At 39.8% G+C, this 72,089-nt stretch overlaps 1 protein-coding gene across 1 annotated transcript; it reads left to right on the top strand.

The window, feature by feature from the left end:
* Positions 1-31,303: 31,303 nt before the first annotated feature.
* Positions 31,304-71,598, top strand: LOC141498727 (fizzy-related protein homolog). Its single transcript, XM_074201878.1, is given in 8 exon segments — positions 31,304-31,347; positions 53,266-53,547; positions 53,953-54,098; positions 55,913-56,105; positions 56,224-56,402; positions 69,093-69,195; positions 69,815-70,063; positions 70,257-71,598. Coding segments are annotated over 8 exon segments (2,538 nt in total).
* The last annotated feature ends 491 nt before the right edge of the window (positions 71,599-72,089 follow it).

Raw genomic sequence — 72,089 nt, 5'->3', positions numbered from 1 at the left:
TACTAGAACATCATAACCAAAATTCAAAATCCAAAGGTTATAGATAAAATATTAAAATAACAAAAAAATTGAATCAAAATTGGAATGACACAAGACTAGGCATGGCTACAGTAAGAAATTGTAAATATTTGAAATGGCCCAGACTGAAGAGCATGAGAACTGAGCTTATGGTCAAAATCATGAAACAGCAAAATCAAGTATAATCCTGAATGAAAAAAAGTGAATATTCAATAAATTGCTAGTATTTCTGGATTTTGGATGAAAATCTTAAAAGAAAATTTGGCATACAATACACAATGGAAATATAAGGTAAACAATAAAGAGTAATAACAGGGAACTCAATAAGGAGAAATTATTTGTATAGAAATATAGACCATTCTTAGATTGTAATTAGCAACTGGGTGTTTGAAAGAAAGATTAGGCTAGAGCTCAGTATGATGTTTTCCAAAAGTAAACTGGTGTCAGAATGATAAAAAGAACAATGATCTTATACAAATGATACTTAAGAGGAGGAACGATAGTTGGTTCTTGCCTTCAGTATTTAAGTAGACCAAAAATCACTCTGTTGGTTTTCATAATGACCAACCCTCATTCCTCATACTCATAAAAAAACCTGACTGAAATTTTACAGGTTAGAAGCCATAAGGAGGTTTTGCCCCAGGAAATCAAAGATACCTCCATTGTCCATCACTATAAAGGTAAAGGTAAAAGGATCTCCTGTGACAATCACATGGGAGTTTTTCTCTTAGTCATTACAAGCAAGGTTCTTGCAGAGTAGATCTTCACCTACTTGAGAGCCAGTGTGGCATCAGAAAGGGTCAAGAATTAATTCATATGGTGTTGATGCCCAACAATGCCAGGGGAAATGAAAGGATCAGAACCTTTGTTGATCTGACTCAAGCTTTTGATCCTGTCAGTCATGAGGGTAAAATGGAAAAATATGTCAAAATGTCATGCCTGGAAAAGGCCATCAGTATTGTTACAGCAATATCATGGTGACATGTTTGCTGTGGTCCTGGATAGTGGATAATGCTCTTGAGATTTCACAATCACCAATGGATTGCAAAAAAGCTGTGCTCTTGCTCCCACGCTTTTGAACATGGTGTTGTCAACCATGTTATCAAACACCTATATTGAGGATGAACTCAGCATCAAAGTCAGCTACAGCACCAATGTTAAAGTCTTTATTTGCAAAAGGTGACCAGTCAAGTCTAAAGTGGAGGGAGTGCTGGTTCATGGGTTTCTGTTTGCAGGTGATTGCACACTCAGTCATTCTAAAGATGAGTTTCCTCTTAAACTGAGATGTACCAAAATATGGATCCATTCTCTGCTCCTTGTACTTATTTTGACACAACAATGAACCACACAAAAACACAGGTACTCTGTCAGCCAGCACCAAACCATCCATATGTGAAAACAATGGTTATAGCCTAGGGTGAGAATTTGAATACTGTGAGAAGGTACTTGGCAGTACACTTTCCAGAGAGGTACACATTGATAAGCAGATTTACACTTTGCTAGAGCAAGTTCAGTATTTCAGTGACCCCCAAAAAATAAGAGTTGAGAAGAGATATTAGACTGAATGGCAAATTGAAGGTCTATAGAGCCATTGTGTTGATTTCATAACTGTATGTCTGTGAAATCTGGACAGTCTACCAGTGCCATGTTAGGAAACTGTATTGCATCCATTTAAATTGTCTTAGGAAGATTCTAAAGATTACTTTGCAGGAGAAGATTCCAGAAAAATGGAGGTCCTTTCAGGAGCTAAACTGCCAAGCTTCCAAGTGCTTCTATAGAGAATGAAATTTTGATGGGCTTGCCACCTTGTGTGAAAGTTAAACATATACTTGGCAAAATAGACTATTTCACTGAGAATTCATACAGGGGAAACACTCATAGTGGGGTTAGAAAAAACAATATAAGGTCACTCTCAAGGGTTCTCTAAAAACTTTGGAATTGATGGTGCAGCATGTGAGATACTGGCACAGGACCACCCAGCCTGGCCTGTTGTCTTCAGAGAGTTCTGTGGGTAAGGTAGAATGGTTAAAGCTCAAAAGAAATATGATATACACAAGATTAGATAATTCAGCCTAGGGCTTCACATGAACTATACATGGCCAACTTCTGGTAGAGCATTTTGACCTCATATTGGTTGGTTTTCAGAATGAATGAAAGAGGGAACATTTCCATATATCTCTAGAAGTCTAGAAAGGACATCCAAATTCTGAAAGAAATAAGAAATCAAGGGAAAAGGGAGGACACTATGTTAGAGGATGAGGGAATAGGATGACAGAGGTATAGAGGAGTGTGTAGATTAAGATGAATTTAGGGATTTACCAGCATTTGAAAAGGAAGGCATTTGGGAGGGTAGTTAGATTAAGAAATAGAAGGGTAAAAGTGCAAGTAGTAGAAAAACAGAGGACAGATTATTGCTTCCAGGAAACATTATAAAAATTAGAGATACACACAAACATAAAATAAAGATCAAGAGGAGAATTTATTTTTGTTAAAAAGGCAGGATTAGTAATCATAATCTCAGGGAAAGTTAAGATTAAAATAGATTGGTTCAAAAAAGAGTAACAGTCAAACTACATTTTATTTCTGTCATATTAAGTCATATTGTTTCAAAATACCTGGAGAGTTTAATGTAAAAATATTGTTGTACTGGAGGAAATGTTTATCTGGTGGATTAAAAAAATATGGAAATACTTGAACATAGGAAAGAAGATGCTGTTTACCATCAGAGAAACAGAGGATAGAAGGAAATAAGCATAGTATGACTTACACTTATGCATATGAATGTATAAATGTATGTCTGTGTATGATGATAGTTATTTAGGAAATGTATTTGTATGTGTATGTATGTACATATTTGTATGTATGTCTCCATGTATATAAATGAACATGTATGTGTGTTTACATATAATATGCAAGGATAAATACATATGTGTATATATGAAAATGTTTGGATGTATGTATATCCCCACTTATTTGTAATTCTTTGTTCCAGCAAGGGAAAAATAAAGCAAAAAGTACACAACTGAGAGAGAATAAAAATCTGTACAGAATTAAAGAACAGATGAACAATTTTGATTACAATGTGGAGCATTTATTTATTTGACGAATTTAATTATTATGTAGGCTTGCTTGAAGTGGAAATTTATTGCTTTCTTTTTTTTATTATTTTTTTTGCAAGGCAGTGGGGTTAAGTGGCTTGTCCAAGACCACACACCTAGGTAATTATTGTCTGAGGCCGGATTTGAACTCAGGTACTCCCAACTCCAGGGCCGGTGCTCTAAGTACTGAGCCACCTAGCCGCCCTGGAATTTATTGCTTTCTAATTGGAATCCTCTCTTATGTTCTATTCAGCACAAGGCAATGTTTATTTTTCTCTTTTCTTATTTTGTATTTAAGTTTAAAATTTTTAAAAAGAACTATTATAAAGATATTTGGGGGCGGCTAGGTGGTGCAGTGGATAGAGCACTGGCCCTGGAGTCGGGAGTACCTGAGTTCAAATCCGACCTCAGACACTTAATAATTACGTTGCTGTTTGGCCTTGGGCGAACCACTTAACCCCATTGCCTTGCAAAAAACTTAAAAAAATAGATATTAGAATGTTTTTGCCATTTTCTTCTCTTGTTCATTTTACAGATGAGGAAACTGTCACAAACTATGTTAATTAATTTGCTCATGGTCACACAACTATTAAGTGTCTTAGGTCAGATTTGAACTTAGACCTTTTTAACTCCAGGCTCAATGCTCTTTTCACTTTTTTTCACTCTCTTACACTTTACAAAACCTCCATTGATAAAAGACAATAGAAAAATCAAACCCAATAAACAAATATATAATGTTAAGGACAATAAGTTCCCATATTGATCATGTCCAAAAATATATGACTCATTCTGCACTTTTGGTCCTTTATTTTTCCAGTGATTACATGTTTCATATCAGATGATCGAGTTCTTCCCAGTCTTTTTATTGTATTAAACTGATTTGAATTCTTAAGTCTTTAAAAAAAATTTTTTTACAATGATGTTATCACGCAGATTTTTCGCTTTGTTCATTGTATTTCACTTTACATGACATCATCATAAAATCTTTTTGGGTTTTCTCTGAATCTATTTCTTCCAACATATCATTATGGCACAATATCATATTTTGTGCAACCATTGCCCAATTGATGGACAATATTTTAACCAGTCGTCAACATATGGGTCCCTTTCTACTCTCTTTGAACTCCTTGGGACAGAATCCTGATTTAATGAGTATGCACAGTTTGCTGTCCTTTGAAAAATAGTTCCAAATTGCTTTCAAGGAAGTCTAGATCAATTTGCAGCCCCACCACTCATTATTACTGTGCTTTCAGCCCCTTTCAACAACTGTTATTCTATTTTGAAAAATCTGATGGATGTCAGGAGAAACCTATAGTTTTAATTCACGCTTCAAATTATTAGCTATTTGGACAATTTGAAAAAAGTACTAGTGATAGTCAGAATTTATTCCTTTTAGAATTTCCTGTTCTATTCACTAAAGTCTATGGATTTATTTGTTACATTGTATTTTTTTCCTCTATTTCTTTTGTAAATTTTTATTCATTTTAAACCTAAGTACAACAGGAGGGAAAAATACATAGCATTGTACACTGTTGAACATGAGATAATTCAGTATAAACAAATAAATTTCCATTTAAAGAATCCCTATGAAATAAATATTACATTTTGTTTTCAGTGGATATACTTTCCTTCTCTTTGCTTTCTTTTTTTCCTTTGTTGGCTAGAGACATTTTATGTTACTTTTTCTTTTACTCAATGTTTCCACAACCTAAACAAGATTACAATGAACTGAGAATATAGAGACTGATTCATAGATAGCTAAAATAATACACATATACATTCATAGTAAGACTTAACCTCTTGGGGGCATCTAGGTGGCACAGTACATAGAGCACTGACCCTGGAATCAAAAGGACCTTAGTTCAAATCTAACCTCAGTCACTTAATGATTGCCTAGGTGTGTGACCCTGGGCAAATCACTTAACCCCATTGCCTAAAAAAAAGTGAGTTGTATTAAAAAAAGATTTAACTTCTTATTCCTCCTATTCTCTATGTCTCTGATGGTGAATAGCATCTTCCTTCCTAAGTCCAAATTTTTCCATATTTTTCTAAATCTACCAACTCATCATTACCTTCATCACAGCAGTATTTCTACATGATACTATCTAGTTATTCTAGAACAACATGGATTAATATAGTGGTCATAAAATGTAGTTTATTTATATTTCATTTTTAATTAAATATTTTTATCTTTAACATTATCATGATGACTAAGCCTGCATTTATTTTTTTAATGTGCAGCAGTTTTTAATGCTCCAACTCAACCGAATCAAAGCATCCAATAATCAGAAAAACAGATGTTTTTAAATACAAATTAATATAATCATGACAACCGCTGAGAGAGAAAAAGAGAGACAGAGAGAAAGAGAGCTTAGAACAATATTCTACATGCTATACTGCAAAATCAATGTATTTGAAGATAAACTGTCTTGTTATAAAAGATCAGAGAGATTTTTCAATCCCACATCCGGCTAATCCTATAAAGATTATCCCAATTCAAGTAGCACAATTATTTTTAATTCTTGCTTTCCATTCTGAATGTTCTTTGATCACAAAACTACCAACTGTTTACACACTGAACAGTCTCACTCCCTCAACATAAACCCCACTTATTTCCCCCATCTGCGTGAATACAGGCGGTTCTGGGTCTGCCCCAGCATGACAACAACACTAGCTTCAACCCCAGGGAAAGGTCCCCGGGTTACAAGAACTATCCCCCACCCCCACCCCCCCACCCCAGTCACTTGATAAAAAATAAAAGAATAAAGAGCAAGATCATCCTCATTCTGGGATGAAGGCAGTCTTTACTTGGATCCAGAAGAAACCCAACTGTATTCCTGAAAGGCGGGTGGTGGTGGTGTACTGAATCCATCTGACTCTCCCTCCCCTGCCCGACCTGCTAACCACACCAGGTGTCCTGGCCTATTTCTCCTGAGGCATTTGGTGCTCTGGCATTTTGGTTTCTGCAAAGGGGAGGAAAGTATGTGTAGGGGGTGGGCAATGGCCCTGTGTGATACTGTCCCGGTGACAGCCAGGCAGCTACACCCTTGGCAGCTGTCAGTCTGCATTTATTAACATAATAAATTCACTCCTGATCTTTATTTTATACCTGTGTGTATCTCTCATTTTTATAACATTTCCTAAAAACAACTACTTCTCATTTCTCTTATTTACTTTTAACTGGGATCTTCCCCTTCTATTCCTTGACTTTCCACCTTACAAGAAGCCTTCCCTAACAAAAGTTTCTGTATACCCCATTCCTGTTAATCTTGTCACCTCTCTATAGTCTTCTTATCCTTCAACTCAGTGCCCTCCTTATTCCTTGACCTCTTATTTCTTTCAGAATTTAGAAGGCTATTCTACCCTTCTAAAGATATACCATATTTCCTCATGTATAAGATGCAATTTAATTTTGGGGGTTTGAATTTTTTTAAATGTATTACATAAAGTGATTGAACTCAAGTTTTATTCATCACAAAATTCAAGGACCTTCTGCTCATACCTTTCAGACATCTTTTGGGTAAGTCTGGTGCATGGACTCATGCTTAGTCCATTCTGTCTCATGAACCTGAAGCACCCATTTTGTCATTTTTTTTGAAATTAGTTCCTTCTTTTTCATCAACAATTCTTTTTGCCTTATGATGAACCATCTTTGTGGACACAGGAATTTCAATGGCCCTTTGCTCTTCAATTCAACTCTTCAATTCCCTCTCAAACTCAAGCCATTTGACTGCATTGCCTCTCATGACCTTCTGTGGGGGCATTTTCAGTAGGGTTTCTTCTTCTATTAGCCAGTCTCAGATTGTTTTCTCAGTGGGAGGAGGACCAAACTGACTTTCAGCAGCATGATATCCATTCACTTTTGCAAACTGGATCACTTTGACCTTGAATTCAGCACAGGACAAAATCTTTTCTGAGCCATTTCTGGGCAGAATGTGGCAAATTTGAAATAATTAGCGCAAAGACAACAGGCGTGAAAAAGTGGGAAATGCAAGTTAAAAAAATCTACAACCACTATATAAGTTGCTCCCAGTTTTTAAACCCCAAATTTTTTGAAAAAGGATGTGTCTTATACATGGGGAAATATGATATGTATTGATCTCTCTTTATCCCATTGTTGAAAAGAGTAGGCTTCCAGAACTACCAACCTTCCTTCCCTACACTAGTAAAAAAGCTGACTGAAATTTTCCAGGTTATATGGCATGACGAGGATAGACTCAGGAAATCAAGGATGCCTCCACTACCCATCTCTGTTAAGGTAAAAGCTATTGATTATCCTGTGACAATTATGGGGGGGGGGTCTCTCTCTCTCTCTTAGTCATTGCTGACAAAATTTTTTCCATATTCCTTAACAGGGTGATGCTTCACCTAGAAAATGGTCACTTCCCGGTGATACAGTATGGCTTCAGAAAGGTTCAAGGAACAGTTGATGTGGTGTTTGCCACCTGAAAACTCTAGAAGAAATGCCAGAAACAGAACATAGGTCTGCATACAACATTTTTAGATCTGACCAAGACCTTTGATACTGTCAGTCCAGAGGATTTATGGAAATTTAAGTCAAAATTTGGTTGCATGGGGGCAGCTAGATGAGCAATGGATGGAGAGTTGCCCCTGGAGTCAGGAGGACCTGAGTTCAAATCCAGCCTCAGATACTTAATAATTGCCTGGCTGTGTGACCTTGGACAAGTCACTTAACCCCATTGCCATAAATAAATATTTTTTGTTAATTTGATTCACTGGAGTTAACAATTTCATGATTGTTCACTTGCCCATTGCTCCCATACATTCCCAATCATCAATGGAATGAAACAAGGCTGTGTCCTTGCTCCCATGCTCTTGAGCATGATGTGTTTAGCCACATTATCAAACATCTTCACTATAGATTAACAAGGCATAAAGGTCAACTACCACATTCATTGTAAATTCTTTAACTTGAAGAGACTATAAGACCAAAGTGGAGGGAGTGTTGGTGCATGATCTCCTGTTAGTGGATGATTGTGCACTCATTTACTCTGAAGATGAGAACTTCTAAAATTCAAATGCACCAAAGTATGGATCAATTCTGTGCTGTTTGTGCTAATTTTAATCTAACAATTAACATCAAGAAAACACAAGTGCTCAATCAGCCAGCACCATACCATCCATTTGGGGACCAATGGTTATAGCATATAGTAAAATTCTGAATAGTGTGGCTAAGTTCACTTACCTTGGCAGCATATTTTCCAGGGACTCATACACTGATAAACAGGTTGAGTCACACATTGCCAAAATTAGTTCAGTATTTGGGAATGAAGAGGTGTTAGACTGAAAACCAAACTAAAGGTCTACAGAACCTTTGTGATGAGTTCATTGTTGCCTATCTCATGGTCTCTGGTAGAAGGAGAGCTGTGGAAATGGGTGGGAAGATTTCTATAGAAATCATGGCTCTAACACCAGGTTTACAACTGTAGCTTATCAGTCTGGCATCTCAAACTCTTAGCCCCCAGAAAAAGAGTTGCTAAAATACTTTTGTACATGTGGGTCCTTTTTAATGATATCTTTGGGATACAGACCTAGTTGTGGTATTGCTGGATTCAAGGGTCTACACAGTTTGTTTGCTCTTTGGGCATAGTTGCAGATTGTTCTCCAGATTGTACTTATATACAATGCATAAATATCCCAGTTTTCCCACATTTTCCTTTTCTGCCATAATATATAATCAGGCATGTGTGAGGTGGTTCCTTAGAGTTCTCTTAATTTGTCTTTCTCTAATCAATAATAATTTAGAGTATTTTCCCTATGACTATGAATGACTTTAATTTCTTCATCTGAAAACTGCCTGTTTATATCCATTGACCATTTGTGGATAGAGAAGTAATTTGTATACATAGAAATTTGAGTCAGTACTCTATATGTCTTCTTATCTCAGCAGGGTCAAGAAATCAGATCCAAATTTTCTTTCCCCTTATAGTGTTATCCTCATGCTGGGATCTGCAAGAAGTCTAAGTCACACAGAAGCATAGTGGTCACCTTTATATGGTATATATCAGTGTCTACTTGAAAGAGATCCCCATGAAGGGTGGGTGCAGTAGTTGAGAGCCTTATAGTGTTGGTCATGGGTCCTTATTCCTTGCCTTATTGCTATATGTATATGTGTGTGATATGTGTCTTTTTATGTATATGTGATGAAGGTGGGAAAAGAGAGTGGTACTAATAGGGAGCTTTGTCTCTCCAGATTGATGACTTGTTTTATTCCAGAGTCCACACACAAACACATCATATACCACTGGGAAAGAAAACAATCAGAAAACAATCTTCTCAGATCCTTTGGTTTATTGGGAAGATTTGAAAGGGCCAAGAATAGTATTAGAGTTAAAAAAAACCTTAGGTTCAAATCCTGACTCAGACTCTCAGGAACTGAGCATATCATTAATAACTTTGTTCCTCAGTTACAATTTCTGTAAGATGAAGGTATAATATGATGGCCTCTGAGGTCCCTTTCAGTTCTAGGACCCTTGGATAGGAAGTGCACCAACTGGAATTGGGAGTCAGAAATACCTGGAGTCAAATCTTGCCTCTGCCATATCCTGGCTATGTGACCCTGGCCTAGTAAGTTGACCTTTCCAGGCCTCCAGGCATAAGAGCTCAAGACTATGAGTTGTAAAAAAATGGGAAACTTGATTTTTCTTTCCTGGTGGTTCCCTATATTCAGAAATTCACCAGTCCAGAAAAAACAGAAAAAGTAAAAATGTGATTAGGTAGAAAGGTCTTGTTACTTTGCACATGTACACATGATCGGTCAGAGCCAAGAGGGTTGCTCATCCCTCCAATTGGCCTAGGGAACATCACACAAGCCTGACCAAGAATTAGCATGCCGAACAACAAGTCAGGATTGGGCACCCTGGGATACAGATGAGTCACCATAGCAACCAATCATTATGGAGTGAGGTGATACTTATGTCTTCCTCTAGCAAGACCAGAAACCGTATTATCAAGAAAAAGGACCAGCCAGATTTAAAGGGACCTTGCTCAAAAAGATGATTGGACAAGTCTATTGTTTCTTTCTTCAGGGTACTGCAGGGAGCTCCATGTTGTGGGTCTTGGACACCTGTGCAACCTTCCCTATGACCTTCAGTGTAGTCGTGAGAGTGAGTGTATAACTGGCTCAAAGTTTAAAAGGACTCAATCTCCTAGACTGATACCCAAGAACAAACAGGTAGTAAGCAATAGGACTGAGACTCTACCAGGGCCTGAGGGCTCCCAGTTCTCTTTCCAAAGTTCAGTTCAATTTAACTGATATCTCCAAAAATAGCAAATAAAAATCAGATGGCTCATAGTCAAAAGTCCACCCTGGTCTTTCTAAACCTACACTAGCAGACATATAATTCCAGTCTAATTTTTTTTCATTAAATAACTAAAAGAGGCCATTTTTTCTTCATTTCTTACCTAAACTTAATCATTGAGTGGGTGTTGCCTCAGACAAACTGTGACCTGGTATGGATAATAGTTTAAAAAAGCCAAGATATCCCACTGCCATCTGGGCCATCTCTAATCAATCTGATCTATGTTTTACCACTGGACTCAGACGACTACAGAGGAGAGAGTATGGATGATGATGTTGTAAGACCTTGCCTCAAGTAAATCCAATTCACTCATATGTCAAGACTTCACCTTTCTGATGCCACTGTTCTTCTTCAAAAAGGAAGAATAGTGGCAGCTAGGTGTCTCAGTGAATAGAGCATTGGCCCTGGAGTCAGGAGTACCTGAGTTCAAATCTGACCTCAGACACTTAATAATTATGTAGCTGTGTGGCCTTGGGCAAGCCACTTAATCCCATTGCCTTGCAAAAAAGGAAGGATAAACAACTGAAGTAACTATGATTTAATAAATACATATATCTAAAAGGGGAGAGCTTCAGTGGGGGCTAACAAACTCAAAAGGTTCTGCCTATTGATGGACTATCTAAGTAGAAACTTGAGTTTGGAAAGACTGAACTCAGGTTTGGTGGACAGTGAGGTAACATGGTATATAAAGTGTTTGTCTTGGAGTCAGGAAAGACCTGAGTTTGAATGTGGCCTCTGTCTCTAACCAATTGTGTGACCCTGGGAAGTTAACTTCAATTACCTTATCTGGAAAAATGAACTGCTGAAGGAAATTCAAATTGCTCCATGATTTTTGTCAAACAATTTTAAAAAAGATCACAAAGTCAGACATAATTGAAAAGTGAATAAACAAGAGCAACAAAACTCAGATTTGTAGCAGATGATGAACTTGAGGGCCTGGCAATTACTTAAGACTCTCTTGTAAGTGATTGGGATAGGGGAGAAGCAAACAAGCCTTTCCAAAGGGCCAGCATTTTTCAGACCCTCTGCTAAGTACTCTCTAAATATTATCTTATCCCTGGAATATAAGATGTTATTATTGCTCCCATTTTACAGTGGATGAAACCGAGGCAGTCATAGTTAAGTGATTTGCTCAGATTTAAAGTAATTGGAAGCATAGAGACTAGATTTCAACTAGGATATTCTAGACTCCAGATCCTGTAAAACATGGAATATGGTGAGGAAAGAGAAACCTCAGTGTAACAAGTGCCCACTCTTTGACTTAGTTTCCTAACTTGGAGACCATCATATTAATAATCCAATAAACTTTAAATGAACTAATTATTGTTTTAATGTGTTGCATAATATTTTGAGTGGAAGAAAAGACAATCAAGTGACTATTGCCTCATATTCCAGTGGTAAATGATGATGGTGAACAATTCTGTGACTTGCACATGATTTCATACAAATTCATGACATTATCATGCATGCATAATCAAGTTGGCTGCTTGTGAAGTCCCTTCTCTCAAAGGCAGTGAGAGAATCAGTACATATGGGCAGGGGCAAGCTCTGTTTCCTAGCTTAGCATTACATGACTTTATTTATCCATGAAACCATCACTGATATCTCCAGCAAGAAGGATCCCCTCTCCACCTCCAATCCCTCAGGTGTTACTCCCTTCTTCTAGGTATTTAATCAGGTCATTGTTTCTATAATCATTCTTAATTCACCTAGTTTTCACAATGTCAAATTTTGACTCAATTCTAATGTAGTTTTTAGTTATTGAATGGGCAATGCCCCAGTCAAACTGAGATCTGGAAAAGACCATAATTCGAAGTTACCCATGCAACCCAGGTGGGCCATGTCATTCATCTGGACTTCTTTAATTGCCCCTGCATTGCAATGACACTGGAGGGGAGGGTGAAACTGAGGACATTTCACAGCCCTGCCTCACGTAAAACCAATTCCCTAGAAAGACAAGATGGCACTCCCAAGATGGCATTGATCATATCTGAAAAACAAGGATGAACAACAACAAGAGTTTCACATCTTTAGAGCTGGAATGGATTTCAAATATAGTTAATGGGGTAACAAAGCCTGATGGGGTCCCAATTAATGAGCCCCCTCGCAAACATTCAGATTTGTTTTGAGTTTCCTTCCTGGGGCCTTGCTAAAACCAGTAATTCTAACTATAACTGGCCCTACAACCCCTATCTCTTACCTTTTGAACAAGGTCTTTGGTCTCCTGTGTGTATGTTATCAATATACCCTAAACAGGGTTATCTTTTGACATTATACAAAGATCTGTCAAGTGCTTCCAGCACTTGGAATAGTCTTTGATATGGAAAAACCCTTTTTACAAATGTGTGGTATGTGTCATAAATCTATATGAGAAGGTCCATCCTTCTGGTAACTCCAACTTCTGATCCCCAGACTCACAACAATATAAGATCATTTCTTCTCTCTTCCTTCCTTCTCTTCCCCTATATAAAGGAGAGTATGTCAGATAACTCTCGACTAGAGTATCTCCTAACTCTCACAACACTGTGCCAACACAATGCCCAATAAAATGCCAACTTGCCTGGGAAAGAGAGCCCGCATCTCATGAATTCTTTCTCAGACAGTATTAATCCCAATATTATAGTGAAGCATACCCCAACAAGCCAAAAGTACAGGGCACTAGCAGCCAAGGGAATCAGAAAAGGGCAATCCTCAGTCACCTTACCCTACTTTCTATCAGTCTCTTATAAATCATTACTTTAGAACATTTTGTATTCCTATTTCTTTTCAATTACAAAATGTTTTTTATCTTTTGCAGTTTTGTTTGTTTGGTTGTTTTTTTTTTTCAATTCTTATAATCAATTAAGGCAAGTAGGTGGTACAGTGGACCTGGTCCTGGAGTCAGTAAGACCTGACTTCAAATTCAGCCACAAACACTAACTGTGTGAAAATCACTTAATCTCTATATCTGTTTCCTTAACTGCAAAACTGCCTGACGGACTTTTTATGAGGATCAAATGGGGTGAAATACTGTTATTTGGCTTACACTGGCTTCTCTTTTTTTGCCTTTGGTGAAATTCTATGTGTTCAATATTGTTCAATTTGCAGTTGAGGAAAATGAGACTCAAAAGAATGAGGCAAATTACTTAGCTTCCCATAAATTAGTAAGTAGCAGAATTCATTTTATAAGGCAGGTTTGGATCTCAAAGAGTGATTATTCACAAATGGATTGACACTGAATTTAAAGTGGAACATTTTTGTACTACTCCAGGAAGTGGGGTCTTATGAGGCTCATAAGAGAAAACTAATGTCAAGCCCTCCTCTAACCTTAAAGCATTATAAAAACATCTTGTGGTATTATTATCATTATTATTAATGATATTATTATTATTATTATTATTATCATTATTATTATTATTATTCCTCCAATGTGGGGATGACTTTATTCTCTGAGCCTTCCACTGCAATCCATAGAACAAAACAGGAGTATGCTGGTAAAGGTTTAACAGGGGAAATGTATGTATGCACTGTTAAATTAAATCTGCATTATTAACACTTTCTAGAGCCTGAAAAATCAACAAAACAACAAATCAAGTTCTGGTTTGTACTTGATTACTGATTGCCAACCTATTAAAGCTCACAAGGAAAATTTAACAATCAGCTCTCATGACTCCAGCACATCCCTGCCCAGATACAAGTGACTTCCTGATGTGTGTTCAGGGACATGGAAACAGGCTTGCCAAACTCAAGATTCTGGGCCAGGTCCTTTGAAAGGAGAAGCTCAGATATATAAGATTCAGGAGAAATATAAGGTAAAAATGAAAGATACATTATAAGGGATTCAATAAGGTCAAATCATTTACTTCTTATATGTGAAAATGGTATCAGTCCTCATGGCTGTCATCATTATTTGAGTAGTTTGATAGAAAGCCTTGGGTTGAGTCATGTATGATGGACCAATTCAAAAAAATAAAATTCTATAGGATGTGATAAAAAGGAGTAATGATTTCATACAAATGAGGCATGAAAGGAAGTTTCAAATTGGTGGTCAGGAGAACTGGAACCTTACTTTCATTGAAAATGGGTTAAAGAGGGGTAATCAGATATATGTGGAGAGAGAGAGTGAGAGAGAGAGACAGAGAGTGATAGTGACAGATAGAGATAGAGATATAAATATAGATATAGATATCAAAATCTTCTAAATTCAGAATGAAATAAGAGGGCCAGGGACTTGGAGAAGAATGAGACAGACACTGTTAGAGGGGTGAGTAGGATAAGGATTAGGAGGAAAAGGTAGAGAGTAAAACAGAGAAATGAGGAAGGAGAGGATAAATACCCTGAGAAAAAGTGAGACAAAATAAGAAGGAGGGAACACACATCAAGTAAATTTAAATTAGAATATAAATGGGATGAATGTATCCATAAAATAGTTACAAATTTCAGATTAAAAATTGAATTAAGCAATATGTTACTTTCAGGAAATGCAGTTAAAATGAAAGATACACAAATGAAATGAAGGGTTGGAATAGAATTTGTGATGTAAAAAGCAGGGGAACACCTAAGAGACACAGTGGATAGAGCACAAGCCCTGGAGACAGGAAGACCTGAGTTTAGATGCAGACTCAGACATTGCACACTTACTACCTGTGGTGACCCTTGGAAAGTAACTTAAGCCTGATTGTTACACAAACACACGCACACACACACACACACACACACACAAACACACAGACACACGCACATACAAGCATATGCACACATTTTTAAAAAACAGGAATAATGTTCATGATTTCAAAGTTATCACCCAAATAGATTTAATCAAAAGAGAAAACCAGGGAACTATATTATGTATCACCAATATTATACAATATTGTTTTAGAACATTTAAAATAATTAAATCGTATAAAATATCTGCCATAACATACAAGAAAAACTAATTGAGCAAAAACATAAAATATGGATTAGGTAAATAGGTTTAAAATTTGGAATAATATTTATTGTTTTTGAATAGGTAAAACAAATATAATAAAAATGACAATTTTACCCAGATGGAATTGTGTTGGAATACTGCTGTGGTATAGGAAATGATGAACTGTTTGATTTAGAAAAAACATGGAAAGACTTGGATTTATGATGAAATATGCCATTCACCTGCAGAGAAAGTGGGAATAAGCATAGCACATCCTTAAATATAAGCAAATGAGTGACTATGAGTGCATAAGTGTATATTTATAGATATCTATGTATATGTCTTTTTACACACATTTAATTGTAGCCTTGTGAAGTGTACCAGAAGGGAAGAAAAAGAAAAAAAATTAAAGTAAAAAATGCATAGCAAAGAACAAAGAAAATCTAGAAGGAAGAAAAGAAAAACTTAGACGTTTTCAAAACTAAGTGTAATATTTATTGAATAGATTTTTCTTAAAATGGAGATTTGTTTATATTGAATTATCTCTTACGCTCTTCTGTGTACATGGAAAGATTTTTCTTTATTTGTTTCTCCTGTTGTATTTAGGTTTAAAATTAATGAAAGCTTGCAAAAAAACTAGAAAAAAGAATACAATATAACAAGTGACTCCATAGAAATTAGTAAATTCCAAAAGGAACAAATTCTGACTATCAAGAGTAATTGCTTAAAATTCTCCAAATCAATGATAATTAGAATATAAGTAAATTAAAATAATGTTTTTCATACCCATCAGATTGACCAAAATAGAATAAAAATTGTTGGAAGGGGCTTCAGGAAAATAAGCATATTAATAATGGGTGGTCAGTCTGCAAATAGATCCAGTCACTCTTCTAAAAAACAATTTGGAACTATGTCCCCAAAGTCACCACACTGCCTACCCTGCTTACCTAGGACTATACCCAAAGGAGATCAAAGAGACCCATAATCCAAGAGTGGTTCAAGTAGTTCCCACCAGTTGGGGGATAGTTGGACAAAATATGATATATGAATATGCTGAATAGTATTGTACCATAATGAAATGATGGAAGAAAAAGATTCAGAGAAAACTGAGAAGACCTATATGAAGTCATTCAAAGTGAAATGCAATGAACACAGAGGACAATCTGTGCAATAACAACATTGTAAACAAAAACATCTTTTAAAGACTTAAGAATTCAAATCAATACAATACCATGCAAATACTTACCAGGATCCCATCATCTGGTGATGAAGCATGTAACCACCTTCTGGCAGAGAAATGATAGATCCAAAGTGAGGAATGAGTCATACCTTTTCGGACATGATCAATATGGGAATTTGTTTTACTTAACTACACACACACACACACACACACACACACACATACATACAAACATTTGTTAATTGGGTTTTGTTTTACTATTATCTTTTTATCAATGGAGGTCATTTAACCCTGATTGTCTCTCATCCAGGGCTTCTTCAGTCACTCTGATCCATATCTGGCCACTTACCCAGATGGCTCTAGAGGAGAAAGTGAGCCTGATGACTTAGCACTGTCCCACCCCCACCTCCCTCACTCAAATCCAATTCACTTGCTTGTCATAGCATCACCTTCCTGATGTCATGGTTTTCTTTGAGAACTAAGGACAAACACCATTATCGTCCATGGAGGGTAAAGTAGGAAAAAGGTAGTTAGGTGGTTCAGTGAATATAGTACTGAATCTGGAGTCAGAAAGACCTAAGTTCAAATTTGATCTCAGATAATTTCTAGCTGTGTGATCATAAGCAAATCATTTAATATTGTTTGCATCAGTTTCCACATTGGTAACAAACCAGAAAAGGAAATGACAAAGAATCTGGTAGCTTTTTAAATGGTTCTTTTTATTTTAAACTTAAATATAAAATAAGAAAAGAAAAACCTTGTGCACAGCAGAACATGAGAGGATTCAAAATAAACAGCAATGAATTTCCATTCCAATAAGCTTATAATAATAAAGACTACACATTGTGTTCAAAATTGTTCATCTATTCTTTGCTTCTTTATAGGTTTTCTTTCATTCTATGATGATCATTTTTACTTTACTTTTACTCCTTCCTAGATCAAAGAATTGTAATTAAGTGTGGATATACATAAAACACACAAACATATACACATATACTTACATACACACACATATATGTATATAAGCTTGCTGCACACATTCACATATAAATATATACATATGCATATATAAACACATAGATGCCTGTAGAGATATAATACACATATATAAACATGCACATATATTTCCTAGATATATATAATCATACACAAATACATTCATATGCATAAATGTAAGGTGTACTATGCTCATTTACTCTTATCTTCTGTTTCTCTGAGGGTGGATAGCATCTTCCTTTCTAAGTCTGTCTTTCCATATTTTTCTAAATCCACCTCATCTCATTCATTTCCTCCACCACAGCAATATTTCTACAATATTCGATCTAGTAATTTACAAAAAAATATGGTTCTATGTGGTGAATATAGAGTGTAAATTCCCAATTTTTCTCTTTTGATTAAATCTATTTTGGCTTTATCTGGGATTATAATTACTAATTCTGCCTTTTTAACAGAATAAATTCTCATCTTCATTTTACATTTGTATGTATTTTCTCATTTTTATAACATTTTCTGAAAACAACAACCCCTCCTCACTCCTCTGCTTTATTTCTACCTACTACTTTTCCTTTCTATTCCTTAACCTATCTCCCTCTAAGAATCTTTCCCTTACAAATGGTTCCAGCCACCCATTCCTATGTACCTCTATACCCCCTTATCCTATTCCCTCACCCTTTAACTCAGTACCCTCCCTATTCCCTTGACCTCTTATTTCTTTCAGAATTTAAAAGTTTTTATACATATAGATATATATGTATATAAATATAACTATATATACATATAGGTTAATGTATGTATGTATGCATATATGTATTATTCCCTCTTTAACCCATTCCTGATGACAGTAGGTTTCCAAAACTACTAATCCTACTTCCCCATACTTATAAAAACAGCTTATGGAAATTTTCCAACTTTTATGATATTAGAAGTTTATCCCCCAGGAATTCAAAAATGATTCCATTGTCCATCTCTATAATGGGAAAGGTAATAGATTGTCCCATGACAATCACAGGGGGGTTTCTTTCTTAGTCATAGTTAGCAAGATTCTTTACAAAGTGTCCCTTACTGAGATTGATCATTCAACTGGAGTATGGTCACTACTCTGAGAGTCAGTGTGACTTCAGAAAGGACTGAGGAATAATCAATATGTTGTCTGCTGTGGGACAACTGAAGGAAAAATACCAGGAGCAGAGCAGAGATACATGTACAACATATGTAGATCTGACTAAGACTTTTGATACTGTCAAATGTGAGGGATTATGGAAAATTATGTCAAAATTTGGTTGCCTGGAGTTGATCAGAATTGTACATTGATTTCAAAACAGGGTGTTTGCCCTGGTTGGGGATAGAGGATGATGTTCTCACCCATGTTTTTTAGCAGAATGTTTTCAACCATGTTATCAAACATCTTCATGGAAGATTAACACTATATGAAGGTTATCTACTGCACTGATTTCTTTAACTTGAAAAGGCTACAAGGAAAGACCAAACTGAAGGGAGTGTTGGTTTATGATTTTCTTCTTGCAGATGATGGCAAATCTCAATCTGAAACAGCAGCCTCTTGAGCTAAGAGGAACAGAAGTATGGATCCATTCTCTGCTGCTTGTGCTAATTCTGGCCCAACAATTAATGGCATGAAAACACAGGTGCTCCTTCAGCCAGCACCACACCATTCATATGTGGAACTAATGATTATAGCATATGGTGAGGTTCTGAATACTATGGATAACTTCACTTACCTTGGCAGTATACTGTCCAGGACGATGCACATTGGCAAACAGGTTGATTCATACATGGTCAAGATTTAGTTTAATGTTTGGGAGGCTCTGAAAAAAAAAGTGTAGAAGAGAAGAGGTATTAGACTGACAACCAAACGGAAGGTCTATAGAGCCATCATGGTGACCTCATTGTTGCATGTTTGGGAAACCTAGAAAGTATACCAGCACCATATCAGGAAACTGAAGTGCTTCAATTTTAACTGTCTTAGGGAGAATCTGAAGATCATCTCAGCAGCATAATATTCCAGACACATTCCAGACACTGAGGTCCTTTCTAAAGCTATATTTCCTAACATTCAAAAGCTTCTACAAAGTGAGCAAATGCAATAGACTGGTCAAGTTATTCAAATGCCAAACATATATTTGGAAAAAAGAGTATTTTATTGAGAACTTATAAAGGGCAAATTCTCAAAATGGGGTCAGAAAAAACAATATAAGATCATTTTAAGAACTTTGGGATTGATTGTGCAACATGGGAGACACTGGCACAGGACTGCCCAGCATGGCCTGCCCTCACTGGAGAGGGTAATGTGCTCTGAGCAAAGCAGAATTGAAAAAACTCAAAGGAAACATTATATACACAAATTTAGAGAATCCACCCCAGGGGTTCACCTGGACTATTTGTGCCTGACCTGTGGTGTAGTATTCCAAGATAATATTGGTCTCATCAGCCACAGTTTGACACACTGTAACTTGTCCCTAATATAGTAATGTCATCTGGTCCTTTTCAATAAGGAAGGCAAGAAGTGACCATCAGTTTTTCCTCTTGTAACTTGTTTGTAGGAGAATTGTTCTTTTTTATCATTTCCTACACCATTTTACTTTTGAGAATAACATGATACTCATCTCTAAGCCCAATCTTTATTTCAAACACCCCAATTACTAATGAAAATCTTAGATATATGCATTATATTTCCACATATAAAAAGTTAATAATTTGCCCTTTTACCTTATTATTAGTCTTTTATTTTTACCTTATAGTCCTTTCTCTTGCATCTTGTATGTCAACTTTTCTATTAAGCTCAGGTCTTTTGCAACAAAATCCTGAAAATCTGGCAATTCATTGCATGTTGATTTTTTTTTATTCAGAATGATGCAGTGTATATTTTCAAACAAAAATCCAGTTCTTTTGCTCTCTAAATCAAACTGTTCCAACACCTACAGTCCTTTAATGTAGCCACTACTAGGTCTTGTGTCATTCTAATTGAGGCTCTGCCATTTTTGAATTTTATTTTCTTGTTGCTTCTAATATTTTCTCTGTAACCTAGGGCTTTTGAAATTTACCTTTGATGCACTTATACATCTTCTTCCTAAAATTTCTTTCAAGTGTTAATCGGTGGATTTTTTCTATTTCTACTGTCATCTTTTATTCAAATACTTGGAGATACAAATACAGAAGGAGGCCAGTCTCTACCTTCAAGAAACACTCATGCTAATAAGGATGGAAAACACACAAGGATTAGATGGTTCTTTTGTTATGGAAAGTTACAGGAATTATCAATGGAGTGAAAGATGAGTCAATACATCTTTTCTGGAAGTAACAGCAGCGATGATTTGATTATGGTTCCAGAAATGGACAGACATGGAAGGGAAAGGTACATAGGAGAAAATGGCTAAGACTGACTAGTCATGGAAATTCGATGAGATAATATATATAGTCCTTAGAGCAGTACCTTGTACTTGGTAGGCACTTGAGAAATACAAGCTTCAAAATGGTTGTGAAAAGGGATACTGAGTTCTCCATAGAAATCCTGCCTCTGACATCAGCTAAATACCATTGCATCTCAGTGTCAGGTCCCTTGCTAATAAGATAAGAATAACGGGGCTATTATGAGGGAAACAGTGTGAAAACTTTAATTTATAGAAACACAAAAAATGATGAAATAGCCTAGTGTTCAGAAGAGTGTACCATGACATGGAGTCACATCAGTTTTGTTTACTTGTTTTGCCTAGAACTCTTTATCTCAGGCAGCCTGAAGTATAGTCACCACTCATGGACTCAATCTCATTGCTGATTAACAAGGGAGTTTTGACATGATCCATTTCTCACTTGGGCAGGGGTATTCATCATTAGGGAAATTGATGACCTGGCCCCCTGGGGCCTTACCACAGGGGATAGACTTAGTGTGAACACCTAATCACCTTCACCTACTGTAGCTCAAAACTTCTAAAGGAAGGGGATCTATTTCCCCAGGATCAGGGACATCAGACATACATCACTATGCCCTAGTGAATACCCTTTGGGTAGGATGTGTAGATAGTGTCTGCTGGAGATTGGAAACCTAACCTCTATCATTCTGCAGCATCAGGGTAGAGTTCTGTGTCTCTTACCCCCAACTGTACATCCAGGTTTGGGGCATAGAAGGGAGAGGGGATATGTAGACATTGCTGTGCATGCTGCTATAGAGAGATTCTTGTACAGTTCTTGTCTCTGGTAACAAGGTAAGGATTTTGGAAACTGACCACACAGGAGTCTTCTCTTCACCAGTGGAGTCAAACTCAAGTAGAAACTAAGGTCAAATCAATAAATCAAATATAGGGACCACTAGGGGCTGCATTTTGACTTAGATCTAGGTTCTATTAGACTTTTCTTTATTTGTTAAACAAGCTGGTTCAGGAGGTTTCCAGGCCAACTTTACACTACAGACTGATACTGACATAGGAATGACTTGATAATAGAAAAAGACTGACACTGAGGAGGATAAACTTGACTAAAGTCATCACAGGGTCCTGTTATTAGGTGTTGCTGCCAATCACCCAATGCATTTGCAGAGATAGCTGCAGAGTTTACTTTTTCAAACTCATCCCTAGGAAAAGTTTGAGAATCCAGAGCATCATCTTCTAGCAACTCTTGTTGAAGGTAAATGCCATATGGGAGCATCACAGAAAAAAGAGTATTTTACTGAAAGCAGGAGTAGAGAAGAAGGCTATATAGATCAGAAGATAAGGCCCCAGGCAAGTCAATCAGAACATGAGCTGTACTGTGTTTTTCCTCCTGGATTGTTCAATTGTTCAACTGGTGTAACCAGGTAGTGTTTTCTTTTCTCTCTCTCTCTCTCTCTCTCTCTCTCTCTCTCTCTCTCTCTCTCTCTCTCTCTCTCAACTTAAAAGTATTTTATTTTTTTTCAAATTATATGTAATAGTTTTTTTTAATTTGTTTATATTCACATTACTATAATAGTTTTTTTGTAAAAGTAAACATAATCCCCCCCAAAAAAAGATAGAAAAACCTCAAGAAAAATAAAGTGAGAGAAAAAGAAAAAAATAACTTTTAAGTCTGTGTTCAGATGCCATCAGCTCTGTCATTGGGATGGGTTGCATTCTTTATCATAAGTCCATCAGAGAAGTTGCTTCAAAATATTTTCCTCATAGTTGCTATTGCTAACTGCATTTCCCTCCATTCTATTCCTCCCCACTCCCATTTATTCTAATCTCTCTTTCCTTTCATACTTGGAAGTGGGTTGTATCTGACTACCCTTTCCCACAATCTTCCCTCTCTTCTATCACCTACATTCCCCTCCCCTGCTCCTATCCCCTTTCTCCCATTCCCTTCACTCTCCTTTTTCCTCTAAGGTAAAATAGATGTCTATATCCTATTGAGTATGTAGGTTGTTTCCTCTCTGATCCATTTTTGATGAGAATGAAAGCTCACTTATTCCTCCTCACCTTCCCCATTTCCACTCCATTGTTAAAGTTTTTTCTTCACTCTTTTACTTGAAATATCTTACTTAGCCCATTCTACTGATCCTTTGCTTTTCTCTCAGCACATTCCTTTTTCCTCCATTAACTCCATCTTCATAATATATTATACCTTCATATTCAGCTTTCTACTGTGCCTTGTCTATATCTGCTCCTTCTAACTTCTCTAAAAATGAGAATGTTCATATGAGTTATCAGTATCATCTTCCCATGCAAGAATTCAAACAGTTCAACATTATTAAATATCTCATAATTTACCCTTCTCCTCTACTCTCTATGTTTCACCTGAGTCCTGTACTTCAAGATCAGACTTTCTGTTCAATTCAGGTCATTTCAACAGGAAAGTTTGAAAGTTCCCTATTCCATGGAATGTTCATCTTTTCCCCTGAAAGAGGATGTTCAGTTTTGCTAGGTAGTTGATTCTTAATTGTATTCCAAGCACTTTTGTCTTCCAGAATATCATATTCCAAACCCTATAAGCCCTTATGTAGGCATTGCTAAAGCCTGTGTAATGCTGACTTGTAACACCACAATATTTGAATTGTTTCTTTGTGGCTGCTTGTAATATTTTCTATTTGTTTTGAGAGTTCTAGAATTTAGCTCTAATATTCCTGGAAGTTTTTTTAAGCAGGATCACTTTCAGGGAATTATTGGTAAATTACCTCAATTTCTATTTTACCCTCTGCTTCTAGAATCTTAGGGCAATTTTCCTGGAGATTTTCTCTAAAAATGAAGACTAGGCTCTTTTCCCAGTCATGACTGTCAGGTAACCCAATAATTTTTAAATTATCTGTTTTTGTCCCTATGACCTACACTTGTTTTTAACATGTTATTTTCCTCGGTATTTTTTTATCTCCTCACCAAGCTTCTGACTTGGTTTTCTTTATTTCCCTGTATCTCTCTCATTTCTCTTCCCAATTTTTCCTCTACCTCCCTTACTTGATTTTCAAACTCTTTGTTGATCTCTTCCATAGCTTGAGACAAATTCCCATTTTTCATGGAGGTGTTGGAGACAGAAGTGTTGACTTTGTAATCTTCTGTGTATATTTTGATTTTCCATGTGACCAAAGTAATTATCTATGGTCAGATTCTTTTTCTTCTGTTGTTCACTCATTTTCCCAAGCTATAACCTGGTTTTAATGCACTTTGCAAGCTTTTTAGTGTTTTAGAAACCCCCCCCCAAGGACCTCAATTCCTTCAAGGTCTTATGTGAGGCTCAGATTACTCTCCTTGCCTGTGTTCTGATCTGTGGATGAACGTAAGTATTTCCCTCTGCCCTGGAGCTGTGAGGAGAATCTCTGGTCCTCTATGGCAGTGTGGGGGCCCAGACTCCAACCTGGATCTGACTATGAACATAGCAACAGAATTCTGTCCCGGGGATAGTAGAGACACCTTGGCAGTGTCCCCCTGGTCCCCTTACTGTCCATGGGAGAACACTCTGGAATTGACTGCTGCAGGACTCCACGGGTTCTTGGGTCAGGGCTGTGCTGAGACCTGGGCTGGCAGGGACTCTGTGCTCAATTTGGTGCAGGAGAGTTATTCCACTAACCATCTAAGGTGTCCTTGGCAATCCCTGGGCAAAGAGATCTAGAAACTGCTCCAGCTGCCTTGGACCCAGGCACCCCCAGGAATCCAGGTACTGCAGGCTGTTCCCGAAAGACTGAAGCTCATTTATTCTGGCATAACTCCCAGTCAGGGCTGTGCTGCACTCCCTTCCAGCCCTGATGGAATAAACCCTGACTGTGGATTTTCCAAGCTGTCTTCCAAGTTGTTTCACTTAGTCTTTCTGTGGGTTCCATTACTTTAGAATTTCATTAGAGTCCTAATTTTAAGCCATCTGGAGTGTTCTGGAGGAGAGCTTCTGGAAATCCCTGCCTCCATGCCAACATCTTGGCTCCTATAAAAACAGTTTTTGACATTCATTGTTATAAAATTTTGATTTCCAAATTTTTTCTCTGCTCCTTTCCTTGCTCCCTTGCCAAGACATCAAGCAATCTGATATAGCTTATACATATAGAATCATTTTAAGCATATATCCATATTGATTATTGTCTTTCTTTCTCCAAGAGGACTAAAAGAACTCCACTATATTGAAGTCTGACAAAGTGTTCAATTGTAACTGATCAAAACAATAAGAGGTCACAATGTTCTACTACATGTTGAGGACAAATAGTCCATGAGAACATCTGGGGAGGACTCTTTAACTTGCCCATCTCACATTTCCTGTGAGCTACTTCAATTCTACTTTGCTCATAGAACACAGCATCCTCTCTGATGAGACTAGCCATGCTGGACCTAGTATCTCCCATGTTACACAATCAATTAAAAAATACTTAAGACAGACCTTGAGAATGTCCTTGTATTGCTTCTTCTGACCCAGCTTTTGAGCACTTGCCCTATGTGAGTTCTCTTGTCTTTTTGGCAAGCTTATAGCTGACCTTTGAACAATGTGGCCTGTCCACCAGAGTTGTGCTCTTTGTGGTGTAATTTGAAGGCTTGACAGTTTTATCTCCATCTTAGTTATGTTGTGAAAGAAGAATCATAATAAAAGTGGTAAACCACAAAAAAAGGAAAAAAATTAAGTGAAAATATTATGCTTTAATCTTCATAAAGGCCCCAGAATTTTTGTTCTGGATAAGAATGCCATTTTCTATTCCACTCTTTTTCTATCACCAAATGATTCCTACCAGCATATAGTCTGGAATGGAACATCTGTCTGAAGAACTCCTAAACCAGCTTGATTAACAAAATAAAGAAAAGTCTAATAGAACATAGATCAATATGCAGCTCCTAGGGGTCCCTATGTTTGGATTACTGGTCTCAGTTTATAGTTATTTTGACACCACTGTCTTGGATCAATCGGTCTTGGATCACTACTGAGAAGAGCTGTCTATCAAAGATTAGCATTGCATAATGTTGTTGTTACTATGGTACAATGTTCTCCTTGTTCTACTCACTTCCCTCAGCATCAGTTCATTTAAGTCTTTCCTGGTTTTTCTAAAATCCACCTGCTCACCATTTATTCTTGAACAATACCATCCTTTATATTTGTATACCACAACTTGTTCAACTATTAGCCAATTTATATATATATATATATATATATATATATATATATATATATATATATATATATTATTTTTGTACAAATAATTTTTATACATTACAAAAATAGTCTTGTTTAAGAGTAAATATAATACCCCTCCCCCAAAAAAATATATACCCTCATGAGCAATAAAGTAAAGGAAAGAGAAAAAAATTGAAATTAAAAAAGTTTTTAAAAATGTGCTTCAGTCTGTATTCCAACACCACCAGCTCTGTTGCACGTAGATCACATTCTTTAGGATACGTCCATCACAAAAGCTACTTCCATATTTTTTCACAGTTGCCATTGCTGATCGCAACTCCCTCCATTCATACTTCCCCACAACCACATACTTTATTTTCTCTCTCCTTCACTCTGTCCCTCTTCTTGTTTTGTTGTGTGTGTGTGTGTGTGTGTGTGTGTGTGTGTGTGTGTGTGTGTGTTTAGGGGTTTTTTTGCATGGCAAAGGGGTTAAGTGGCTTGCCCAAGGCCACACAGCTAGGTAATTATTAAGTGTCTGAGGCCGGATTTGAACCCAGGTACTCCTGCCTCCAAGGCTGGTGCTTTATCCACTACACCACCTAGCCACCCATCTCTGTCCCTCTTCTTAAATGTGCTGGAGGATAGCTGAGTGGCACAGCAGACTGATTGCTGGCCCTGGGGCCAAGAGGCCCCGAGCCCACATACCACCCCTAAGAACCAGCAACCACTCTGCCCTGTAGTCCTGGATAGGCCATCCAATCCCAGTCCCTTGCAAGAGGTAAAAAAGGAAATGTGTTATATCTGACCACTCTCCCCCATGGTCCATCCTCTCCTCCATCACTCACACCCCCCCTTACCCCTGTCCCCCTTCTCTCCTTCTTACTCCAGATGTCTATACCCCACTGAGTATATATATGTTGTTTCCTCTCCAAGCCGCCTCTGATGAGAGTGAAGGTTACCTCATTCCCCCTTGCCTTCCCCCCTTCCATATTATTGCAATAGCTCATTGCAAAAATAAAAAATCTTATTATATAAAATATCTTAGCCTATTCCACCTCTCCTTTCTCTTATTCCCATTACATTTTCTTTTTATCCATTGACTCCATTTTTACACTATATTATATCTTCAAATTCTACCCTCTCCTGTGCTTCATCTATAAAAGCTCCTTCTACCTGCTCTATTAAATGAGAAGTTTCATATGAGTATTATCAGTGTCATTTTTCTATGCAGGAATACAGGCAGTTCATCATCATTAAGTCTCTCATATTTTACCTTTCTTCTCCACTCTTTATGCTTCACCTGAGGCCTGTATTTGAAGATCAAACTCTCTTCAGCTCTGGCTGTTTCAGCAACAACAATTGAAATTCCTCTGGTTCAGTGAAAGTCCATCTTTTCCCCTGGAAGAGGATGTTCAGTTTTGTTGGGTAGTTGATTCTTGATTGCATTCTGAGCTCTTTTGCCTTCTGGAATATTATATTCCAAGCCCTATGAGCCCTTATTGTAGTAGATGCTAAGTCCTGTGTGATCCTTACTGAAGCTCCAATATATTTGAATTGTGTCCTTCTGGCTGCTTGTAATATTTTGACTTTGACTTGGGAGTTCTGGAACATGGCTATAATATTCCTTGGGGTTGATTTTGTTTGGATCTCTTTCGAGAGGAGACAGGTGGATTCTATCAATTTCTATTTTGCCCTCTGATTCTAGGATATCTGGACAATTTTCCTGTAGGAATTTTTTTAAAATGATATCAAGGCTCTTTTCCTGATCATGACTTTCAGGTATCCCAATAATTTTTAAATCATCTATCCTGAATCTGTTTTGGAGATCACCTATTTTTTCAATGAGATGTTTCACATTTCACATTCTTTTGGTGTTGAAGTATTGTATCTTGTATTCTCATCAAGTCATCAGCTTCATTTAGCTCCATTCTACATCTGAAGGATTTTTTTTCCTCAGAGAGCTTTCTTATCTCTTTTTCCATCTGGCCAACTCTGCTTTTTTTTTTTTAGGTTTTTGCAAGGCAAATGGGGTTAAGTGGCTTGTCCAAGGCCACACAGCTAGATAATTATTAAGTGTCTGAGACCGGATTTGAACCCAGGTACTCCTGACTCCAATGCCAGTGCTTTATCCACTATGCCACATAGCTGCCCCCGAATTCTGCTTTTTAAAGCATTCTTCTCCTCAATAACTTTTTGAACTCTTTTATCCGTTTGACTTATGTTGGTTTTTAACATGTTATTTTCTACAGCATTTTTTTTTTTTTGGATCTCGTTGACTAAGCTGCTGACTTCTTTTTCATGTTTTTCCTGCATTTCTCTCATTTCTTTTCCTAATTTTTCTTTTATCTCCCTTACTTGAATTTCAAAATCATTTTTGAGCTCTATCATAGCCTGAGCCCAATTTCTGTTTTTCTTGGAGTCTTTAGAAGCAGAAGCTTGTACTTCTGCATCTTTAGATTGAGTATTTTCATCCTTCTTGGGATAATAGTCAATGTGTTTCTCAATAGTTTTCCTCTTTTTTCTCTGTTTACTCATTTCCCCAGCCTGTGCCTGGTTTTGCAGTGCTTCCTGAGCTTTTGAGTATTATTGGGAACCCCCCCCCCCCCAACAAGGATCTCAGTGTGTGAAGCTATGTTTTCCATCCTGATCAGTGAATGACCAAAAGCATACCCCTCTGTCAAGGGGCTGAGGTGGGGGGGCCCTGCTGTTCTATTGGGGGGCCTAGACTGTGATCAGGACCTGAATGTGGGCAGAGCCCCAGAGTCCTATTCCAGATACAGAGGACAGACCTTGTAAGTCTCTGTCCACTCCCCTACCTTTGGTAGGCTGAGCACTCAAGGCTCAGTTGCCTGGGGGCTCTGCTTACTGGCTCCAGTCTGCTTCCATTTCCTGGATCTGGGCTGCCAAGGCCACTTCTGCTAGCTGAGTGCCCTGAGGGCTGGGCTTCATGAGCTCACTCTGACAGAAGTCCCCTGCTAACCTTCTAAATTGTGCCCTGTGATCCCTGGGGTGTAGGTCAGGAAACTGCTACCACTGCCATGAGCTGAGGCTCCCAAGCGCCCTGGGGCTGCCTCTGGGAGGCTGAAGTTCCTTCACTCTGGTGGGCCACCCCTGTAACCCCGTGGAGCAGAGCCTTTCCACTATTTTCCAGGTTACCTTGGTCTGGAGAATTGCCTCACTGGATCCCTCTGTGGGCTCTGTCTCTCAAAAAATTAGTTAGAGTCATAATTTTGTGATTTTTGAAATATTATAGAGATAATACCTAGGAGAGGCTCATCTCCTGTTGCCATCTTGGCTCTACCTCAATTATTCCCCAATTGCTGGGCATTCCTAAAATTTCTAATTCTTATAGTCCACAAAAAGAACTGCTACATATATTGTTGTATATGTGGGTCCTTTTTTCTTTTTATGATATCTTTGGGATACAGATCTAGTAGTGAGATTGCTGAATCAAAATGTCTAAGCAGTTTGCTTGCCCTTTGGGGATAAGTTCACATTGCCCTCCAGATTGGTGGAATCAGGTCACAACTCCAAGAATAATGCATTAGTACTGTTTTTCGACATCTCCAACATTTTCCTTTTCTGTCATAACAGTCAAACTGATAAGTGTGAGGTGATACCTGAGAGTTGTTTTAATTGACATTTTTCTTCTTTTCCAATTGATATTTTATTTATAAAAATTTTTCAACATTCATCCACATGCATATTTGTAAGTTACATAATTTCTTTCCACCCTTTCTTCCCCACCTCCCTCCCCTCAGCGACAAACCGTCTGGTGAATGCTGTATATACACATTTGTGTTTAACATGTTTACAGATTAGTCATTTTATGTATGAGGAATTAGAATTAAGGGAAAAGGAAAAAAAACAAGAGATTGGAAAGAAAAACATAAGAGAAATTTTTTTAAAGTGAATGCAGGGGTGGCTATATGGTGCAGTGGATAGAGCACTGGCCTTGGAGTCAGGAGTACCTGAGTTCATATCTGACCTCAGACACTTAAATGTTCAGGATGGTTTTTTAATACTTTTTATCAGATATAAAAAATTTTGGAAAGATAGCAGAGTAGGTCAGAAAATTCTGAGCTTTCTAGATTTCCTCCACAAAAAAGACAAAAATATGCTTCAGTGAAGAAGTCAAAATAATAAGAGTTGGGGCAGAACAACGATCCTCCTGAGATAATAGGAGAAAAGTTCAAGAAAGATCCCAGGACAGTGGTTCAGTCCCTGTGAAATGTAAATACCTCCTGGCTGTCTCCCTGAAATAGCTAACAGGTATGGAGAGTTGGGCTTGGGGGCTTGGAAGAGAGTGAAGGAACCTCTGCTGACAAGGAAGAGCAAGCCCAACTGTGTTACCCAGATATGGTCCTAGGGGAAAAGGAACCAGTACAAGCCCACTGAGTGTAGAATCAGTGTCAAAGGACTGCTGACTATGGACACTTAGAGGAGAATTGAGTACTTGTTCTCAGTTTCCGGTCAGAGAGGAAAATTGAAAGTTAAAGCCACTGCAGTATAATCAAGAAACAAGAGAATTCCAGCATAGTGTGCTGAGAGATACAACCTGTAATTTGGAGGGGGGGAAAGAGTGTTGGTGTTGGGCCCAGGACAACACTCAAAAAAAGGATAAGAAGAACCTGAGACCAGAGGTACAATCTCCCCCACATTCCATGATTAGAGGTAAATTCAACAAGCTGCTAAACTTTTTTAATGATTAGGCAAATGAAAAAGAACCTATGGGAAAAGAAAAGAACAGGTTCATTTTTGGAGGAGTTTACTGAAGCAAAAAAAATCCTCTCCTACCCCCAAAAAGTACAGTCAAATGGTTACCTGCCCAAAAAGAATTCATAGAAGGACTAAAAATACTTTAAAAATCAAATAAGAGTGGGGCAGAGCCAAGATGGCACCAGGAGAAGATAGTCTTTTAGGTGCTCTCTCTCAAAACTTATAAACTAAGGACTTTAACTAAATTTTTGAGAGGCAGAATCCACAGAGGGATCCAGTGAGGCAGTTCTCTAAACCAAGGTAACCTGGAAAAGAGAAGAAAGGCTCCGCTCCATGGGGTTGGAGGGGAGGCCCACCAGAGCGAAGGAACTTCAGCCTCCTGGAGGCAGCCCTGGGTTTGTGAGGGAAGTTTCCTGAACTACACCCCGGGGAGCACTGAGCACAACTTGGGGGATCAGCAGGGGGACCTCTGTCAGAATGAGCATGTAAAGCCCAGCCCACAGGGCACTCAGCGAGCAGTGTGGCCACAGCAGCCCAGATGCAGAAACCCAAAGCAGGATTCAGTAAGCAGGAGCCCCCCAGGTGAGTGCTGAGCCTAGGGAGGGGAGTGGAGAGAGACTGCCTAGCTCTGTCTTCTGTTTCTAGAACAGGACTCTGGGGCTTTGACCACATTCAGATCCTGATTGCAGTCTAGGACCCCCATAGAACAGCAGGGCCCCCCCCACCTCAGCCCCTTGGCAGAGGGGTGTACTTGTGGTCATTCACAGACCAGGAGGGAAGACAGACTTATGCACAGAGATCCTTGTGGGGGGGGTAGCCCATTAATACTCAAAAGCTAAGGTAAACACCCTAAAACCAGGCATAAACTGGAGAAATGAGTAAGCAGAGAAAAAAAGAGGAACACCATTCAGAAATATTTTGCCTGTGATACCAAGAAAGATCAAAACACTCCATCTGAAGATGAGGAAGTACAAGCTCTTGCATCAAAAGCCTCCAAGAAAAACAGAAATTGAGCACAGGCTATGACAGAGCTCAAAAAAGGCTTTAAAAATCAAGTGAGGGAGATTGAAGAAAAATTGGGAAAAGAAATGAAAGAGATGCAGGAAAAAACATGAAAAGGAAGTCAGCAGCTTAGTCAAGGAGATCCAAAAAATGCTGAAGAAAATTACATGTTAAAAACCAGCATAGGTCAAATGAGTAAAACAGTTCACAAAGTTACTGAGGAGAATAATGCTTTTAAAAAACAGAATTGGCCATATGGAAAAAGAGATAAGAAACTCTGAGGAAAACAAATCTTTCAGATGTACAATGGAACTGAGGAAGACTGCTGATTTTATAAGAAATTGGGACACAATACTTCAAAATCAAAAGAATGAAAAATTAGAAGAAAATGTGAAGCATCTTATTGAAAAAACAACTGATATGTAAAACATATTTAGAAAAGATAATCTAAAAATTATTGGAATACCTGAATGTCATGATCAGGAAAAGAGCCTTGACATCATTTTCAAAGAATTACTACAGGAAAATTGCCCTGATATCCTAGAAGCAGAGAGCAAAATAGAAATTGAGTGAATCCACCAATGTCCCCTAGAAAGAGATCCAAAAGAAAACAACCCCGGAATATTATAGCCAAGTTCCAGAACTCCCAAGTCAAAGAGAAAATATTACAAGCAGCCAGAAGAACACAATTCAAATACCATGGAGCTGCAGTCAGGATCACACAGGACTTAGCAGCAACTACATTAAAAGTTCAAAGGACTTGGAATATAATATTCCAGAAGGCAAAAGAGCTCAGAATGCAACCGAGAATCAACTACCCAGAAAAACTGATGTCCTCTTCCAGGGAAAAAGATGGACTTTCAATGAACCAGGGGAATTTCAAATGTTCCTGTTGGAATGGCCATGATCTTCATATACAGGACTCAGGTGAAGCACATAGAGTGGACGTGAAGGGTAGCATATGAGGAGCATAATGATGATGAACTACATGTTTTCTTGCATAGAAAAAAGGTACTAATAATACTCATATGAGCCTTTTCATTTAATAGAGCAGGTAGAAGCAGCTGAAGCACAGGAGAGAGCTGAATTTGAAAATATAATGTGATGTAAAAATGAAGTCAATGGCTAAAAGGGAAATGTAATGGGAGAAAGAAAAAGGAGAGGAGAAATAGGCTATGATATTTCATATAATAAGATTTTTCTTTATTACAATAAGGTATTTCAATGATATGGAAGGGGGAAGGCGAGGGGGAATGAGGGAAATTTCGCTATCATCAGAGGTGGCTCAGAGAGGAAATAGTATATATACTCAATGGGGTATATACATCTGAAGTAAGAAGGAGAGAAGGGGGACAGGGGGAAGGGGGGTGATGTGAGTGATGGTGGAGAGGATGGACCGTGGGGGGGGGATGGTGGAGAGGATGGACCGTGGGGGGGGGGGAGTGGTCAGGTAAAACACATTTTCTTTTATATTACTTTCAAGGGGCTAGGATTGGATGGCCTGTACGGGACCATAGGGACAGGTGGATGCTAGGCCTAAGGAGTGGTATGTGGGCTCAGGGCCTCTTGGTCCAAGGGCCGGTGATCTGTGTGCTTTGCCACTTACCTACCCTGAAGCAGAGACAGAGTTAAAGGAGAGAGAAAATATAGTATATGGTAGTGGGGAAGTACGAATGGACGGAGTTGTGATCAGCCATGGCAGCGGTGGAAAAATATGCAAGTAGCTTTTTTGATGGACTTATCATAAAGAATGTGATCCACCTGTGACAGAGCTGGAGGTGTTGGACACAGCCTGAAGCACATTTTTATTATTATTATTTGGGGGGGGGGTTGCAGGGCCAATGGGGCTGGGTGGCTTGCCTGGGGCCACACAGCTGTGTGATTGTTCAGTGTCTGAGGCCTGATTTGAACCCGGGTGCTCCTGGCTCCAGGGCCAGTGCTCTGTCTGCCACCCAGCTGCCCCTACTATTATTATTATTATTACTACTATTTTATTTTATTTTGGGTGTTTTTTTGGTTTTTGTGAGGTAATGGGGTTGGGGTGGCTTGCCCGGGGTCACACAGCTGCGTGATTGTTGGATGGCTGGGGTTGGATTTGAGCTCCCATGCTCCTGGATCTAGGGCTGGTGCTTTGTCCACTGAGCCACCTGGTCACACCGACTATTATTATTATTTTTTTATTTTAATTTTAATTTGTCTCTCTCCTTTATGGGTCTATATTTTTTGGGGGAGAGGGGTATTATGTTTACTCTTAAACAAGAATATTTTAGTAATGTATAAAAAACATCATTTGTACAAAATAAGAATAAGTAAATAAATAAAGTTTGAAAATGTTTTTAGATGTAATTGGAAAATATATTTTTTAAAAAATATTTTTGTATATAGGAAATGAAATACCAAGCATAATGGCAAATATATTATATAATTGTGCAATAAACAGTTTGATTGAAAATAGCCTAAAAATCAAATAAGGGAAATTGAGGGAAAAAGTTTTAAAAATAAGAATACTCCTATAAAAACACGATTATCAAAAGAAAGTCAACCAGCTAAAAAAGGAGATCCATAACTTAATAGAAGCAAACAATTCCTTAAAAATTAGAATTTTGCAAGAGGAAGCCAGCAAAGATAAGGGACTTTATTATTTTTATTTAAATTTCATTATTATGAATAATAAAACAAAATGTTAAGAATAAAAATAGAAGAGAATGTGAAACATTTTATAAGGAAAAACTGATCTGGAGAACATATCAAGAAGAGAAAACAAGAATAATTAGATTACTTAAAATCTACATTAAAAAAAGCTTAATATAATAATACAAGAATCAATTAATGAAAAACTTCCTGAAATGTTAGAAAAATAGGAGAAGGGCGGCTAGGTGGCAAAGTGGATAAAGCACCGGCCCTGGAGTCAGGAGTACCTGGGTTCAAATCCTGTCTCAGACACTTAATAATTTCCTAGCTGTGTGGCCTTGGGCAAGCCACTTAACCCCATTTGCCTTGCAAAAAAAAAAAGAAAAACAACAAAAAAAAAAAAAGAAAAATAGGAGAAAACAAAAGTAAAAAATAGTTCCCAGAACACCACCTAAAAGAGATTCCACAGGGAAAGCTACATGAAGATCATAGACAAATTCCAAAACCCACCAGGTTAAAGAGAAAATATTAAGAGCAACAAGAAGAAAAAAAAAAACAATTCAAATACAGCAGAGCCACAATTAGAATGATCCAAGACCTAGCAGTGGCTACCCCCAAAGTTCACAAGTCTTACAATAATTTTCAAAAGACAAAGGAACTGGGGTTGCAGTCAAAAATATCATTCCCAGCAAAGTTAAGCATAATCCTGAATGAGAAAAAATGGACATCAGTGAACTGACAGACTTTCAAGATTTTGTTGCAAAAAAACAGAAACTTAATAGAAAACTTGGCAAACAAGGTCCAAGAGAAATATATGGTAAACATCAAAAAGTAATTTTAAAGGAGTCAATAAGGACAAATTATTTACTTTTATATGTGGAAATATAAACCATGTGTCTAAGATTGTCATTAGTAATGGGGTAGTTAGATAAAAAAGATAGGGTAGAGTTCAGTATGATGGCATTCCAAAAAGCAAAAGGGTGCCCGAGAAGGCAAAAAAAGAGTAATTATTTCCTGCAGATCAGATATAAAAGGAAGAACTGATATAGAGGAATCAAATGGGAAGGGAGGATAGTTCTGAAATCCTATTCTCATCAAGAATGGGATAAATAGGGGCAGCTATGTGGCACAGTGGATAAAGCACCGGCCTTGGAGTCAGGGAGTACCTGGGTTCAAATCCAGTCTCAGACACTTAATAATTGCCTAGCTGTGTGGCCTTGGGCAAGCCACTTAACCCCATTTACCTTGCAAAAACCTAAAAAAAAAAGAATGGTATAAATAGGGAAAAATACACTATGCATACATTTTAATGTACATATACATAAATCTCCAATTAAAAATTAAGAAAGAAATAAGAAGATAGGATAGTGAGCATAGAAAGGATTAGGGAGGGATTTTTAGACAGCTCTATTTACATCAGATCTGAATTAAAGAGAGAAAACAAACATTTAGAAGATCTTGTACATTCAAATATAAACATGAGGGCAAGGGATGAGGTAGGGGGAGAGGACAGGAGAGAGATTCTTGCAAGAAGGGTAGATTAGGGAATAGTAGGGAAAGGTAGTAGTAAAGCAGAGAAGTGAGGAGGCATAGGATTAGAGTGAGAAAGATAATAAAGAATACAGGAAGGAGGAAAATAAAAAAAAATAAGTAATTATAGCCTAGAATGTGAATGGGATGGACTCACCCTTAAAACAGAAACAGGAGGTTAAAAATTTGAATTCAATAATATGCTGTTTTCAGGAAATACTAGAAAAATGAGAGAAACAAGCATAAACTAAAAGTCAGTAGTAGAATTTATTATACAAAAAAGCAATGAAGTTCAAGCTAAAATAGATTTAATAAAAAGAGAAAATAGGAAAATTACCATGTATCAACCATATTAATCAATATTGTTTTAGTCTATTTAAAATAACTAGATTGTATAGAAATATTGTGGTGGAGAAGATAATGTCTCTCTTTCATTTTTGAATGAAACCACAGTATTGGGGAGATGATGTAATGACAAGCACGTGAATTGGATTTGAGTGAACGGGGCTGTGCAAAGTCACCAGCTTCTCTTTCTCCTCCAGAATTCTCTGGATCCAGTGGCCAGATAGGGATCAGGACAACTGGAGATAGCCCTGGATGAGAGGCAATCAGGATGAAGTGACTTGCCCAGGTTCATACAGCTAATGAGTGTCAAGTGTCTGAGGTCGGATTCAAACTCCCATCTCCTGATTCCAAGACCAGTGCTCTATCCACTATGCCATCTAGCAGGAGAAGATGTTGAGCTGGTGGATTTAGAAAAATATGGACTTATGGAGGAAGAAGCTAACTACCTTCAGAGGAGCAGAGCATAAATGAAAATAAGCACAGTAGAGTCTAATATATATGCAATATGGATTCATATATGTATGTGTGCATGTATGATTATAGAGATCTATGTATATATGCAAATGTGTATATATATATATATATATAAGTAAATATATACACACTTAATTGTAGCCTTCTTGAGGGGGGAAAGGGGGGCAAAATTAAAATGAAGCACAGCAAAGAGCAAAAGGAAACCTACAAGGAAGTCAAAAAGAGATGGATAGCTCTGAAAAAAAATATTTATTATATATGTTTCCTTGAAATAGAAATGCATTACATTTTATTGAATCCTCCTGTATGTTGTGTTGTGTACTTGGAAATGTTTTGTGTTTTCTTTTTTCCTTTTCTAATTTTACATTTAAGTTTAAAACATAAAGAAAAAGTGATGATAAGCATAAGTGACTTGCTCATGTGTGATAAAGTATATGTAAACATACATATACATACATGCCAGCCCTAAAATTCTGAGCAAGCTAATTTGGATGGAGTACCTCACAATATACTCTTATTGATGTGGTGTTATCTGGGTAAACTGATCTTGAGCTCTGGAGAAAAAAGGCATGGAGACTGTAAGAGGGAGAAGGGAAGCAAACTCCCTTACATTATAGACAGGGAAATTGCATACCAGAGAAAGAGGGTGAGTCCTTCAAAGTCACACAACTAGTGAGTAAAGTAGGATAATTACCCCAAAAAATTAATTCTCAAAGAAAAATCCCACTCCCTAGGTGTGAGAGGCTAAGAGGCCTATAGACATTTCATTTGGCATTGGTTCCTAGGTAATAATTTTTTATGGGGGAAGAGATATTGTTTCAAAATTTTTCAGATTTTGTCAAAATTCAATTTATGATTTCATTATTTATAGTAATCTGTGTTCAAATCATTGTAGTTGACATTTATAAAGAATTGTATCTGCTACAGAGTATTTTGCAGACATTTTCTTCCTTCATAGAAATGTCCTCTCCAATCCCTCTAATGCACAGATGCCAAAATAATTTTCTGAAAGCATGAGTCTGATCACATCCTGCTTTCATTACCTTGGCAATGTCTCTTAGAAAAATTCCCTTCTCTCTTCTGGCACAGGCCCTCATCACCTCATGCTTGGACTATTACAATAGCAGCTGGGGGGCTGCCTACCTCAGACATCTTCCAATCCCAGTCCATCCTCCACTCAGCCACTGAAAGTAATTTTCCTAAAATACAGATCTGGACATATCACCCTTCCCCACTCTTAAATAACCTCCAGGGTCCCCATGGCCTTCAGTAGCAAATGGAAAACCCTTTCATTCAAAAACCTTCATCACCTACCCCTTCCTACCTTTCCAGTCTTCCTACAACCTTATTCCCCAACACATATTTTTCAGCCCAGTAGCGCTGGCCTTCTGGTTGTTCCATGAATAAGACCCTCCATTTCTCAGCTCCAGGCATTTTGATTGGCTTCCTTTAAGTGCCAACTAAAATCCTACTGCCTACAAGAAGTCTTTCCCAACTCCTCTTCATTCTAGTACCTTCTATCTATTTATTATTCCCTCTATTCTGTAAAGGGTTTGTTTGTACATATTTGTTTGCCTTCCCCATTAGATTGGAAGGTCCTTGAGGGCAGTTACTTCTTTTTTGTGTCCCCCAACTCCTCTCACAGTATCTGGTAAATAAGTGATCCATTGTTGTTATTCAGTCATGTTTTACTCTTCATCCCATGTACCATATCATGCCAATGCTATCCATGGGTTTTCTTGGCAAAGGTACTAGAGTAGTTTTCCCTTTCATTCGCTAGTGGTTAAGAGGTTAAGTGACTTGCCTGGGGTTACACAGCTAGTAAATGTCTGAGACCAGATTTTAACTCAAGTCTTCTGGACTCTATCACAGTACTCTCTCCCCGGAACCACCTAGCTGCTTCCAGAAAATGCTTACTGATTGAACGTTTTTCCTGTGTTTCTACAGTTTCATGTTGTCTCAAGCATGAAATTCAAAGTCATTAGCCAGCTGTCAAAGGTCTTCCTTCCTTTTACAGACATGTCTCATGTTACTCCTCATCTTGTCTGTATTCCAGTCAAACTGGCTTACCTACTAAAAGTTCCTGCCTCCAGGTCTTTGCACAGCCTCTCCTACATGCCTGTCCACCCCCCACTTCTGCCTCCTTCAGTCTTTAGCTTCCTTCAAGGTTCTACTCTTACACCAGATCTGCTCCAAATGATTGGTTCTCCGGACTCCCCACACACACAAAGGCCTTTCTATGTATTCAATTGTTTACAGATGGTATTACACAGTAGCGCATAATAGTCTTGAGGGCAGCAGAGACTGTTTTGGTTTTTGTTTTCAGTATCTAGCACAGTGTCTTGTATATAGTACATGCTTAACAAGTGTTCACTGAATTGAACAAAAATAAACTTTCATGAAGGTTCTATTCTCCATGGTGCAGTTATGACTTTTCTTTATGATACATTTATAGAACAATCCAGATCAACCTGGTGTAAATAATAATGAATAAAATAAAATATTTTGTTGTATTAAATAAATAGAATTACTCATTTTGTTGGAGTCAGGAAAGAACATATAATGGAGAACAGAAAGAACAGAAACAGAGATGGTACCATGGCAATCAGGTGGGTAGACACATTGATGAGATCACTCTTTTTATTGTTCTCCCTCCCACCACTTCTGCCCAGAAGCTTAAAAACACTTCTTCTTTTATACTTTCATACAAAAGCCACCAGGAAAAAGAGAAAGATTTTAGCCAAGTCTTTTCTATGCACACTCCTTTCTGGCCAAACAACTAATTAAATGGGGTTTTTTTTTACTTCAATATAGCAAGACAAAAAGACCCAATTAGAAGCTACCTGTAAAGCACTGAAGCAAAGAGAGAAAAGGTCTTTTCATTGCCCATTTCCAGATGCATTCACCAAGCTTTCATGGGAACAGCAAGCAGAGAATAATGCTTCTGTTCTCATTGGACAGCTTTATCTCCTCCCCCATTACTTTAAAAAAGACCTGTTGCTAAGGAAAAAGCACTTTGCCCCTACTTACAAAACTGAATTGAAGGGTACTTAATTGTGCTGCATTTGTGGAAAGATGGTGAATGTTTAAAGTCATTTAATTCCCAAAGACAAATTCCACTCCCTGGGTGAGCAAAACTAAGAGGCATATAGAAAACACATTTTATTGTTTACAAAGAGCTAGTAACCAAGTCATACAGGCTGCTTGGAGAGCTAGATAGTTCTTTTTGATTAACTATAGTCCCAATTTACAATAAACTTTTAAAGCAATGGCTCCTAGCAGAGAAAAATTCAAGGAGGATGAATAGAGTCTAAAAGAATGATGTTTTTGTGCATTAAAGAATCAGACTTGATGGTAAGGATGCCAATCCACTTTTATAGTGGTCCATCTCAGTACTCTATGTTTGCACCTGGCACACCTCCAGAGCAACTTTGGGTCCAAACTCAGTGGAATATTTGTGGGTAGAGGGCGAGTTCAATACAAAGACTAACTCAACAAGCAAATTCAAATGTCAAATAAGTCTCAGGCCTTAAGCTGTTTCTAGCTGTAGCCTGGGCTAATATGTACATAATTATTAGAAGGCTACAAACAAGCACAAAATTTGATTTTGGATTAGACTTTGCTTTCACTGGTGTACAGAAAGAATCAGAGAGGAAAATCTAACATGAACGTCAGCAGGTATTCAGCAGCTTAGTGTTGGGGAGCCCTGAAAGCTTTAACCATTTGCCCAGAGCCTCACAGCTGATACGAAACATAACAGATCCCTCCCAGAGGTTTTATGTTTTCAGAGTAGTCTTTTTTGCCTTCCACCATTGCCCAAATGGAAGCAGTAAACTGCTGTCCTAGATCTGATACCTACATTCTGCAATACCATTATGAGAAAGGATCCTGTTACTCATTTTAGGGAAGATCCTTGACAAAAGTCCTATCTACGCTACATTTTGGAGATTTATTTCCCCAGGGTAACACTCTCCATCTTTTTTTCCATCTATAACCAATTCAGAGAAATCTCCAAAATGTAGCTTAGATAGGGCTTGTATCAAGGGTCTTACCAAAAACAAGATTATCTCCCACAAAGGTGCTCAATGAGATGCATGTCTGTAGTGCAGGAGAGGATGAGGTCAAGAGCAAAAGAGCCTGACTTTCTTTGTGGTCAGGACCACCCCCCAGAATTGGACTCAGAGTCAAGTTAGCGAAGTAAATGCCCTTTAAATGACTCTTGGACTACTAGGTACATTTGCAAACAGAGGGGACTAGATTGGATGTTGGGCTCCTTCTTGCCATAATATAATTATCTAGCTTCATACTTGGACAGCAGACAATGACAAACTAAGTCATTCTTGTCTTCCACTCAGACAAATGTAAAGAAGATTGAGACATCAAAAACTCAAGTGATCAGATTAGCCACATTATTTTACATCCTGGACAGAGATTATTGGTGTTTTCCCAGACTTCCTCTTCTTTAGTTCTTGTAAGCTAGGGATATCACTCCCCAGTGATGGAGGTCCCAATTAATGAGATCCCTCCCCAACATTCAAATCTGCTCTGAGTGTCATTCTTGAGTTATTGCTAGAACAGGAAATTCTAGCTATGACTTAATTACTGGCTTTGCAGTACCTTTGTTTTTGTGCAAGACATTTTTGTCTTCTGATTGCCTGTCTTCAGTGCCCACTGTTTTGACTCATTCTTGCCCTTTTACCTTTTACATGAGGATTGGGATCTGGTCTGCCTAGAGACAATCACTTATTACCACTTGGGATCTTCTTTGATATCCAAACTCCCTCCTTAACAAACATATTTGTGGTTTAATTAGAAGTCCTAACTGTCCCTTGATAGTGCCAATTTCTGACATCCAAACCCATTCAAACAGATTTATTTATCTGAGATCATTTTTTTCATTTTTTCCTTCTTCTCTCCCTATAGAAATGAGAATATGTCAGATCCCTCTTTGCTAAAGTATCTCCCAACTCTCAGTTCATAGTGTCCAATAAAATGCATGCTTGCCCAAGAGAGAGCCCTCATCTTGTGAATTCTTTCTCAGACATACAATGCCAAACCCCAATATTTTGAAGGTACAAATCCCAACATTTTTGAAGGCTAGTACAAGGAACCATCTGAAGATTGGACTCTCTCCTAGCCAAGGAAAGCCCTTGAGTCTTTTGACTGGACCCCAAAAAGCCTGGAACAATCTAGGGCACAGGTCCTTTGGAGGCCTAGGTAACTCCAGAGCCATGAGTGGTCCCTTTGTTTACTAGACAACTAAAGCAATGACTGGTTTTACTAAGTAAGACTCTCCCTGGTAAAGAAGACACTTTTCTGAATTCTTAGTCAAGTAGACACTTTTCTCCTTTCCCATTCCAGACACCGTAGCCAGTCAGGGGTCATTTTTACTATAAGCTAGGCATCCCTCCTCATCCTAAGTTAAGAAACTCTCCACCTGTAAGACATTGAGGAGAGTCATAGACAGACAGGGACACTTCAGCTATTCATGGCATCATTCTATTAGTCAATCACCCCCGACATTTGGTGACAGGACCAGAAGAGCCCAAATATGGAAACAACTTGGTCTTAGACCACTTATGTTCCTTTCGCCTGGTTTCAATGCTATCTAGAGGACCATGAGAAATTTTTAAAACTGCAAGTAATTATATAATTAGCAAGATCTAAAAGTCTGAGTTTGCATGAGATTTTTTTTTCAGCCCTGCTAGACTGCTTCTGTTATCTCTCTATGTTTTGGTCGTTCAACCAAATTGCTCCATCTTTCATCCTCTGTAAGAGAGAAGAGTGCCTTCCTATTTCCTTCTCTATTTTCTTTTCAAGGAGAAAATTATGCTTCCCTGGGTGTCATGTGGTTAAGGTGACAACAGGTTATTTACCAGTAAATAAGCCACCTCGGAAGGGAAAAGCCTGCTCTCGTAATTCTTAATTTTAAGTTCTTAAACCAAAAGTCCTTCTCTTGAGCCCCTTTCCTTCTGGTATTCTCTCACTCAAGAAAATTGCCTCTGATGGTTTGACTGGCTTTAGTCCAGAGAAGAAGACCTTATCTGAATCTGAAATGTCCAGCTCCTATAAGAGACGCTTATCTTAAGAAAGTAACAAAAATTCTTTGTACATTCTGTAAGTTATTAAAATTTTGGTAATGGTTAAAAATCCTCTCTAAAAGTCCGTGTGTATGTGTGAGTGTCTATGAAAGTATTATAACTTTAATGGTTAATGTAAAGAGATCAGACTAACAACCCTCAAACTTCTCTATTGCAAGATCTTAAATCACATTTCCTCTTCTGGGATTTCTATCTTCACACCTCATTCTCACTGTGGGAGAATGAGAGATCTTGTGGTCCTAGTGGTCCAAATTCATCACTTTTACCATGGAGACCTGAGATGAAGTCACAGTGCAGGAACTAGTATATTACTCCCTACTCATTCTCACTTTGGGGCACATGCTAACAGCAGAAGCTATCCCATCTCCCTGTAGCAAATTTTCTGGCAACTCACATACATATTATCACATGCTCAAACTGAAAGAGGAAGAAGCATAAAATCTACTTTGTAATTTTGTATTTTGTCTTACAAATCAAAATGCCTTTGAAAATAGAATATCTGGGGCAACTAGGCGGTGTAGTGAATAGAGCACTGGCCCTAGGGGTCAGGAGGACCTGAGTTCAAATTTAATCTCAAACACTTAATACTTACTTAGCTGTGTGACCTTGGGCAAGTCATTTAACCTCATTGCTTTAAATAAATAAAATTTTAAAAAAAGAAAATATGAGTTATGGTCAAGAGGTAAACGAAAGTAGAATGGTTTGTGTAATGAGAAAAAGCCTGAAGAAAAATAGAAGGGAGAAAAGGAAGTTTTACCAGGTGGACAGAGACAACTGCGTGTGCTCCAAGTCTTTCCTATCCCTGGATGGGTGACTTTGTCCCAATTTCATATGGTTTTAACTATATTGAGGAAGATATGAAGAAGTTTGATAATGTTTACATAGAAAGATGGGCTATGAAAGGTTGGTTGTTTTGGGGTTGGGTGTTTTTTTGGTAAGTTGATTTTGAAAGTTACTGTGAAAACATATTAAATGCTTGGACTGCTAAATATTTGGAGTGATAAAGTTAAGCCTCTTTATGATTAGCTTCCAGGAAGATTAGAAATATTCTAGTAATCATTCTAAGTAGAATGAATGTCTTAAAATGTGAATCCTTTTATTCTTTTGAGTTTTGGAATTAAATGGTTAAAGGACTAATTTAAAATAATGATCATCAGTAGAATTAGGGTATCATCTTGAGTTTTCAAGGTCTAACTCCAAGTTATGATGTTTTAAAAGTATAAATGATTTGATTTCAGTCAGAAATAAGCAAAAAAGAAATTCAGAAATTGGTCTATCAGTTGAGACAAAATCTGCAAGAAGTTTAGTGAACAGGAGCAGCTTGCAGAAAGTTACTCAGTTATATCAGTCCTGCTATCCCCATCATCCAGAGAACTGGAGTTTTACCTGTAGTTAAGAGGGAATTATGTACTAAATTTTCAATCTGCAAGCTTATAACTCTCTTTGAATTTTGATTCTTAAAAACAAAAATTAGAAGTTTGCCATTGAAACACACTATCAATTAGCTATTGAGAATCATCTAAACTATTTTAAGTAATAGTTATGTCATATATATATATATATATGTATATGATTCAATTCTCATAGAATTTCAATTTTTCTTGAGAATGGCATTGAGTATATTTAGACAAAAATATATAAACTTGTGAAATGAAAATATGAAATCCATCAAGTTATAAAACTGTAATTAAGAAACCTTTTGTGGTTTTTGCTTTTCTTCTAAGAACTAAGGTTTCTGTATGGAAACATTATATCCACTAAATTCAGTAAAGAATTCTTGTGTCATCTCACTTGGAAATCTGATGTATCTTATGCTTCTTTCATCTGAAATTAGAACACCTGTAGAAATTATAGTCATCCACGATGTTCTCATTGTTTAAAAGAATTCTGAAAGCAATAGTTTGTGTCTTTTTGAACATGGTCAATAAGCAAAGATGTTTTACTGCAGACATTTTATAGAATCTGTTTCTATATGCAGTTTGGGATTTGTATTGCTACAACCCAAACCTTCTGTTGTTTGTCATGAAGTGTTCTGAAGCCATATAACAATGATAAAATGGGTTTTGTTCTTATTTTCCTATAATAATCTCTTGCTGATACACAATGTGAGATTATTGCCAATATTTGATCTTTGTAAGTTGGAGTTGTCTGGACTTTTGAATATTAGAAATTTCTATTTGAAGACCTTTTGAGACTTTAAATTGATCTTCTATTTGAGTCTGGCCCGAGGTATGGTTATCAAGGACTGCTATTTGGACCAATGATCAATGATGCCGGCAATTCTGTGAAGTTTTTTTGACATGCACACTGCAGATGATGTTCCCATAGGAAAGATCAAAGAAGAACTATCAGCAAGTTCCAAGGTGAGTTTCTCCTGCCTCAACTTCCCCAACATGACATTTACAATGTCTCACCTAGCAGACCTTAATTTTGGCTCAATGTATTTGGCCCGCTTTATAACTTTTTCTGGAAGCTAACATTCAAATAAATAAAGGAACTCCCACATGTTTCAGGTCTCTATAGTAAATTACTATAATAATTGTCAGATGGTAAGTATAGACTTATTAAGTCAGGGATAAATGTTAAGCCCTTTTGATCTACAGTCAACTAAGTAAATGGCATCTGCTAATGGCTACATGATCCTGTGATAATTGAGATCCTTTGATTTCCCAAAATGTTAAGGGCATTTTTAAGTTAAAATGATAAAGAACTTGTGACATCAGGGTATGATTTTTTTATCATAACAATCTAAATTTCTGTTTTAAGGAAAGAATAATAGCTCAAATAGTTATATTAGAAAAGGGATACCCTGTGATCTAAAAATTGTCTTAAAAGGAAATTCATTTTTAGTTAAGAATTTCAAATTATTTTAAACATTGGGGGGAAAGTTACAAATTATTTACTTGTAAGACACTGTTCTAAAATGATTATACAAACTCAGGTTAATGCGACAACTTTTAATAAATTCATTTTTGCAGTAGGAAAGTAAATAATACCGAATATAAACCTAGGTCTTACTTTTCTATTTGCAACTAAAGATTCTGTGCATATCAACATGACAACTGCCAAATCAAATTGTAATTTCAATGGTTCCAAAATTTCACTTTCTAATAATGGAAATATAACTTTTGATCTCATTAAAAAAATTGTGTTCAGATTTTTACCAGAGATAAAGATCTCTACAAGTAACTCTAACCTTTGAGAAAACATTCAAAGTCACAGGACTACATCTGATGTATCATGAAAAGAAGAAATGGGTTTGAATTGTATTTTGCTGTTTGTGCTTCTTATCTAAATGCTCTATTATAACAAAAAGATCCTGCCCCCTTTGACACTGTAAATGCTTCACCTATCTTTGTGTATTGTTATACACTTTATATATTGACTGCCCATATCTTTCGGTAATCCTAAGTCCCTAAGAAAAATCATTTTCCTTCATCTACCTTTTTGGGGCTCCTAGCTTCTGTTAGCCTTTCTGCCACCAAGTCTTTTTCTCTTCACATTGTTGTTTATCTCTCCTTCTGTCTTCCTCTTCCAGTCAAAAACTTAGAGTAATAACTTGCTAGTTGGTTCAGGTACAGCTGTGGCAAATGCAGGCCACCAAAACTATTGGGTATGTCATCCCTACTTCATCTCCATCTACTTTGACCACACTGCTAGGGGACACTTAATTCTAATGAAACTCCTTGCTTTTTGAATGAATGGGGCTCCACTTTACTATTATGAAACCCTGGTCTCCTAAAACTCTCTAGTTCTTTTCCTATATGGTCTATAGCTAAAAGACAAGTCATAGCCTCTTAAGAAACCACTTTTTTGCACTTTGCAATGGGGACCCAATGGTACTCCTACTTGCACACTAATGTGTCTCCTCTTTGACCTCCTGGTTAAATTTGTTTCTTCCAGATTATAATTATTTCATTTCCAGATGATCACTCATGATGGTTATCAGCAAATTTCTTGGACTCTATGGGCTACCACTTCATATACTTCTCCAGAAATCAGGTTTGAAATGCTTCCCCACCACCACCTTTGTCCTTGTGTCACTTTGAAGAAGTTTGTAGAAGATGGACTTCTCATGAAAAGCATTTCATTCTCATGTCTCTACAGGGAGGATTATGATGTGGATCCTAATTAGTGAGCCCCCTCTCAAACATTCAGATTCATTCTGAGTATCCTTCCTGGGTCCTTCCTAGAACTGGGAATTCTAGCTATGACTTAATTTCTGGCTCTGCAGTCTCTACCTCTGATTTTACCCAAGGACTTTTCATCCTCTGGTTGCCTATTAGTGCCTGTTGCTTAGGGTCATCCTTGACCTTTAATAACCTTTTGTGTGAAGACTAGGATCTGTTCTGTTTAAAGACTTAATCACTTATTATCAGCACCTGGGGTCTTTTTGATATCCAAAAGACTTCCTTAACAAGCTTATAACTTAATCATAAGTTCTGTCCCTTGGTGGTACCAACTTCTGACATCCAGATACATGTCAAATAGACCTAAATATTTATCTGAGGTCTTTTTGTTCTTTTTCCTTCTGTTTTACCTATCAAAATGAGAATATGTAGATCCCTCTTTGCTAGAATATCTCCCAACTCTCAGTCCACTGTGTCATCAGAGTTCCCAACAAAATGCATACTTATTTCTTAGACAGCCTGTCTCTCATGAATTCTTTCTCAGACATCCAATGCTGAACCCCAATACTTTGAAGGTAGGAACCCCAACACCAGGACTAGAGTCTTGAATCCTGGGGGCCCTGTGTGTGCAGATGATCATATATATATAAAGTATGTATACCCCTTATCTCAAGGCTCATTCATATGGGATTCATTCCTTATTGGTGGAAATAAATGTCCTACCATCATACAGGGCTGGTGAAAGGTGGGAGATATGGAGTTCTCAGCAGTGTTCTTTTGAGACTTACTATTCAGTTATCTCTGGCTTCAAGAGAAGATGGAAGAGGACAACCAAAATTCAACCACTTGAGGTTGCTGAAGGAAAAAATTGACAAGGTAAAAGAAGAGCTAGAAGGTTCTATCATGTCTCTCTTTCCAGTTTGTTATTCTAAAGACTTGGGGTTCTTCCCCTTGGGTAAGATATTGAACATTTTTTTCAGTTGAGGTGAGTTATTTTACCCCCAAATGGTAGAGCTCCTTCACTCTGTATTGTCTTGTATATATTCTCCCATGGATACCTTCTTTGATTTTTGTTTTGCCATAATTTGGATAAATGGACTTTGTATATAATCTGAAGTGAGGTTGGCCTCTTCCATCTTCTCTCTCCAAATGATGAGTCCTGAGATGGGAAATGCTAAGAACTATAGCTCTCTCATTTCTTATCAACTGGATTACTCACTTCATACTGGGCAGGGTTTTCATTTCCACCAATAGAAAGAGAGTCTTAAATCAATGGGATTTGGGACAAGGGTGACCTATGTGTTTCTTTGTATACCTGGAAATGTTTATGCTTAGATGGGAAGGGAAATGAGACTCAGTCAAAGTGAGGAGAGCGTTACAAATATGGCCCTGAAAATACTAGCTCCAGAAGGTAGAGAGAGCTGTTGAGAATTCTCTTCATTGAACTGAAAACAGAGGGATCATTTGAAAGAAACTTAACAATAGGTAAGTTTTGTGTAAACGGTAGGACGCCAAACTGGAAGACAAAAGAATTAATACATTCTAAGGTAGACTGATATCTCCCTTATGTCAGTTTCAGATTTCTAGAGCACAGATTTGGTTTTTAGAACCTTTCTGGCTCACTCCAAGTATAAAATCAAAAAGAAGCATTCTAAAATCACTTTAGAAAAGTAAAGCATTTCACAGGAGAGGGAGGGGGAAACAGCCAAGGGAGAAAAGAAAGTGTTTGGCATGCAAATGGAATGCAATATTTTTCATTAGAATAAGAAAACACTTCCTCTTTAAAGGGAGAAGACAAGATGAAGTGACCAAATAATACAAGGATTGTGATAGAAATCATTTTAGACAAAACTGGAGAGTCATTTATCCAAGAACAACAGATGATATCATCCATTTTACTAAGTCATTGCATAACTTGATAGATTTTCTTTATTTAAAATTTATTTTATTTTAATTTATTGAATAAAACAAGTATTTCCATAAATATTATCTTATTAAAAATATTGTTGCAAATGAATCTACAAATCTACTTTATACAACTATCATTTCTAAATATATAATAAAGTTGAATTAATTTTTTTCCTTTTTTCTTCCCTCCTTCCCCTTCCTGACACTGAAATGACTAGCATTATAAACTATATATATTATACATACAGAGAGAGAAATAGAAATATATCTAAAGACATAAAATTATATAGTCATCTAATACATCTCTTTATGTTGTTTCTCTGGACGCAGATAGCCTCTTTCTTTATAATTTCTTAATTTGAATATTTATAATAGTCAAAATGACTGATCCCCCAAAACATATACTTAAAACAATATTTTTGTTATTATACACAACAATCTATTGGTGCTGCTCATTTCCCTCTTCATTATTTTGTGTAAATCCATCCATGTTTTTCTAAAATCATTGAGCTCAACATTTTTTCTAATCTGACACCTTTATCTTTTTAATTGTACAAAAAGAAATTGTTATATGAACAATTCTGAGTAAGTTCATATGATAAATATTAAATATTGTGTTCAAACTGGTCAATCTTTTCTTTACTTCCATGTAGATTTTCTTCTATTCTCTGCTGTGTATAAGTTTATCATTTCTTATAGCACAGTAGTATTCTATCAAAAATGTATACAACTTTTTAAGATGGACGTCCCTACAATTTCAAGTTTTCAGTAGGGGTTAATTTTTTCTACTATTATGGCACTAGGTAGTTCAGGATATCTAGGCTGTCACTCAATCATGTAGCATTAATGAATTGAACAAGGAAATACAAAAGCAAATACAAAAACTATTCCTACCTTCAAGGAGCTTACATTCTACTTGAGGAAGACATCATATAAAGGGAAGCTGAAAGAGGATTCAGACACCAGGCTAGGAAGCCACGAAAGAAGTTTAAAAACAGGAAGGAGAGAAAAGATACAAGGCAGTCAAGGACACTCTTCTGAACTGCAGCTGCTGGGAAGAGCCATCCAATCAGAGAGAGAAGCCAGGAGCCAGGAAACTTGCAATGTGTGGACGCCAGGCTTCCAGTGTGGCTTCAAGATGAAGAACAAGGAAAAGGTAGAAGATGTCTGGAATGTAGTCAGGAGAGGAATGACTTCATTCCAAATTGGGATAAGATGAAATTCCGCTGCTTCCTGTTTTTCCTCAAAGATGTAACTTAAGGAAAGATTCACCAGGGTTTCTCCAATGGAAGATGGTGGCTTCTTGGGACCAGAAATTGGATTGAAATGCTAGCTAGTTACACAGAAGCTGAACAAATGAAGTAATATTTGAAAAGTCCTTAGCTAATCCATAAATTGTAGCCATAATTATTATTTTAGACATGACATGAGTTTCCAATGGAGACACAGGTGCCAATTCTGCTCTTCATCAGTATTATTTTGATAAGGTAGTCCAGGGCCTCCCTCTCTGCTCTCTCCCCCTTCTAAAAAAGAAACCTGGAATTGAGAGGAAAAGTTAGCTTCAAAAATTTAGGATGGATGGGAAAGCATGGCTAGACAAGTCTTTGTGCTAAAACCTGGGAGCTTTCATGGACTGAGAGCTCAAACAATGACTATCAGCCAAGCCAATACAAGATGGTGCCTAAAATAGAAAGTGGCATCTTAGAGTGCATGGAGACCTAGTCCACACCATAGCCTAGGAAAATGATCATTCTGCTGTCCTCAGTCAGGTGAGAACACATCTGGAAGACAACCAGTTTCCATTCTGGATGCACATGTAAAGAAGGACACTAAAAAGATGGAGAGGTCCAAAAGAGGCAATGCTTAAGGTTTCCACAAAAAAGCTTTGAGGAAGAAGCAAAGGGTGTGGAGACTGGAGAAGAGAAGATTCAGAGGACCCCCATAAAGCTGTCTCCAAGTGTTTCAAGGGCTGAAGTATTGCAACAGGTCAAGGGTTGGAAGAACAGAGTTCAAATTCTAAGTATGACAATTATGTGGGCTTGAAAAAGTAACCTCTTCAACTTGGGCCTACCCCACTTTTCTCCTGTGTGAAATGAGAGGATCGGGACTCTAGGAACCCTTGCAGATCAGTTCCAGATCCCAGGAAAAAGAGAGTGTGACCTGTTTGACCCCAGAGAAGAAAAGCAGGAGACCTAAGCCAAAAGTCATCCCACAGTACAATGGACAGCCTCAGGCAGAAGACACTGGCAACCCTCTCCTTCTACCTGGAAGTCATCCAGGGAAAACTGGCTGAGCACCTTCCAGAAAGGCTAGAAAAAGGAGCCCTGCAGAGCTGAGGACTGGACTTCCTGACATTAGAGGCCCCTTGGGAAACTGGCCTTCTCCAGTCTTGTCTCCTGACAGCCAAGGAAGGCTCCCTGGTGTGCTGTACACCCACCTAGACTGTTATCAGGACAGAGGACACTGCCAGGCTTGCCACAGGCTGACAGAATGCGTAACAGGAGGGAACCCCAATAGCCCTCCAAACAAGGTGCAAGCCCTGCGATTATCTCCATCCTCCTGATGAGGAACCAAGGTTCAGGGGCATGAGGAAGTTGCCTGGGATCACCCAGGCACGGTGTGACAAAGGCAGGACTCATGGTACAGGGATTTCACCAGTGTGTTCCAGCAGCCTGGATCCCACCAACCCTTTCCCCTCTTTTTTCCACCAGTGCCAGGAAAATGCACCTTCCCAGGCCTAGCTAGAGGCTTCCCTCATGAAACCTTCCCTAGTCACCCCAACCCACATAGCATCAATCTCCCTGTGTTCTACCCAAGTGCTTTCTATTCAGTCCCAATTAGTCCTTGGGCCTCAGTTTCCCCATCTTAAAAATGAGGGGGTTGAACTACCTGACCTCTGAGGGCCCTCATGCCATTTGATTTCCCATTGCAGGAATTCCAGTAGACCTTGGGCAAACCTCTTTCGCTCTCTTGGACTTGGTTTCCCCTCCTATAAAATGAGGGAGTTGGATGAGATGGTCTTCATTTTGACCCTCTTTTGGGGTCTGATGAACTGGCACATATTATAGGCAGAAAGAATGTGTGTAGTTCGAGCTGGGTTCACTCGATTTTGCTATTTTCACTTTTGGTAAAATGTGGACCACAAGATGACTTCCACACAGAGCAATATCTTCTTCAGTGTTGGGGTGGTCAGAGTGTGTGAGGACCAGGGGTGATGGGAAGAGAAACTTGAACCAAAGTCTCCTGACTTCAGTTCCAGGAGTCCAGTCGATGGGGAAGGAAGAGGTGACCATGGGATGTCCTTATCTCTGTACCTGTTGTGAGCTCCTGGAGGGCAGGGCCCTCTGCAGCTGAGGTGAGGGCAGCCAGTAAGAATAGTTGGGGTCCTAGACAAGGGAAACATGGAGGCGCAAGGGTCCTGTGAGGTTGGCACTCGGGGCTAGAAGGAAGTCAAGGAGGCACCTGGGGGCAGAGGGCTGCAAGTGAGCTTCCCTAGTCATCATGTGGGACTCAGAGAGGTCCAGAGGGAAGGAAGGAGGCTGCACATCCCAAGGAAGAACAGAGGGGAATTGATGACTTGGTTAGTCCCGAAGCAGGAGGGGGCAGCCATGGAGAGAGAGAGAGAGAGAGAGAGAGAGAGAGAGAGAGAGAGAGAGAGAGAGAGAGAGAGAACCTCCCAGAGACAGAGAGCAACACAGACATATAGAGACAGAGAGTCAGAGACAGAGACAGATAGAGGGAGACAGGGAGAGAGAAATACAAAGAGAGAGGGAGAGAAAGAGAGACAGAGAGACAGAGAAAGACAGAGAGAGAGAGAAATACACAGAGACAGAGAGAGACACAGAGACAGAGAGATAGAGAGAGGAGTGACAGAGAGACAGACAGAGACAGAGACAGATACAGAGACAGAGACACACAGAGAAAGAGACAGAGACAGACAATGTGAGGCAGACCCACAACAGACAGATACAGCATGCTCTCTCGCTTAAAGGACACATTGTGGGTGCCCTATGATTCTCTTGTGGGGAAAGACAGGACATGAAGGGCCTTGGGAAGATGGCAATGTCCTCCCTAAGACAGGTCAAACAGGACCCTTGCTGTCCCTCCTCACTCAGAATGTACCTGAGTGGTCCCAACATCCAGCATGCAGAGAGCCGGCCCTGGGGCAATGTGCCAGGACAGCATATGATAACTGGGGCCAGGGCAAGGAATTCTGGGTCATTGTCAAGAGCTCTCTGCAGAATTCCATTCAATTGGCTCTAGCCCAACTGGTGTCCTTCCCCCAAGAGGGAGGAGGAGATTGGGAGGGGGAATTGAGCAGCCTTTACAGGCCATAGCTCAGCTGCCTCCAGACTGCTAGGCTCAGCATGACCCCCTAGATTGGCCCACACTGGCTCCATTGGCCAAAGGCTCCTGCCCTTTGGTCCCCCTGAGGTTCTTGAGCAGCACCCAACCTGGCTAACGTGTAGCCAGTTGGCCCAAGGCCCAGGTTCTGACAACTCCAGGCACAGTTCTCCTGGAATTCTGGGAGGGGGAGAGGGGAACTTTGCCTCTGCTGGCCCTGAACAGGGAACTGTGGCCTATTTCGGCCAATGGAGCAGATGTTCCCTTGTGTTCATCACTTGTGGGTGTGAGCTGCTCCGGGCAGCTTCATTGGCAATGTGAGGTGCTTCTCTGGGTCTGAAGAACTTAGCGGTCTCTGGGGTCAGGGAGATGTTCTTTGTCCAAGACAGAAGGCCCAAGGACCCAGAGTCCAGGAATGCTGTGTAAAGTGACCATCTCTAAGAGAGCCTAGGGGCTGATGAATGGCACTTTCAGCCATGTTCTTTGTGTTGGCATTGGCTTCTACACCATGAGGGTGCGACTAGTTTCTCCTTTCAAAGGCAATGAAGTCATCTTGGGCCCCAAGTGATCCAGGGGAGTAAGACTGAATCCTAGGTCATCCCTTTGGGATCCCCTGAGGCACAGTGGGCAGGAAGCCAGGTTTCCTCAGGGTGAATGGACCCCCTGTGGCCATCAAAGGTGAGCCCTCTCCCCTCCCTGCTGCCAGAACCCAATCATCCCAGGTCTCTGCTGAATATCCCCTCCATGCTGCTGCTACATCAGTTCCTTTGGTGTCATGATATGGTGTCTCTAAAGGTCTTCTTTCAGCCCATCTTTGGACAGGAATTGCACGACTTGTCCATGTCTGGCCTGGCCCAGGAAGGCCCAGGCGAGAAGGGATAGAGGGAAGAAGCATTTCTAAGGGGCTGACACTCTGCTAGCCATTCAGCTCAGGATTTGGGGCAAAAAGGATTCTGTTGCATCCTGGCAAATACCCCATGAAATGGATGCCATCATCAGTCCCATGACATAGTTGAGGAAACCAAGGCAGGTGAGGTGAAGGGACTTTCCCAATGTCTCCCACAGCAAGGGAATATTTGAGGGCAGATCTATAGCTGGGCCTACCCCATTCTGGGCCCAGGGCTCTATCCAGTGAGCTAAAGGGTGCTGCCTCCTGAGCCACCAGAACAGGAGCTCCAAAGTGCTTTGCTCTCTAGGCCCAGGGCCCTTCCTGGGCCTTGGTGTTCTCAGTGGTATCGGTCAGTGACGGGGCAGGGCCCTCCTAGCTTGGATTATACTCGGATTGGCAGTGCAGTAATGGGAATGAGGAACCCTAGGATAAACGGGAGAGTTAAGGCAGCACAGGGGCCTCAGGCCCGACGGGGTTTGCAATTTCTGTCTCGGGAAGTTTGTTGGAGATCAGGGTAGGCAAGGATGGGGGCAGGTAAAGATGGTGATCAGTGGGGCTTCGGGAATTCGGCCTTAATGGAGGGATGAGGAGGAAGATTAAGGGGAGCCAAGGCATTTGTAACATCCCTCCATCATCATTTGTCTGAGTAAGGGTAAATGAGACAGAAAGAGAGAGACAGAGACTGAGAGAGAGGGAGGGAGGGAGGGAGAGAGAGCGAGAGAGAGAGAGAGAGAGACAGAGAGAGACAGAGACAGAGAGAGAGGGAGGAGAGAGAGAGAGAGAGAGATGCAGAGAGAGAGAGACAGAGACAGAGAGACAGAGAGAGATAGACAGAGACAGGGACAGAGACACAGAGACAGAGAGAAATAGCAAGAGACAAAGATAGAGACAGAGACACAGAAAGACAGACAGAGAGCTGATCTCAGAGCCAATGGTCTGGGTTCCAGTCTCTCACAGCTCCTGCAGGTCTGGCCCTCTGTGTTTTTGGCCACAGTGGCTGGAAGGGTGACTCCCACCCACCAACATGGTGGACCTCTAGGGTGGAGGGCCCTTCCATTCCTAATGCTACTGCAGCCCTGTCTGTGGACCTTTCTCCATCTCAGTTCACTTGGACTGTTTCCACCCCATCATGTCATGTCACGTGATGGAGAGTAGATGGACTGGTCTTTTGAGGAAGGGATTGGGGCTGGTGAGCAGGAAATAGGAAAGCAGGAACTTGCCCTGGCTGGTCAAGCCTGGGAGAAGGGGGCAGTTCCAGGGGCTGGCTGGAGGCACTAATCACTAAAGGCCAGAGCCAGATTTCAGGAGGGGCTCCCCTTCAGCCCTGGCTTCTTGAAGAGGGAGATCTGCGCCCCTCCCTCCATTCAAGGAGAGTCCCTTTCAGGTCCCTTTCCAATCAACCAATCCAACAAACATTCCTTAAAAGCTTCTGGGGATTCAATCTGGGGACTCAGGGAAGAAATAAATGAGAGTCTCTCAGAACCCACTGACCCCCAATGTTCTGGGGGGGAGAGAAAATCAAACCTGCCTGTCCGTGGCTGCCATGCCTGAGGGAATAAATGGAGTAGGACCAGTGAGCCTAGCAGGGAAGGGGCCCTTCCAGCCAGGAGGCTACATGGAGGAATGGTTCCCTAGGGAGACCTTCAGGGAAGGCAGGGATTACCTCCATGAGCAGGAGAGAAGCCCCTTCTAGGCGGGGCTGAGCATGAGAGGTAAAGATGAGGGACTTTATGGTGGAGGGCAATCAGAGCCTTTCCTTTCTTCTCTCTCCTCCCTCTGGCTTCCTTTCTCAGCCTCCTCCCCCATTTCTGCATTCTTGCAGTCCTTCACCTGCTCAGGCCCTAGCTCTGACAGGGGGTCTCAGGGTCTCCTGGTTATTCCAGAGGGGACAGACTCAGAGAAGGCCAAAGATCCTGGAGATGAAAGACTCTTAGAGACCCTGGTGGCCTCTTCCACAGGTTTCATCTTAGAGATGAGCCCTCTGAAGTACAGAAGGGGAAGTGCCAGCCCCATGGGTGGGCCTCCCCTCCCAGGCTGAGCTTGGAGCCAAGTTGCTTCCTCTCTGCCTGATCATCCCCCATGACCTGTTTTCCCCATCCCACAGGGAGTATCCGGAGGGCCCTGGGGAACCTCAGAGGGGCCGTGACCCCGTCCTGGGGGTCCCAGCTCTCTCTCGCTCCACAGGGGGAATCTGTCTGTGGGGTTCCTGCCTGCCCATGATATTGATCCATCCTGGCACCTTCTCTTTGTCTCCTGGCAGCAGTCAGAGGGGCCAGAACCAAAGTGGGCATAAAAATAACAGCCTTGCCCATTGTGGTCTGACCCTGCCCTCTGCCTTCTGCCTCTTCCACATGTGGCTGCATCTGCTCAGAAGCTGGGCTCAGCCCAGCTTAGCCCAACGCCACCCAGCCCTCTGCCTTCCTGCTCCATGCTGGGCCTTTCCAATGGCTGATGTGTGTGTGGGTGTGTGCATTTTGCCCTGTTGTGGTTTTATCTTTTATGTGTTTTCATTTTCTCATCAAGCATGTATCTAAGAGACCTATCACCACTAACTGACCTTCCATCCTCAAGAAGTCTTCCTTCGGCTCAAACCCTGTACCAACAGCCACTTATGGACAGAGAGATGGGAGGGAGCCAGCAGTGGCAAGGCCCTGGCAGGAAAGGGTTCAGGACAGGCTTCCCATTAGATGGAGTCCTGCACTGGAAATGAGGAAGGGGGAAATCTTGCAGGAGTGACGGAAAAACGGTCTTTTCCTGGAGCTGCTGGTGATCCTGGGGTTCTTGTTCCCAGCCCTGGCATCTGCCTGGGGGCACCAGGGTTAGGCCGTGGGGGCGACAGGCCTCAGAGAGGTGACCAGTCCTCCTCCAGACCACCCTGCTGCCAAGCTTACCTCCCTCTTGTGGGATCCTCTTGAGCTGGCGGTCTAATAAGACACACATAAGGACACACAGACACAGACAGAGACACAGAAGCACATATACCCATAGACCCAGACAGACACACTGAGACACAAAGACACACAGACACAGATAGACACACAAAATGACACCACAACAGATAGGGATATACAGACACTGACACACACAGACCCACAGATAGATTTAGACACTCACAGACACATAGACACAGAAAAATACAGACAGATACACAAAGGTTGGAATAGAGACACACAAAGACACAAAGAGAACATAGACACAGAAACACACAGATACATACCTACACAGAAACACACACAGACACAGAGACAGACACAGACACAGACACAGAAAGAAACAGAAACACAGACACAAAGACATACAGATACACACTGACACACAAACACCAACACAGAGATACATATAGATAGACACAAACACAGACACAAGAACACAGAGACACGTATACACATACAGAGACAGATATAGAGACAAACACAGACTGACACACAGAGACATAGAGACAAAAACAAACATATAGACACAGAAACAAAGACTAAGAGACAGATACATACACCCAGGCAAAACACACAGGTACAGAATCACAGTCACACAGTCACACAGAGAGACACATAGACATAGACACCTAGACACACACAGAGAAACACAGATACAAGCACAGTGAGACACATACACACAAACACAGAAACACACAGAGACCATGTAAACACAAACACACAGAAAAACAGGCACAGGCATAGAAACATTGACAGCAATTAACACACACAGACAGACACAGACACTGACACACTCAAACGCCCTGACATAGACTCACAAAGTCGCAAAAACAGACACACAGACACACACAATACCACGCACAGACACAATCAAACACACAGAGACATAAAGACAAATACAGACACACAAACATGGAAACAGACATTAATAAATACACAGACACCCACAGATACACACAGACAGACAGACATAGATACAAAAAGAATTGTACACAAATTCACAAATACAGAAACACAAACAGACACAAGCACAGAAATACACAGTCACAGACTCACAGACACACACAGAGACACATACATACACAGACAGACCCACAGAGAGAAAACAGACACACACAAGACACAGACACACGAATAGACACACAGAGACACAGAAATGCACAGACACAGACATATACAAAGAGATACAAACACACAGAGACAGTCACAGAAACACACTGACACACAAACACACACAGATACACATAAATAGAGACAAACACAAACATAGAAACTAAGACAGACAGAAACACAGGTACAGATGGAGTCATACACACAGATAGACACAGATACACACAACAGGCACAACACAACAGAAACACAGAAAGACACAGAAACACAAACACAGAGACACAGAGACAGAAATTCAAAAACACATACAGAGACATAGACAGAAATAGACATACACAGACTCACAGAGACACAAAGACACACAAACAAGCACAGAGACACACAGAGACACACAAATATAGACAAAGATACATAGATATAGCCACACACAGACACAGAAGCACACATAAACAAACAAAAGAGATAAGCGCAGACATAAACACACACAGTAACACACAGATATAGACATATACAACAGATACTCACAAAGACACACAGACATAGAAATAGATATTCAGACGCAAAGAGGCAAAGACAGAAACACATTGACAGAAACAGGGACTCACAAACACAAAGAGACAGAGACACACATAGATGAGACATATAAACAATGCACTAAGCCACAAATACAGAGATACAAAGACAGAGACAAGCATAGACGCTCATAAAGAAACAGACAAACACACACACAGATTCATAGATAGACACAGATACATATACACAGACACATAGACAAAGACAGAAACACCCAGAAACACATAAATAAATATACAAAGATACACACAGAAACACATACAAAGACAGGCACACTAACACACAAGTTCAGACACACAGAAAACAGACGCAAACACATATACAAACAGACACACATAGACATAGAGACAGAGACAGACAGACTTGGAAATTCAGACAGATACACACAGCCTCACAGACACACACACACACACACACAACAGAGACAAAGACACACAAAAACAAAAACACACAGACACAGAGACATAGAGACAAACACAGAAACACAGACACAGCAGAAACAGACAAACATATACACAGATACAAACAGACACAAATACACAGAGACCAGAACAGAAATACACAGTCAGAGAAACACACACAGACACAGAAACACATATTGACACAAGGACAGTCACAGAGAGACACAGTCACACAGACACAGACACACAGAAAGACATACAAACATAAATGCACAGCATATACAGACATACACACACCACCCTATCCCCCCATACCCAGCCACCCACACACAGACACACAAATGTACAGACATAGACACACATACACTCACACCCAAACTGGCTACACATATATCCCCACCCCCACACACAGAGTACATGCTTACCTACATATACACATATTCACAGACACACAGACACACATAAAGACAAGTATATACACCTCCCCATCCCTCTGTGATCCCTACATACACATACCCTTCACACACCTAACCTTACACACACACACACACACACACACACACACACACACACACACACACAGAGGGCTTTTTCAGATGAAATGCTACCTTAAAATGTGGGTTTTGGCAGGGAGGCCAATTTGACCATCCTAGTCCAGTAAGCCTTAAACTTTGTCAAGATTTTCTTTGGATCCTGAATCTGTCCTCTCATATGTTACAGGCCACATTGTAGAACTGATGCCATCTGTAGCAATTGCCCATGGTGTGGTTACCAATGGGATGGTGCCTTGCCTATGGATTCATATACTCATGTCACATATATTCATTACTGCAGTCAGGTGGCGAAGTGGATAGAGCCCTGAACTTGGAGTCAGGACAGGAATTCGAATCCAGTCTCAGACACTTGACACTTATTAGCTGTGTGACTTTGGGCAAGTAACTTAACCCTTAACGCTTCACATTCAGGGACATCTAGAGTCATTCTGAACCATATCTGTCCACTGGACTCAGATGGTTCCCAAGGAGAAGGTGAGGCTGGTTACTTAGCACAGCCCCCTCACTCAAATCCAATTCATGTACTAGTCAAGGCATCACCTCCCTGATGTCATGGGCTTCCTTGAGAATGACGGACAAATATCATCAACACTTGTGCCCCAAATTAAACACAGTATTCAAAAAATGAATCCATGATTCCCACCCCTAGTTTTATGTTATCTGCAGATTTAGACTGTAGGCCATTTTGACTGAATATCTCTAGACCTTTATGTAAGTTGGTGATAAACATTTTAAGCAAGTGCAAGCACAAACAGATTGTTGGGATACTCCACTGGAGACCTGTTTCCAAGTTGACATCACAGCAGTAATGACTACTTGAGAGTCTAGTCTTTCTTCCAGCCCTGAATCTAATGCCAAGTCTCATCTCTCTCGCTCTCTCTGTCTCTTTCTCTCCCTCTGTTTATATATGTGTGTATATGTGTCTCTGTGTGTGTCTCTGTGTCTCTGTTTCTCTCTGACTCTTTGCCTCTGTCTGTCTCATACTATCCTACAAGAATAGCATGAGAGACTTTTATCACAGGATTTTTTTAAAGCTGAGGGAAGGAAACTATCCATGGCATTCAATTCATTCTCTTCTAGTACCCCTGATCCCCCAAAATGAAGTTGGCTTTGCATGATCTATTTTGAATGAAATCAAGAGGGCTCTCAGATGATTCCCACTTCCCTTCCCAGATGTTCACCAACCATCTCTTTATTAATACATTTTAGAATTCTAATAGGAATTGAAATTAGGGATATTGGCTTATAGTTCTCAACCCCATCCTCCTCCACTGTGTAAAAATCAGGGAACAGTCAACTATTCTCCACTCCCTGAGCACCTTGCCCTTTTCCCATGATCTCTCAAAGAACATAGATGATAACTCAGTAATTGTATCTGTCAGTGCTTTCAAGACCTTAGGATATTTTGCATCTGGGCCCAGTGACTTGAACTCCTAAAGGCAGCAAGGGCATACTTACTAATTTCTAACTGAACTGCTCTGCTTTCCCTGTATTAACAGTGGTCATTGTACATCCCAATCCAAATAGAATGGCCCCAGAGGGCAGGGCCAAGAACAATAGGTGGAAATCATAAAGAAGCCAATGTTGGCTTGCTAACTGAGTAAAATTTGCTTCAAAGGAGAGCTGTCCCAAAGAGGGACAGCCTGCCTGCAGTGAGGGTGAGTTGTCTCAAAGAGAAATGGACTGCCTCCAAAGAAGGTGAGCTAACTATTCCATTCATGTCTTGGGGAACCTAATCCAGAATTATTAACTATCCTTTCCTGTTTCTTATGCACTTCTGAGTGCAGCTCTAGAAAGACAAGGGACCTGACCTGGATTTACTATACATTTTTTCAGGTTTATTGCAAGGCAAATGGGGTTAAGTGGCTTACCCAAGGCCACACAGCTAGGTAATTATTAAGTGTCTGAGAACAGATTTGAACCCAGGTACTCCTGACTCCAAGGCTGGTGCTTTATCCACTACGCAACCTAGCCGCCCCTATTTACTATGCATTTATGTTGTTCAGTGTCAACTCAGTTCTCATTGCTGCATGGCACTTCTTTCATTTTTAAAAATTTAACCGTTCTCTCCAAACCTTCTCTATTTTCCTCAAGTTCCCTATACTAGCCCTCCTTCTTCCTCTCAGGATAGGGCATTACTTATCACATTAGCAATGAAATGCAAGATGTAGACTATGAGTGCCTTCTTTTCCCCTACCCCATACCTTGGACCCCTGCTACATCATTGCTTCATTCCTTTTTGTTACAGTTTCTAAAAATATTGTCTTTTTTGCAAAGACCAACCCTACTGTTTTCTTGATTCTATTATCTCTAAAGTTCAGAAGCTTGTCCCCTCAATCATTCTCTCTTTCTCTCTTCAATCTCTCCCTATCCTTATCCATTCTCTGATTCATTTGCTGCCTCCTACAAATATGTCCTGTTATAAAGATTCACTTCTCACTACTATCTCCTCAAGATAGCATCTTCTATCTCTTCTTCACAACCAAACTGCTATACTCATTCCCTATATTTTTTCAGCTTCTTATCCTACCGTCCCAATGATTGCTGTCCCAGACTTTCCTCTCTCTCTTCAAGTACTGTAAAGCACCAACTCCCTCCCTCTCAGCTGAAGACCTTGCCTCCTACTTTACTGAGAAAACAGAGACAATTGTCACAAACTCCCTCATCTCCACACTTCTGTACTTAGAGCTTAGTCAAATGTTGAAGGCACCAAGGTCATTTATTGCATCCTGGGCTATATCTGATCATCTTGACTTTTGTCTTGCCACTAGACTTCGATGAATCTGGAAAAGAGGGTGAGGGTGATACTTTGTGCAACTGTCTCACTTAAATCCAATTCATGTATGGATCAAGATATCACCCTATAATGTCATTGGTCCTTTTCAAACAATGAAGGACAAACAACAACAGTCCTCAAGATCTAGAATTTTATGATAATTTACCGACCTAATATTTTATCATTCCTCTTTATGAACTACATATTTCAGCCAAACTAGTTTATTTCTTGCTCTCTCTTCATTCCATCTCCTGCCTCCAAATCTTTGCATGTCCTCCAATGATGGAATGCTTTACCTTCTTACCTCCAAATCTTGGAATCCCTGCTACCTCAGCTCTAATGCCATCTTCTACCTAAAGTCTTTCCTAACTCCCCCAGGTATTTGGTCCTTCCATTGGTCCAGTGGAGCCTACTGCAGCTGGCTACCTCCCTGCCCCTCCACAGTGTCTTGTTACCTAGGCAACAATTTGTTCCCCAGGCAACCACCAGAAGAATCTTGGTTCTGGCTGGCGCAGAGACGAAGGGGGGACAGGAAGGGGGAGTCCAGTATGCTCAATAAAACTGGGAGGCAAGGGTAGACTGGTGATGGGGGCTGCAAGGCCCCCACTGTTTCTGTGCCACTCACACAATCTTTCTTGCCTCCCTTCTTTGTCCTTTCTAGCACTTTAGCTCGAGAGATCCCTCTTATCCTCCCTTCCACTATTTTTTCTTCCCCATCTGTCCCTTTCCCCCTGCCCATGCTTCCCATCCCCCCATTTTCCCATCCCTACACCCTCTTTTTCCTAATATGTCCCCTTTCTCTGAATCCCTTCCTTTCCTGTTTCTCCTTCTCTCACCCTCTCCATCTTTTCTATTCCTTCCCTCCATCTTTTGTCCAGCCCTCTCTTCCAATCTCCCCCCATCCTTTTTCCAACCCTTTCTACTCCACCTCCTAATTTCTCCTTCTCCATTCCCTTTTCTGAATTTTTCATAGACCATCACAGTTGAAGGGAACCTCAGTAAACAACCAATCCCAAAAACAAATAAAAATTCCAAACAAATATACCAGAAAAATATCAGAACCGAAAATCCTTTCTCCAATATGTCCACCAAGTCTAATCTTTTCTTGGAGTCCTCCAGGATTGGGAAACCCAATGATTTTCACTTCTTTACCTGAAATGAAATACTTTATTCAAATCAATCCCAATCTGTCTCTGAAATTTTCCAACATTCAATTGATCATATCCCCAAATTTGTCAAGACCCTCTCATGTATCAGGTGCTGTTCTGAACCCCAGGGAGTAAAAAGACAAAAATGAAACTGCCCCTTTACTCACTCAACTTACATTCTATAAGGGGAGACAACAAGTAATTATCCTTGTTACATAGGTACATACAAAGCCAAAATGGGGACAGAACTAGTCAAATCCCCTCTCTTTCATGTACCGTTCTAATAACATGCCCCCTCCCCAACTCTTCTCTTTATTATGCTAAACATCCCCTGCTCTTTCACCTGAACTCCATATGACATGGTCCCAGGGCTCACTATTCTGGTCACCCTCCTTTGAACCTGATTTATTTTCTCCATTACCTGCCCCCCACCCTGTGGTGCCCAAAACTGAACACAAATTTCCAGGAAAGACACTATCTTCTCTTCATGTAACCTTTGACTGATCAAACTAGCTTTCCCAGATGCCATCTCAGTTCATTGATCCATACTGAGTCCACCCCAATGCCCAAATCTTTTTTTAAAAGAACTCTCTTATGGCCATGTGTCATACCTCCCCTATCCTGAACTTCAAGAGTTGACCAGAACTATGTTGGTCAAAGCAAAGGTGCCCATTAGAGATAGGGATCAAGGGACTATGGAGCTCCCCTGAAGAAGAAATGTCTCTCTCAAGGAAGATCAGCATGTGAGCAACATTTCAAATCTTAAGAGAGTTGCCTTGAGAACACTGAAAATATAAGTGACTTGTCCTGGGTCAAACAACTAGAATGTCTCAGGAGCAGGACTTGAAGCCAGGGTTTTCTGACTTTGATGGCATCTCTCTAAGCCAAACCACTTCTTATAGTAAGGGAAGATAATCTTGTACAAAATGACTAATATGGAAATGTTTTATATGATTGCACACATATAACGTACATTGGATTGCTTGCCAGCTCAGGGAGGAGGGTTTACAGGAAGAGGGAGGAAGAAAGAGGTAGAATTTGAAACTCAAAATAAGAAAGAACAAATGTTAAAAAAATCATTTCAACATGTAAATTGGGGAAAATAAAATACTATATAAAATATTAAAGGAAGACAGAAAAATTGGAATCAATCACTCAACAATTTATGAAGCATTCAACTATAAGAGAAGGCCTAGGGTAGGCATTGGAGATAACAAATGTAAAGAAGGAAATAATCCCTGCTTGCAAGGAGCTCACATTTCAACAGGAAATACTGGTGTCCTTGAAAGAGGATCACACTTGTTGGGGTGCCCAAATCCCTTAGAGGAAATCTGTGAAAGAGGAGGGCTATTCAGAACAAGAACTCTGGATGAGTGGGAACAAAGCACTCTGCCTCTCATCCACTGAAAGCTTTTTAATGAAAACCTATTAAATTTGATTTTGAAAAGTTCAGCTCTGACAAGTACATGAAATCCTGGTGAACATAATGTTCTAGCTTCCACCCACACAAAACAAGCATTGAAAACATTGTTGAATGTCCAAGTCACCCTGCTAGCTGACATCTTGGTTGGAATCATCTCCACCTCCCCTTTTACCTTGCTGGCAATGCTGAGAATTGAGGTGTCATTCAAAAGCTCCAAAATCATGGAGGAAGATGGGCAAAGAGATGAGCATGGTCCTGATCAATTGTTTAGTATTGGCCTATGATTTCATTGCCTCTATTTTTACTCAACTATGTAATGCTATGATCAATGACTGACTCATCTGTCAGGGCTTTATCTTTGTAGTGCTCAGCTACAGAAATGAGGCCTTGGAGATGGGGTCTGGGAGGGGGGAAGATAGTCTTTGAAAAGCCACCCTCAGCTTCCATTATGATGGGAGCCCCGAAAATAGTAATTTACTGTGAAAGATCCCGCTGATGGTGCAGGGGAAGAAAATCTCCAGGGCCATCTGCACAGGAAACTGTTTGTGTTTCAAGGATGACTTTTCTTTGATAAAAGGTCTATGAAAAAGCAAACTAATGATGATCATCAAGAAGGCCTTCTGCTTACTTCCTAATTACCCTGTTTTTAAATAAGAAAAGCCTGTGATTTACCAGAGCCCTCCCCAGTCCCTTTAATGTGACAGTTTAGAGTGAAAAGATATACTGGAGTCAATTAAACATGACTCCCAAAGGACACAATTTTCAGTGTTAGCATTGACACCTTAGAAATCAGCAAATACTACAAATCAGGGATTGATTTATTCTTTTGTTGATGGTTTAGACTTAATAAATTAATGGAGAAAATGCCAGTGATGCAGATTAAAGTTAAAAGTATGCAATGCAAATAGTTTTTTTAAGAGATGGTTTTCAAACATTTGTCAGACACTCTTGGTAGAGAATGCATGGCTGAGTCATTGAAATCAGAGTTTCCCAAGGTTACACAACTATATATTTGTCTCATTTGTACAATGAGGATATATTATTATCAAATAATATTATAACCCATTTATCTTATAACATATATTATTACATTATTTTAGTATCTTCCTCGCAGGATTATTGTGAAGATCCAAAGAGATAATATTTGCAAGCACTTAGCAAAATGTCTTGTACATAGTACAAATACAAGTACAAATGCTTATTTCCTTCCCTTCCCTGGCTGTCTCTCCACAGTGTATCTGGCTTGCCTGCCTTGTAGCTTTCAGCCCAAATAAAATTTAGACCCAACTTTCTAGGTCTTTAACTAATCCTCCTCCATCACCCTCTTTCTCCCACCCTGAAACCAGATTTTCTCTCACATGCTTATACATAACCAAATAATTCTCCAAGTTACCTACCCTATGACTCCACAGACCCACAATTCATTAGTTTCTCAAAATAGAACTCCTCCACCTTCCAATAAAATAAATAAATATAACATGAACCATAGATAGAGAAAAGGAAATGACTCTTCATTCACATTGTGATCCAAGATTTTTTTTTGAGATTGCCCAGGTCCTTGAGGTTGATCAGCAACCATTCTTCAGAGATGCTAAGAGGGATATTAGATTGCAGAAATTTACCATTGATGTTTCTCAAAGGTGAATACAGCTTCAGAAGTTTCCTGTGAATGGACTTCTCAATGACAAAAGATGCAATGTTCAATTCTGCTTGGCCCAGTCTAGATAGGTTCTTGGTCTTTCTAGGTCAAATACACCAGATCAATTATGCCAGAACCCCAAGTATATCCCTGAGGAACAACAAAGAGCTCCCAATTTGTCCATTTGCAGTCCTGTTCTTTTTCTTTAGAAATAGTTTACAACCACTAAAACTGTTTGGGTAACATTATCTCAACCTGGAAAGTTCTTTGTTGGGGGTAGAAGGGGGGACAGCTGAGAAATAGTCCCTGGAGTAGAACAAGTGTCATGACATCCTTTACTTTACCCTCACAGACATGGGTGTACAGTTCACATCTGTGAAGCCATATTGAATCATTCTTCACCTTCTCCAAATTTTGTAAGTCTAATCTTCCATCAGCACTCATTCAGGTAGCAGGACACATTGGTAATCATGCTTCCTCAGCAGATTCTGGCATGTCCCTTAGTGGTTCCACCTTGGTGACAAAGTACCCAATACCTCTGTTTCTTTTTTTGTTTGGTCTTTGCAAGACAATGGGTTAAGTGACTTGCCTAAGGTCACACAGCTAGGCAATTATTAAGTGTCTGAGGCCAGATTTGAACTCAGGTGCTCCTGACTCCAGGGTCCGTGCTCTATCCACTGCACCACCTAGCTGCCCTCCAATACCTCTCTTGAATATGTTCCATCAGAGTTGTTTCCTTTCTTGAGTGACTGTCTCAAAATGGAAATGTCCCACCTTAGAAATGTCTTTGGATCTTTGATAGGTCTGAAAGTTCTAGAATCAATTGAGTGAAATGGTTAGGGGTGGGCCTACTTCTGACTATTGGTGTTGTGATTAAATGAAGTATTTGTGACAATTGACAGAGTTGCTGGGTAAATTAAATTGTAATCAATTTTATTAGCCATATCTTGAATGCAGTTAAAAAAATAACTTATTCTAAAGAAGGTCTTGAGGTAGGTGATACTAAACACCCAGTATTGGTCAAAGAGGCTTATTGATTCCAATATCTGATAAAAGGGAGAAGCCACATTTTCTCAGATCTGTAGGAGTAAATACAATGAGGAAGAATCCATCCATTTACCTAAACTTTATCTTTACTATCTTTGATTAGATCTTAGCCTTACTGGCTGGAGTAAGTCTTTGAGAAAAACCTTCCACACTGGTTGATTTCTGGATGAGGAAATAGAAAAGGGGAAAATTCTTGTTCCTTATTCAATAATTACTTATTAAATACAAGAGAAAAATAATCATTTCTTTCACACCTATAGATCATTCAGTAGCAAACCGGTAGACATAGTATAGAAGGAAGATACAAAGATATATCAGCACTTAGCTTAGCCTCCCAAGTCTCCCTCATCTCAGTATGGAAATATGTCTGATCAGCAAGAGAAGACCTAGTCTTGGGATTTCCACCAAGTCTGAAAGGCCTAATACTACAGTGGGCCTTTTGATACCCTTGGGTGATCAGAAATCTATGTCTACATGGTCCGAGGGTTCCAGGATGCTGCTTGTCCCTTCTTGCCAATCAAGTCCCACGAACAGTTTTTGTTGCCTTTTAGGGGGACAAAAAAGTCTAATCTACATTGTGGCTCTGGTAGAGATTGGTACTATCCCAGAAACTGAGTGGTAAAAAGGAAAATGTCTTCATTGGATATGACCACTGACATTTGTCAGTGATGAAACCCAAGCCTGGTTTGGGTTAGTCAGAGGACATGCACTTTGAGAGAAGCAGTGGAAATCCGAGGGAGGTAAAATACAAAATGCCTCACTAATCAACAATCTCACCAAGTGATTCCTGTTTAGATGATTTTAAGTCTCAACTTCCTAGTCAGACTGAATAGTGGCTAGCATTGTCACTTCTTTGATTTAAATCTTACTGGCAATATGTCTTGGTGAGAGTCTTTGAGGCAGCTGAGGGTGAGGCAGCAATGGAGAGGGCATCCTGGATCTAGGAGTCAGGAAGCTTAATTGTGTGGTTGTTGTCTCTACCCTTCATAACCCCATTTGGGGTTTTCTTGGCAAAGATTTTGGAGTGGTTTGCCATTTTGCTCTCCATTTCATTTTACAGATGGAGAAACTGAGGCCAAGAGAGTACAGTGACTAGACCAGGGTCACACAGCTGGGAAGAGTCTGGCACTTGAACTGAGAAAGAGGAATCTGCCTGACTCCAGCCCTGGAGCTCTATCCACTGCTCCCAACATCTAGCCTGGCACATAATAGGTGTCAGATAAATGTCCATTCTCTTCCCTTTTCCATTTCTTTTGGGTGCAGGAAATGCATCCTTAGTCAAGAGAATACCTACTAACCCCTTTGGGGGAGGCTGTAGAAATGAACCAAAAACTAATGTTGAGAGAATTTGCTTCTCCTCTTGTTCTAGGAAGATTCTCTTCCAGAAGTGAGCCCAGCATGAACTCCTTAGTAGGGCCAGCAGGTGATCCTCTTAGTGGAGAAGGTGGAAGATCTAGCATCCCAATCCTTTGGTACCCACCTTCCACTTTAAACAGACTGATGTTTCCTTCTTTAAAAAAAAAACAAAACACCAATCCATTGTTTTCATCTCTGAATAGTCCTCCCTCCTCACCTAACCAAAGAATTATTCCTTGGGATGAAGAATAGAAAGGAAAGGAGGGAAATGAAAATGCTACGTTTCGCACCCTAGTCCCCTGCTTTTGCAAAGAAGGAAGGGTGGTTCATTTTTCCCTTCTTCTTCAGCTCCATTATGGATTATGGTGGATTATGGATGATCTCCTCCCCATTTCCTGCCACTTTTTTTTTTTCTCTTCCACCACTGCAGTCCTCGGACTTAGTTCTCCCACTTGGTAGCATTCCGCATTACTCTCGCTTCTTCCCATTCTGGTATCAGTCTATTGATCCATCACTACTGGGGTCTTCTGGGGGTGGGGCTGGGGGGAAAGAGTGAGAGAAGATAAGCAATCAAGGCCCATGGGTGGGTGGGTGGGAGGGCCCATGGGTGGGTGGGGTCACAGGTGGGTAGGTCCCCAGGTCTGTCTGTGAGGTGTGAATGCCAGGAGGTAAACAGCTGGGAGTAAGCTGTCATGGCTGAGCCCCACCCTGCCATACCCTGCTCCCCTTCCCTAGGACCCCTAGAAACCCTGTCCAGGGCCAGAGGGAGCCAGACAGGGAGCAGGCAGACCACGGAGTCAGACTGCCCCTGGCATTCGGGCCCTCATGGATCCGGGCCAGCCCCACTCAGCCTACAAATCCAGCTACAACAACATTCGAAGCCCAGATCACAGTGTGTGAGTATCAGTTTGTTCCTGACCTGCCCCCACCCTTCCATCTTCTCCCCCTCACACCCCCACCTCCCCTGGACCACATTTTGAAAGGGTGCCCATCCCCCTCCAGTAGCCAGCAAACCCTTCCAGTTCCAGACCCTGATTCTGAACCTTCTCTTCCCCTCCAACCTGAGTCCAAATGACATCTTCTCTACAGTATCCTCCAAACTGGCTCAGAGTGAGACCCCCAAGAGAAATCCAAGCCATAAGAAAGTTGCCATTGTGTAAGTCCAGGCCACCTGAAGGCTGACACTGTCCAGTCCTCCAATGTCTTCTCACAGCAATTATGGAGACCGCTTCATTCCTCTCTGAAATGGAGCCAAATGGAATGTGAAATTCCATAGAGTGGACAGTCCAGAGAAATTGTTGATGGAGAGGGAGAATAAAAATGAAAATGAAGGCACTGACAAACATAAACTACTATACTCTACTCTGCTGGAAAATGAACTTCTGGGAGGTACCCCAGTGCCACAGGAGAAGAATCTCTTCACCTATGCTCCAAGCACAAAGGGCCAGAGGCCTGGTCAAGAGGATGAAATCTCTCCATATTCTTTATCTTCCATCAGCACCAAAAGCCAGTTATTATTAACTTCTGCAAGAAAGCCAGTCAGAAAGGTCTCAAATATCCCTTTTAAAGTACTTGAAGCCCCAGAGCTGAGAGATGACTTTTATCTTAACCTCCTGGATTGGTCTTCCCTCAATGTAGTCACAGTGGGCCTGGCATCTTCTGTTTACATGTGGAATGCCCAGTCAGGCCAGGTGACCAGACTCTGTGACTTGTCCCTGGAAGGAGATGCTGTGACTTCTGTGAGCTATTCTGAACAGGGGAAAATGGTTGGAATCGAGACAGAGAAAGGCATTGTACAGATCTGGGATACATTCGTGGGAAAGAAAGTGACTACCATAGAAGGTCACTCGGACCGAGTTGGTGCATTGGCCTGGTGTGCCAACCAAATTTCTTCTGGGAGCAAAGATGCAAGGATCCTCCAGAGCGACATCCTGACAAGCACCGTACAGTCTCAGCAGTGGTTGTGTGGTCACAGGCAGGAGGTATGTGGGTTAAAGTGGTCCACGAATAACCAACTTCTAGCCTCCGGTGGAAATGACAAAAAGCTTCTGATCTGGAACCACTCCAGCAGAAAACCTATCCAACAGTACACAAGTCATAAGGCGGCAGTGAAAGGCATTGCCTGGTCTCCTCATCAATATGGTCTCTTAGCATCTGGGGGAGGGACCAATGACCGCTGCATTGGTTTCTGGAACACATTGACAGAACAATCCCTCCCATACGTTGATACCGGTTCTCAAGTGTGTAACCTGGCCTGGTCCAAAAATTACAATGAATTGGTGAGCACCCATGGATATGAAGAAAATCAAATCATCCTTTGGAAATATTCCTCCATGGCACAAATAACTAAACTTAAGGGACATACCTGTCGAGTGTTGTTTCTGGCCTCATCTCCTGATGGAGAATCAATAGTCACTGGGGCAGGAGATAATACTCTAAGATTTTGGAATGTTTTCCCCAAAATCCGCCCCACACAGAAATGTGTGTCTGTCTTTGATCTCTTCACTAGAATCTGTTAACTTTTCAACCCCATACATCAAGACTGCCAGACATCAACCAAAAACAAAACACTAACACCCATGGAATCCCAAGGCTAGAAAGGAAGGAAGGATGGGAAGGGTAGGCAGACTTGGTGAAGTCAATGAGATTTTTAATAAACTCCTGATTGTGGCAGTTGTTGAATCCTAATTGAGCAGGGGATGTAGTTGGGGGGAAGCAATCAGAAGTAAGAAGTCCATGACTCACCCACAAAAGGTAGAACATAACTCTTTTATATGGTATCCAGGACCAATGGAACTACTCTTCTGCTCTTCCACATGGATATAAATGTACCTCCTCTTTTGGCACTGACACCTGGGAGGTGGGGGGTGCCAGGGGAGGCCAGGAATGAGGAATAGAAATGAATAGCCTGAATGTGGCCTAGTCTCAGAGTAGCACCTTTCTTCTAATGGAGTGCTCTAGCCTTGAGACTGCAGGCCCTTGGAGCCGGCATTTTCTATGCAAAGGAAGA

This window comes from Macrotis lagotis, chromosome X (assembly GCF_037893015.1).
Source record: "Macrotis lagotis isolate mMagLag1 chromosome X, bilby.v1.9.chrom.fasta, whole genome shotgun sequence".
In the NCBI taxonomy this organism is placed as follows: domain Eukaryota; kingdom Metazoa; phylum Chordata; class Mammalia; order Peramelemorphia; family Peramelidae; genus Macrotis; species Macrotis lagotis.
This window is presented reverse-complemented; position numbering and strand designations above follow the sequence as displayed.